Below are 71,741 nucleotides of genomic sequence, written 5' to 3' on the forward strand. Positions count from 1 at the left end.
CCCAGCTCACCCCCAGAGCCACTAGCGGTTCCACTCTATCAGAACGATGAACCCCGTCTCTAATACAGCTGCTCTATCAGCTGAACCCAGATGTCTCTGGGTGTTTTACTCCCTTGCTCTCCTTTCCCCCCACCCTGGGGGCCCCTCAGTACATACCATATCTTCCTCCGCAGGCCAGCAGGTCCTTGTCTGTCCCAGCAGGAGGCAAGTCGAGACGAGTGGAGCCTCTTCCAGGAAAATCCTTGGGTGCGCCTAGGAGTACGTTGGTTCCCCCCCTGCCCCTGTGGGGACAGAGAGGGAGACGGAAGGTATCTCTCTCTCCTGGCTGGCTCACCAAGAATGTTTTGCGGAGAAAAGAAGAAACCTCACAACTTTATAAAAGTTGTAAAGCCCGGTATGCTTTTATTACGACGCGTGCCGGACGCAAGCCTTCCCAAAAGGCATGCATACCCCTGAAGACCTCAGGTCTCCTTTTATCCCCCTTTCAAATGCATATGCATACAGTTTCACAATAAGTTCATACGGATTCATTCCGCGTGACATTTATCGCCAGTTCTTCTTTATCAAAGGAATTCTTAGGTCGGGGGCAAATTGGCCTTGTGGTCATTTCTGTTTTCTTTCTCTGTCTCCTTGTTGTCTCTGGAATGCGGCTTTTCCTTCAGCTTTGGCTTCACAGACTTTTCACCTCTCCTAGACACTTCACCTAATTCAGAATGGATCTCTACTCTGTCTCATTCAGTTGCCCTGAACATTCTCGTAGTCATTGCCAGGCACTCCCAGTTACCTCAGTGGGGTTCAGCTGCCCCCAGTTTTATGCCAGTCACTGCCAGGACATCCCAGTTTTCACTAGCATGCGTTCTGTCATTCCTAATTGCTCCCAGTATGTGCGCAGTTGTCTCCCAGCACAGGCCTGGTAGCTCCCAGTAACACCCAGTCAGGGTCTACTGACACTCACTATAATCCCAGTATGATCCCAGTCACTCCCAGTATGATCCCAGTGACCCCCAGTGTGATCCCAGTTGCTCCCTGTCAATGCCAGCAGGACTCCAGTAGCCTCCAGTATGATCCCTGTGACTCCCAGCCTTTTCCTGTTACCTCCAGCATGTTCCCAGTCACTCCCACTTCCTCCCAGTTGCTTTCAGCATGATTCCAGTTGCTCACAGCCACTCCCAGTGAATCCCAGTATGATTCCAGTCACCCTCAGTGTGATCCCAGTCAATGCCAGCATGGACTCAGCTGCTCCCACTGTGATCCCAGTATGATCCCAGTTGCTGCCAGAATTGTTCCAGTTGTTCCCAGTTCCTGCCAATATGATCCCAGTTGTCCCTAGAATAGCCCCAGTCCCTCTCAGCATGGTCCCACTCACTCCCAGTTGCTGCCTGTGTGGTCTCAGTCCCCCCAGTATGGTCACGGACACTCCCAGTATCTCCCAGTGTGCCCAGAAAGGTTCTGGTTCCCTCAGAATGGTCCTAGTCTTTCCTGGTGATTTCCAGTTGCCTCCAGCATGATTCCAGTAATCCCTCTTCCACCCAGTGTGATTCCAGTTGCCTCCAGTATCATCCCAGTCACTCCTGCTCACTCCCATTAGCCTCCAGCATGCTCCCAGTTGTTTCCAGTCACCCCAGTAACGTCAAAGGCATTCCCAGTATATCCCACTTGCCCTCAGCATGTCCCAATCCTCAGCCCTTCCCAATCACTCCCAGTGGTCCCAGTAAGGTTCCAGTTACCCCAGTACAGCCCAGTCCCTCCCAGCGACGTCACTCCTGGGATCCCCCAGCCCTCTCTGCATTTCCCCCTCCCGGATCTCCTAAGAGGAGCCCCAAGGGCTGGCAGCGGCCAGGGAGGGTCCCCAGCAAGGCCCAGTTGGGATGTGCAGCCCCCAGTTTGGCCAGTTTGCCTCCCCTTTGGCCTGGGAAAGGTTCTCCCCACCTGCAGCGGCTGGGAGAAGCCAAGAGCCCCGTGCTGCCCATCCCGACCTGTCCTGGCTCCATCCCGCTCCTGCCGTGGGCTGCGAGGGCTGCGGGAATGGGGCACCGAGGGTGTGGCTGCTGCTGGGGGAGAAGGAGGCGGGAGGGAAGGGCAGGGATGAAGGAGGAGGAGGAGGTGGGGTTAGGAGGGAGGAGGAGGAGGAGGATGGAAGGGGAGGGATGGAAGAGGAGAAGGAGGTGGAGAAAACACAGAGGAGCGGGAGGGGGGATGGAAGAGGAGGAGCGGGAGGAAGAGGAGGAGCGGGAGGAAGAGGAGGGACAAAGGCGGATGAAGGCTGAGCTTAGGGAACCACGCGGTCGCTCCGAACCCGGCCTGAATTCGCAGCCCCCACCTGTGGGATCATTGCCCCCCCATCGCGCAGGAGAGGGGGGATGGGGAGCTCGGCCCAGATATCCCAGGGGGTCCCTGGGTTGGGTTTTTGGGGGGATGTTTGGAGAATGAAGCAGTCCAAGGCTGAGCGGAAAAGGCCCCTTGGGGGGACATTGGGGTGTGCCGGTGGCGACTGCTGGCAGAGGCAGCCTGGAGGAGCAGAGCCCTGTGTGCTCCAGGAGCCCAAAGTGGGGAGCCCAGAGAGGGGGGAGGGCCGCCATGGGTGGGAGCCTCAAGAGCCTGGAGAGGGGCAGGGGGGACTTCTTGGAGCCGCTGCAGCCCAGAGCAGAGAATGATGGGAGAAGGGAGCCCTGGAGCCCAAACAGCCCCAGCATCCCGAAATGGGGAGAGCCAAGAAGGGGGAGCTTTTGGGATTGCTGGGACTGCCAGCAGCCTGGGCTGGGTGGGCACCGAGGAGAAGGGGGACCCCCAATCCCAGCGTGACCCCAGCAGCTGGGACAGGGGGGTACCTCTGAATGCCAAAGGGTAGGGACCAGGGACGGGGAACTCCTGGGAGGCTTTTTCAGGGCTGAATCCTGGTGTTTGGGAGGTTTTATGCAGCCCACCTCTCCGGTGACTTGTAGAGATGGACTCGGGCAGAGGGACCTTTAAACTCATTGTGTCTTGGGGAAGAAGAAACAGGAAAGCCTTATAAATATGATTGTCTGGCAAAAGATTTTGAGAATATAGAAACTATAAGCAAGATTGAGATGAAAGCTTTTAGATACCTTAGTTACTGAACAACTGGAAAACAATGGTGTGGCCTAACTGAAGGTAATCCCCTTTTGATGATACAATTCCCTCTGCTTGCAGACAGGTCCAGGGGTCAGAGCAGACCCTACTAGCTCAGCAGAAGGTGTCCAAAGAGTAGTTTTTAGGGTTTAAATTGTAACACAGTATGGTGATGTCATGATTTTTATAGGCTGTATGTAAATGCTCTAGGATTTGTATCTTGTACTAGATTGGTTAGTGAGAAATAGAATATTCAACTCAGAAGAAGATTTATTGTATTGCAACAGGAACCTCACTCTCTTACACTCTTCCCCTCTTACTCTCTTACCCTCTCGTCCTCTCTACCCCTCTCTTCTCTTGGTCCTGCTCTGAGCTGTGGCTGGCAGCTCCAAGCAGAGCCCTGAACCCAGGCCCTTTGCAATAAACCTCAAGTTCTAGTTCCATGACCTGGCTTCAGAGATCTCTCATCTCCGTCCGTCCTGACTGTCCTACCCCCCGACGCTCCTACAAACGTGCTCATCCCTTGTTTTCCCCAATCCACAATTTCCCATTGCGAGGAAGGCTGTGAGGAAGAAGAAGATTCCCGAGGACACTGAGGCATGTGAGGAGGAAGTCAGTGTCCCTTTCCCCTCTCCCAGCCCAGCAAGGCCCCAGCTGCAGCACAGCCCTGGGGGATCTCCTTGCCCTTGCCTATGGCACGGAGGCAAATCCCATCCTGTCCTTGTCCTTCCTCCCCCAGAGCAGGAGCTGAGCATGTAGAGCAGGGAGGACAAATGCCCGCAGCAGAACCTGGTGGAAGAGGCCGTTTTGAGCGGCTCCACAGCGCAGAAAGCAAACAGGGAGGAAAAGCCTCGGAGATGCTCCACAAGGAGGGGCTGCAAACGCAGCTGGCAGGGATCTGAGGGGGAAAGAGCCAGCCTGGGCCGGGAAGGCAGCCAGAGATGGAGCCAGAGTTTGGAGCTGGTGCTCCATGAGCAGCTCCATGATGGGGAGAAGCCCCACACGTGTGTGGAGTGTGGGAAGAGCTTCAGGTAGAGCTCTGGTCTGATCAAGCACCAAAGGACCCCCACTGGGGAACAGCCCTACGAGTGTGATCAATGCAGGAAGAGGTTTCAGACCAGCTCTGAACTCCTTCACCAGCGCACGCACACAGATGAGAGGCCCTTCCGCCGCCTTGACTGCGGGCAGGGCTTCAGGCAGAACTCCCATCTTGTCAGGCACCAACACATCCACACTGGGGAGAGGCCCCACGAGTTTGAGGAATGTGGGAAGAGCTTCAGCCAGAGCTCCCACCTGATCCGCCACCAGAGGACCCACACTGGGGAACAGCCCTACAAGTGTGGCGAATGTGGGGAGAGCTTCAGCCACCGTTGCAGTCTGATCTGCCACCAAAAGATCCACACATGGGAGAGGCCCTACAAGTGTGATAAATGCAGGAAGACGTTTCTGACCAGCTCCCATCTCCTCCAGCACTATCGGATTCACACAGAGGAGAGGCCCTTCCACTGCCCCGGCTGTGGGAAGGGATTTAGGCACAAATCCCACCTCATCACCCACCGGTGCATTCACACCGAGGAGAGGCCCTACGAGTGTCCCCAGTGTGGGAAGAGCTTCTCCAGCAGCTTTCACTTGACCCATCACCACCAGGGGCACCACTAAGGGAAGCCCTGCAAGTGCCCCGAGTGCGGGAAGAGCTTCATGCGCTGCTCCAGCTCCATCCTTCACTGGAGGAGGCACTTTGGGCAAAGCCCTGGTAACTCACATTTCCTGTGATCCATGTTGGGAACACACCTGGCTGCTTCTCCTTTTGGTTTGGCTTTAATTTTTCTTCTCTTCTCCATGTTTTTCCAATCTAGAAGATAAGAGTGTCAATCTGTCGCTTCCAAAATACTCAAATCCCACTGAAAATAACTGAATTTTAACCCAAAAAGGCTCAATCCCCTCTCAGATTACTTGTTTTCTCCTCAAAAAAACTCAATCCCAGGCCAAACTCACTCGACTCCACAGAAACCGGGGTGAGATGAGGTTTGAAGGAGTTTGGTAGAAGTGGGATCCCAATATGGAGCAATGGGATGGGGATTGTGTTGGGTGGCTGGGTGTGTGGGATGTATTTGATAACAAATAAAACTTTCAGAGTTACTGATTTCTATCCCATTCATTTTCAGTCAGTTCTGTTTGCTGAGTGCTCCCTTCTCAGTTGATTAAATTCCTATAAAAGTCCCATTTTTAAAATCATCTAGCCACTAACAATTCAAAAACCAATATCCAAATAAAACCACGCATGCCCAATAAATCTTTTAAAACTAATTTTAATTGTTTTAGAGTACTTAAGGATGTTAATAAAGTTTAATTGTTTGGTTAAAATGTCTGAGAAATTATAGTGGTGTTTTGTGTTTAGTACCTTTGTAATATGAATTGTTTTACTAAGGTGTGTTAGATTGCATGCTAGTTTTTTAGTTATTTTTTATCTCAAGTATATTAGTCATTGAGTTAAAACTTTCAAAAGTTATTTCTTGGTTTATAATTTATTTATATTTATTGGTAATGTTATAGTAATAGTTTTTTTTTTTGGCTTGAGTCATTATGGGAGTATTGTAGGTAAGAGCTGAAATTCTTATATTTCATTCTCAGTATAAGTATTTATTTTAATTTCTATTTATTTATTTATAGTTTCATTCTAATTTTTTAACATGAGAGGAAGGAAGTTCGAGGGTAGGAACATTTTTTCCTGGCTGGGGACTGGAATTCCAGACCCTGGGATTGTGTGCAGGACCACACAGACAGGGATCAAATATGGGCTGGGATCAAATATGGACTGGGATCAAATATGGACTGGGATCTTATGGACTGGGACTGCACAGAGTGGGACCATATGGATCAGGACCACACAGACTGGGATCAACTGGACTGGGATCAAATATGGACTGGGATCACCTGGACTCGGATCACGCGGACTGGGATCTTCTGGATCAGAACCTGTTGAGGGTTGACAGCCTTTATCCCAATATCGTGTGTTGTGTCTGGCAGCTGTGCCTTTTCTCTCTTCCCCCCGTCCCCCCGGCTGTCTTGTTGCGGCGGGGCGGGGAAGTGTAGTAGAATAGGGTCAGGCGTTCGGAAAGTCTCGCGATGTTACGGAAAGCAGTAGAGCTCCTCTCCCCCTAACTCCTAGTGATAAAGGATCACCCAAGAATGTTGTCCCCCCTAACATTAGTAACTTTCTACTCCTTACTAACCAATTACAGTAAAGTAAGACCCCCTGACGTAGGGAAAAAACTTTCCCGGTATAAAACCCGACGAAACGGGACAATAAAGGTCTTGAACCGTCCACCATACTGGTGTCTGTGTGTGTTCTTGGCCCGAGTGACCCTGGGCAGTGGGTCGCCGTGCCGTTTCCTCGGAACCAGGTCACCTCGCCTCGCACCGGAAGGCAACAACTGGTGCCGAAAACCCGGGATCGAACCAGCGCCCGGGGAACGGGAATCCACCTGGAAAGAGGACGGCGGCTGCACAGCTGGCCTTGTGCAGCGGAGGGGACGCCCTCGAATCATGGAAGCGATCGCAAAGGTAGTCAGTGAAGTGCATGCGCAGTGGGGTATCGAATGTAAGCTTAAAGATATGACTCTTGCATTGCCGAGATTGATTAAGCTGGGGGCTATAGAGAGCCCCGTGGATGTTTTACACCCGGAGGTGTGGGATAATTGTACGAAAACCCTGGCCGAAGATACTATGTGTTCAGGCTCGGGGAAAGACTTAAAATCGTGGGGCAGAGTCATCTGGGCTCTGCAAAAAGCTCGAGAAGAGCAAGAAACCTGGAAAGCTGCCAGAAGCTGCTTAATAGCCATTCCGCAGCTAGGGGTGGGAGCTACGACCCAGACCACCCGGGAAAGTGATCAGATTACAGACGGGGATGCACGGGAGCTAGGCGCATCCAACCTCCCCCCGAGTCCGAGCCCAAAACCCCCGTGAGACCCCCCAACCCCCCCGCGGAGCCCGCCAGATCCCAGTCCCCCCTCGGAGCCTCTCGACAAAACCGCGGCCTCTCTACCCATCCCTCCCCCGTCGATTGCCGACCCGACACAGGAGGCAGAGCAACGGGTGCAGTGTTTTTGGGGGGGGTTGGCGGAGGAGGCGCGGGAGGCAGCGGGATGGTCAGAAACCGCCCGGATCGAGAAAATCTCTCCGCCGCCGTATGGGCTCGAAGATGGCGGCCGACCGCATGGTCAGGGCGGAAGAGAAGAGGGGACAAAGGGCGGAAATGGAGTCAGCGCACCTAACATCGCATGCGCGGGAGAGCGGGGAGAGGGGGCGGTCCCCGCGGTGAAGGGTGAGACCAATCAGAGCGCTCTATTCAAATTAAGCCCGTATAAGGCAAGGACCTCCCCCAGCAGGAGGCGGGGAAACTCCAGGGGGAGGGAACAGTCCGCCCACCGCAGGAAGGGGCGGGGTCGGAGCCCGAGAAAAAGGCAGAGCAGCCCGGAAGTGCTCGGCCATTCCACATCTGACTCCGACTCAGACTCGAGCCGGGACGAGTCTGAGAGCGAGTCGTGGAGCTCCGATTCGGATTCTAGCCTTAACAGAGGGAGAACAGCAGCATATAAGGTCTCCACTTACAGCGCTCCCGCACGGGTGAAGGGATCATCAGAGAAAGACCAGATCCCGCTTACAGATTGGCGAAAAATAAAGATAGCCTGCGCCGAGTACAACCCTTCAGCTAAGCTAGTGTTCCCAGTCCGTGTTGGGGGGGCAGGCAGAAACCAAAGGACCTATTCACCGGTCAATCCGAAAGATGTGCAGGCAATTGTTAAAGCGATTGCGGATAAGGGAATTAACTCTGCCATGGTTTGCACACTCATTGACGGCCTTTTTGGTGGGGACGATATGCTTCCCTTTCACATTAAGCAGACGTGTAGAATGATGCTTAATGGTGCAGGGATGATCATTTTTAGACAAGAATGGGAGGATAATTGCCTCAAACAGCTAGCCTTGGTAACAGGGGCAGACCACCCACTGCACGGCTCCAGCATACAGAGGCTAATGGGCACAGACCCTACTATGGTCACCCCCCAGCAACAGGCTGAGGGCTTGCGGGCCCATGAGGTCATGACAACCACCCGTGCTGCCCGAGAAGCCATCCGTGACGCTTCCAAAGTGATAGCTAAACCATCTCCGTGGTCTCTCATAAAACAGGGTGAGAGTGAAAGCTTCACTCAGTTCGTGGACAAACTTCAGGCCGCATTAGATTCCTCTGCGTTACCCCCAGAGGCGAAGGGTCCTGTGCTGGCAGACTGCCTACGCCAGCAATGCAACTCAGCCACCAAGGACATCTTAAGATCATTGCCACCTGGGGCTAACATAGCCGACATGATCAGACACGTGGCAAAGGAGGAACACCTTGTTCCCATTCAAGCAGCAGTTCACACCGCAATAACCAATGTGATGGTATGCCTTAAGTGTGGCCAGACAGGCCACGTGGCAGTAAACTGCCCACAACCAAGGCGCCTATCAGCAGCTGCTCCACCACGCCAAGGGGGAGGTAGGGGGCCGTGCTGGGCATGTGGGAAGAAGGGACATTTACCTAAGGAATGCAGATCCAAGCTTCAGGGAAACGGCAGAGGGGGGGGGTGGCCGGGCCACGCTCAGCCCCCTCCCACCTGGAATGTGCAGCGGCCCAGCTACAGCAACCCCCAGTGGGGCAGGGGACCCTCATACCCCATGCCCCCACAGGGAGCAGTCAATTTTACATCCCCACCTACAACGCAGTGCCAGAACAGCACAACACCACCAGTAATGCTTTCGTACCCCCCACCGCCACAAGCCGCGTCGGCGCCACAGGACCAGCAGGGGGCGCCCCAGTGCGGGATCCCTGGGTGGCCCTGGCCATGAGAATAGGGAAGGAACCCCTGATGGTGTGGGGGACATGCCGCCTTTATGGTAGTCAAGATCCACACGTCATAGGGTTTCAGTTCTGGGCGGACACGGGATCAGACTGCACGATCATTCCCCAAGCACATTGGCCCGGACATTGGCAATTCAAAGAAGTCCCTCCAGTGAACGGAGTGGGAGGGCAGTCCCGGGCATGGAAAAGCACCCAGCTGATAGCTATAACACTTCACATGAAAGAGGGACCAGAACAGACAGTAGCAATCTACCCCTACATTCTGCAAAATTCTCCGCCGCTGTTGGGAAGGGATGTTCTTTCCCTGCTAGGATTCCGGATTACAAATTTATCATGAGGGCCACTGCCGTGCACCCCCCGCTGCCAATCAAATTAACTTGGAAATCACCAGACCCCGTATGGGTTGAGCAGTGGCCCCTGACAGAGCCTCGAATGGCAGCATTGCTGAAACTGGTCGACCGCGAACTGCAAAAAGGTCACATAGAACCCTCCGTCAGCCAATGGAACACCCCCGTATTTGTGATCCCCAAAAGGTCTGGAGAAGGCTATCGCCTCATCCACGACCTGAGAGAAGTGAACAAGACGGTCCAACCCATGGGTCCAGTCCAGACACTGCTTCCCGCGAACTCAGCCATCCCCGAAGGGCAGCCGTGCGCAGTGCTGGACATCAAGGACTGTTTCTTTTCAATACCCCTGCACCCTGAGGACAGAGAACGGTTCACCTTTTCTGTGGCGTTTCGAAACGGCGAACGGCCCAACCTCCGCTTCCAATGGAGAGTGCTTCCACAAGGTCTTGTTGACAGCCCTGTCATATGCCAAATCACCGTAGACAAAGCACTGATGCCGGTCCGACACTCCTATCCAGATGCAACCATCATCCAGTACATGGACGACATCTTAGTCGCCGCACCATCAGCAAGCCAAGTGGATCACCTGGTGTCCACAATCACAGAGACCCTTCAGGCCAACGGCTTCGAAATCGCGAGCGCAAAGATCAAGAAAGGACCCTGTGTGACCTTCCTGGGAGTGGGGATCACGAGCTCTTACGTGACACCCCCCAAGGCGAAGGTCTGTCGAGACATCGAAACACTCCACGACGTGCAACGTCTGGTGGGATCGCTGCAGTGGCTTCGCAACATCATCCTAGTTCCCCCCGAAGTCATGGACCCTCTGTATGACCTCTTGAAAGGAAAGAACCCCTGGGATCCCAAGAAGCTGACACCGCAGGCAGCGAGCTCCCTCGACTTCATCGAAAGCCAGATGGCCACCGGCACGCTTGCCAGGTGGAACCCAGCCATGCCACTGGACCTGTACGTCCACTTTACACTGAAGGGGGGAGTGGGAGCACTGGCCCAAGGACCTTCTGAAAAGGCACGACCCATTCAATGGGTGGTGCTTGGAAGACCCGCTCGTGCGTTTTCACCGGGAATCGAATGCATTGCTAACCTCATCATGAAGGGCAGGAAACTCGCCTTGAGACACCTGGGAACAGAGCCAACAAGTATCCACCTTCCTTTCCGCAAGCAACCGACCACAGAATTAGCCACAATATCAGAGTACCTGGCCCTTGCTCTCTCCGGCTTCGGAGGAGAAATCACCTACTCCTCCAAGCCACCCTGGACAAAGCTGCTGACCATAGTTGACATGGACACGCCACCAAAGGTCAAGGACAGACCGCAGCCAGGACCAACGGTCTTCACAGACGCTTCCTCCACGACTTCAACCGCAGCAGCAGTGTGGCAGGCAGGAGAGCAGTGGCACTGCGTCAAAGCGTGTGACCCCACACTGTCGGTGCAACAGCTGGAGGCAGCAGCAGTTGTCTTGGCGTGCGGACTCTTCCAAGACGAACACCTCAACATCGTAACGGACTCTATATTCGTTGCAAGGCTCTGCCTGTCCATGGCAGGACCAGGAGTGTCGACATCAGCAGCAGCCCTAATGCTAGAAGAAGCACTTTCCTCGCGACAGGGCACCGTGTCAGTCATTCACATCAACAGCCACGACCCAATCAAAGGTTACTTCCAGACCGGCAACGATAAAGCGGACGCCGCAGCGAAAGGCTCTCTTGCAAAGAGCTCGCCAGCTGCATGAGTCGCTCCACATCGGAGTTAAAGCACTGGCGAAGAGATGCGGAATCCCGACGGCGGACGCGAAACATGTAGCCACCTGCCCTTACTGCCAGAAGTCACCCCTTTGGACCTACGGGGTCAACCCGAGAGGTCTCAAGCCCGCAGAAATCTGGCAGTCGGACTTCACTTGGTGCGAACTGCTGAAGCCTCGACCATGGCTTGCAGTAACAGTAGACACTCACAGTGGAATGATCGTAGCCACACAGCACCCCAAAACAAACTCCAAGACCACAATTCAGCACTGGCTGACAGCCATGGCCTGGCTTGGTATCCCCAAACAGATCAAAACTGACAATGGTTCCAGTTTCATTTCTAAACAAGTACAGGAATTCGCCTTGAAATGGGGCATCACGTTAGTGCAAGGCATCCCACACAACAGTACCGGGCAGGCCATAGTCGAGAGAGCAAATCAGACCCTGAAAACCAAGATAGAAGTGTTGGCAAAAGCAGAGGGTTTTGCCAATGCCATTCCCCCAGGAGATCAGGCACATATGCTGGCAACCGCCCTGCTGGCATTGAACCAATTCCCTAGGGGAGATGAAACAAACAGTCCCGTCCAAAAACACTGGGCCACTCGAATGCTAGAAGAGGGCCCGCAGGTTGTGATTAGAAACGAGCTAGGAGAGTGGGAACAGGGTTGGAGGCTGATGCTCACGGGGCGAGGGTACGCAGCTGTCAAAAAGGACGGCAAAATCAGGTGGTGTCCACTTAAGTCAATTAAGCCGGACCTCCATAGCGAGCAGAATGAGACTGATGAGAGTTGTGAGTTTCTGTTTACAGGACATGCTCATGGGGCGTCCTCGTGATGCGTACATCCCCCTTCCAGAGATAGACGACAGACCACCAAGCCGTCAGGCAGCGCCCGAGAGACCCGCACGGGTGGAACCCAAGCGTCAACGGTGTTTCTGTGTGATTTTGCTGTTGGGGCTTGTTGCCAGAGGGCAAGCTAGCCCAGATCACTACCCCCATCAGCCATTCAGGTGGGTCATGCAACACCTTAGTAGTGACAAGGTGCTCAAAGAAATCACCACACCGAACGCTCCATCCTTTGTGCTCCGCATCACCGACCTGTTTCCAGGACAGCCAAGAGTAAACCCCTATTCCCCACACTCCACACACATGTACCTATCCTACTGGTGCCCAGCCTCAAACCCTGGGAAAAGCTACTGCAATCACCCAGGGTGGGGACATTGTGGACACTGGGGCTGCGAAACCATTGTCACAGATGCCAGACCGTCGGGGCCTGGGTGGGATCCACAAGAGCCCGACAAATTCTTGGAGTTCACCTGGGCACCCACCGGTTGCAAAACACCCCTCTTCCTCCCCGAAAAATTTTATCGAAACCGCCATAAAATCCCCGAATTTCAGAAATGCACAGACTACAACATGACAGTTTTGCAGCCACATCACCCCAGCTGGACAACAGGCAGAACATGGACAGTAGTCCTTCAAGGGTCAAAAGAAAAGGTGAACGTGCGAATTATTAGGCTCCAACCGTCGGCATCCCGAGCGGTCGGACCCAACAAAGTGATTAAAAGCGTGCCGAAAGGGAGAAACGCGACCCGCCCCAAAGCCTTGCCCACAAGGGTCGCTGATGTCCCAACCGGCCATGTAGTAGCCTTTCAGATAGATCGTTTAGCCGGGTCGGATTTAGATCCAATCCTTCGTATGTTAGAAGCTACCTTTCTATCCTTGAACGAAACTAACCCTAACCTGACCGAATCCTGCTGGCTTTGTTACGATGTCGAACCCCCCTTTTACGAAGGAGTGGCTCTAAACACTCCCTTCAGTTACTCCACAGCCGATGCACCCAGCCAATGTAGATGGGACACCCCCCGCAAAGGGATCACCTTGAGTCAAGTCACAGGCCAGGGCAGATGCTTTGGCAATGCAACCCTAGCTAGGCGGAAGGGCAATGTCTGCACCGATGTTGTCAAACCTGACGGGAAAAACAATAAGTGGGCAGTCCCATCCACGTCCGGGATGTGGGTTTGCCAGCGATCGGGAGTGAGTCCCTGTGTGTTCCTTGCCAAATTCGATGACTCTAATGACTTTTGTGTCCAAGTTCTGATTGTTCCTAGGGTCCTTTACCACGCAGATGAAGAAGTGTATCACCTTTTTGAAGAACCCAACCAGCTCCACAAAAGAGAAATAGTAACAGGTATAACTATCGCAATGCTGCTGGGCCTAGGAGCAGCAGGAACGGCCACAGGAGTCTCAGCCTTGGTAACCCAGCAACAGGGACTGTCACAGCTGCAGGCAACAATTGACGAAGATCTGCAGAGGATCGAGAAATCCATCTCCTATCTGGAGAAGTCAGTCTCCTTGCTCTCAGAAGTGGTCTTGCAGAACAGGCGAGGTCTAGACCTCCTGTTCATGCAGCAAGGAGGCCTGTGTGCCGCCTTGAAAGAGGAGTGTTGTTTCTATGCAGACCACATGGGAGTCGTGAGAGACTCCATGGCAGAACTCCGAAGCAGACTGGCTCAGAGACAGAGAGACAGGGAAGCCCAACAGGGTTGGTTCGAGTCCTGGTTCAATCGATCACCATGGCTGACCATCCTAATTTCTACCCTAATTGGTCCATTGGCGATGCTACTTTTAGCTGTCACCTTCGGACCATGCCTGCTCAACAAGCTGGTCTCATTCGTTCAGACCCGCCTAGAACGGGCCAACATCCTGTTCATAGGCCGGCAGCAAATGTTGTGAATTTGACCGGAGACAACCTCATACCTCATCTCAGCTCCTATGTGTATGACTACTTCGTTCATTTGTGAAAAAGGGGGGGGAGATGTAGTAGAATAGGGTCAGGCGTTCGGAAAGTCTCGCGATGTTACGGAAAGCAGTAGAGCTCCTCTCCCCCTAACTCCTAGTGATAAAGGATCACCCAAGAATGTTGTCCCCCCTAACATTAGTAACTTTCTACTCCTTACTAACCAATTACAGTAAAGTAAGACCCCCTGACGTAGGGAAAAAACTTTCCCGGTATAAAACCCGACGAAACGGGACAATAAAGGTCTTGAACTGTCCACCATACTGGTGTCTGTGTGTGTTCTTGGCCCGAGTGACCCTGGGCAGTGGGTCGCCGTGCCGTTTCCTCGGAACCAGGTCACCTCGCCTCGCATCGGAAGGCAACAGGGAAGAGAGGGGGAGAGTGTTTGACCAGGCTTTTTCGGCTTTTGGCTTTTTGCTGCTTGGCTTGGCTAGCTGCTTTGCTTGCTTGCTTTCTGCTTTTTGCGCTGTTTTTTTCCTTTTTTTTGTTCCCTCTTTCTTACCCTCCCCTGAAGATACTGGACCGGCTCTGGACCTAACCTGAGACGTCTAGGACACCTGGAGCTTGCAAGAGAAGCCTGGCGCCCTCACCACTGTGAAGGTCCGCCCGAAATAAACGGGTGACGAATGATTTTTGGGTGCAAAAATAACCAACAAGAGGCACAGGGGTTTTGCAGTAACAAATCAGCAAGGTGCAATTTATTGATTATAACCACAGTTAAATATGCGTTTGGTTAAGGGATCCGGGGAAGAGAAGGGTAAGACAAGGAAAAAAAAAGGGAGGAAAGAAGGTCAGGGAATGGGGTATAGCTACCAAGACGTGATGTCTTCGGGGTCCCGCCGCCGAAACTCGCTGGTACACGTCTTGGGGAGATCTCAAAGGACAGTCGGGCCGAACCCCAATATATATACTGTTCTTGGTTGGGGGAAGGTAACTGAAATTAGGTTTCCATGGAGGGGAGAAGTCCATTGTTTTCATGGCCGAATGCTTCCCAGTCTCTGGAAGGAGGTTGCCAGGGGGGTGCCATGGGGGTGTCAATAGGGTGCCAGAGGGGTTCTTGGTTCCTTGATGAGGGGATTCGCATCTCTGTTGGTCTGTCACGGTGGTTGAAGACAGGCAAGAGGGGTCTTCTCATGGAGCGGGGGGGAGCCACCCCAGAGCTCAGTCCAGCCAGCTCAGGAGTTTGGAAGAAAGTCCAGTTCAATTGTCCAGAAAAGGGCAGCATGCCCCCTTCGAGTACAGCATGGCGTGTTCTGCAAACATCACTTGTGAACACAGTAGATAAGCAGGAGACTTTCTTTCCCAACCGGCTCAGCACTTTTAACTCTTCGGTAGTCTTTTCTCATGACAATTGTGAGGCAAAAAATGAAGGATTTTCGGATGGACTTCTACACGACCCCGTGACTCACGATTGTCTTGAGGAATCTTCATCAGCAGAGCTCTAGAGTGTCTTCGAAACTTGTTGCACGTTGGTAGCATAACCCCGGAAAAGTAGGGATGACAGGAGAGAGGGGATAAAAGGGGAAGAGAAGGAAATGAAAAGGGAAAAGGGGAACCAACAAACATATAATTATTATTGATCATCATAACAACGTCACACGTGTTTATTTTTTATAACGATTTCAAAAAATTATGATTAATTTTAACAATTTCAAAAAATATTCATCAGTTAAAGCAATATCATTTGTTTAACAATTTCAAAATGATTAAAACAAATCACAAATAATCAAAACAACAAACAAATCATAATATTATCATCGTCTTTTAAAATTATTTTCTAAGAATTAAAGTAACTTTCTCTAAGTCATACTTGATATTTAAGAAGTTGTTCTAAAGCACATATGCTTGATTCATAACTGTCTCATATCATGTGTTTTGGGGACATCTATTGTATCGAGTACATCAGCTAAGTGGTGTGCATTGACTACAGCTGACAGTCTCTTAAGCTTTTTCATCATTCTCCAATTCAAAATGAATAGGGCTGCTGACAAGATAAAACCAAGCGTAACTAGGATCAAAAGAACAACAATTGGATGGCACACACTGTTCAGAACACCTGTGGCAGTAGGTGACTACCCAAAGAGAGTATCCCACCACCTATGCTCAGCATCTTGCTTTACCCTCTCCATAACCCGGTGTATTTGTCTCATGTTGTGATGAACAGTCACCAGGGTCTTCTGTCCGCTCTCCTTGATTTTCTCGAGGATGTCAATCAGGTCTTGATGGAGCAATAGTTGTCTCACGAGGGTGAGGTTCATTCTAATAGGAGTGGGCATCAGCTTCTGGATCAGCGTGTAGTTGGATTGCAGTAGGTGGTGAGAAGTAACTGGAGCTTCATAAGAGAAATCGCATCCTACTATCTTAGTAAAGTTACAAGCACAAAAATTTGAATGATTCTTTGCATCTACTACAACATCTTCTACAAAGACAGAATCACATGTTGTTCTAAAGCATGCACAGCCATTGCCTATGTATATAAGAGCTGTCTGGGTATCCTCATGTGGACGAATCTTGAAATGACAGATATTTTGCTCTACGTCTAAACAAATATTTGATCTGTGATTGCATTGCTTTCACAGATGAACTCTTGTTGTTCTCGGACAACACAAGTTTCCAGGTTAACAGTTTGCCATTTGTCATCAACCTGACGGGCCCATCCCCTATGTTCAGTAGGATAGAGAACAGCTCTGTCATGGTTTAATCCTAATGCAATAACAGGGAAGACCAAATGTACAGAGGCATTGCGTATGGTTAGGACAAAAGCAGTGGCTGTGTTTGAAATGGGATCATAGGTAAAGTTCACCAGGTTCCACCAGGATTGGAATTCTCTTTCAAATTCAGTGGCACTGTCCCAGATTATTTTCCGAATTTCTGTGGGGAAGGTGCCTTGCTCGCCCTCTCTTATAATTGCAGCAGAGACAGATTGCATCTACAATTGTGCCTGGATACAGCTGAGGGCTAAGGAAACATTGTTCTGTGTAGCACTAAGTGCATCAATTACCAATTTGTGATCATCCACATTCACTCTTTCCCAATTTGGTAATATGCTTGATAGCAGTCTCTGGTGTGTTCGCAAAAGCCAATAAGAATGACTGCAGTAGTTGCTGTAATTTGGTCAAATCTCTAATTGTGACAGCCAATTTATTCAAGTTCAATTAATTTACATGTTATGGGTAATATCATCACCTGGTGTTACCATAAGGGAGGGGAAAACATTATTTCTGTTGTCCATCACTAGTGTTATCATGGTTTGTCAGGTCTTCATGTCCCTCGGAGTTCTTCTGAAAAAGTAAACACAACAGACTCTGCCACGAAGAGGCAGAAAAGGTTAGAACAATGGAATTGCCAGAGAGGTTTTGAACAGCAGTGGTACTTCCCCTACAGCAGCAGGGGGTCCACCAAAAACAGGTTGTCCAGGGAAATGCCCTGGGTTCTTGAAATCATCTGCTCCCTGTAGTGAAGGAATTGTGCTTGGAGCTGTCTGGCAAAAAGCAGTGATTTTGGAACACTCATTTACCCCCCATCTATAGTAAGAGGTGTGAGAAGTCCATTTAATCTTTTCACCTTCTGCCCTATCCTGCACACTTTTGACAGTAAAGTGAGAAACATTACCAGATTGAATTTCCTGTGGGTTTAGGAAAATCCCAAACCATCCCTGCATTGCTTTTACAGTATTATCTCCTGTAGCTCTTTTAAAAGCATCAGCCTGGAGCAACCCAAATATAAACATAGCATAGGACTTGGTGTTAATACAGACAAGAAAGTAATTCTGTCCCTCACTTTGGAAAATACTCCAAACAGTTAACAGTTCCCCAACCTGGGCATTGTCCTGTTCCTCTCTGTTAGCAGAAGTGGGGGAGAGAGGAGGGGTTGCTTTAGTCACAGAGGCAGGTTTATTTTGGCTGCTACCCAAGCTCCCAGTTTCTTGGATTGCCCAGTTCTCCTTCACCTCCCTGGGAGCCAAGCCAACCACAAACACCCCTTCCCAGGTAGTGTACCTATTCTCAGCATCTTTGAAACCATAGGAATAAAACCCAACAGGCTTTGTCAGACCCTCGGGACCCTGCTGCCAAATGTTTACTGAAAGTTGTGAGGAGGCAAATCCCCACTCCACCTGAAAGGGGTCTGTAGGATAGATAGGGTCCAGTGCTTGGTGAGCTGTCACTTCAAGAATCAGCAATTGCAATGTTTCCTTCTGAGAAGAAGTCCAATCCCATTTTATTCTTTTTCTCAGCAAGTCATAAAGGGGAACTAAAGGGTCATTCTGGTTACTAAGAAGTTTATCTGGTCTTTCTATAGGAGACAGAGCTACTATGGTTTTCTGAAGGAGAATTGCTGTAGGTTTAAGTGTTCCCGGAAGCCTTTGAGTTAAAGAGGTCATAATTTCATGCTTTACAGGTGATTGGATTGGAGATTCAAAACAAGAAATTAATTTCTTTTCATGAATCAATTGCTGGCAGCCGGATTTGTGAATGTTTTCCAGGAGTTGGTCAAGGGTACCAACCAAAGGGTCTCTCCTTTCCAAGGGGTTAAGCCCCTCAGCCCAATGAGCTGTGTGCTGATTTGGGGACCATGGGATGCGTCTGTCTGCTGTTGTTAGGAACACCCCATGTCTCCAGCACCCGCCGGCTTCTTGTTCTGACAAAAGAATCTGATCTCTCCCAGTGAGAGACACTTGACAAATGTGTTCTGTTTCAGATTTTTGGGGGAGAAGCCCGTACTGCTTTGCAAGTTTTGTTAATTCAGTAGCAGTGTACGGGATTTCTTTAGTGGTTTTGTGCGGGCTAAAATCTTCATTATTGATATAGTTGTATTCTGTTTTAATTAGAGGTTTTATGTTGTTACAGCAGTGTTTCCCGCAATTTTTCATCAGGGTTAATTCTGTTTGAGAACAATTTTGACTAGTGTGAGGAGTTTCTTTCTCCTCTGTTTCTTTTGAGGAATCAGAGTTCTGTGAATTTTTAACATGTTCCTCTCTCAGGGCAGTCCATAACAAGTTATTTACATTTCTTTCTTCATCCAATTGTTTTTGCAAAACTTAACTAGGTTTTGGAGGGAGTCTATGATAGCATTTTCCTCACTTTTTTGCTTAAAGCGAGTTTCTATGGCTGCTGTGAGACAGGCACCCAAGACTGAGCAGAGGATGGTTTTATTTTTGCCCAGTTTAAATTTTGTTTCATGTTGCAAAGAAGATATTCTATCAATAACATTTTCTAAGTTAAACCAATTGCAGTTTGCCCATTCTTCTCCCCTCGGAGAAGGTGTGGCATTGTATTTAGCAAGCAGAGCATAAAATTCAGCTTTACCTTTTGCACTGAAGTTTTTAGTCATTTTGTGAGGGGACCAAAGCTACACCAGGGAGTTAACTTAAGTTACACAAATCACACAGCCTTTCCACTGTCCCCTTGCTTCCCTGGGTAGTTGAAGAGACAGAATCAGTCTGGGAGGCCCTGTGAGGTTGCTTCAAATTTGTCTCTTCCTTCCCAGACAGTACAGATACGCACTCACATGAACACACACACACAGAAATGTTTTCTTTGTGAGGGGACCAGAACCTAGAACAGGGAAAAAGCCACTCAGCCTTCGCTGGGCCGCCCCTCGCTCCATGTGTAGGTGAAGGGACAATATCTGTCTAAAAGGCACTGCTTAATTACTTCAAGTCTGCCCCTTCCCTTTTAGACAGTCCAGGTACACAAAATACAGCAGTAAAAAACAGTAACAGGTTCAAATTCAGCTCAAAAACAACAGTAACAGGTTCAGATTCAATTCAAAAACAACAGTAACAGGTTCAGATTCAATTCAAATACAACAACAACAGCAACAGTATCAATATCAGTATCGATATCAGTAACAGCATCAATATCAGGATCAGGAGAAGTATCAGTGTCAGTGTTCGTGCCGGTAAAATCAGTATCAGTAATGACAGTAACAATTTCCCCTGCTGTTGCACCGAAAAAAATCTTTTGTGTCAATTCCGGAGCCTGTGTGCTCAATCGAGCATGAGATTTGGCTTTGGCGTGTGTAGTCTGTAAGAGGTTACAAACTACACAAAACCTGCAAAATCTCACTGGCTGCGGGAATCCTTGTCCGTGACCCCAATTATGTGAAGGTCCGCCCGAAATAAACGGGTGACGAATGATTTTTGGGTGCAAAAATAACCAACAAGAGGCACAGGGGTTTTGCAGTAACAAATCAGCAAGGTGCAATTTATTGATTATAACCACAGTTAAATATGCGTTTGGTTAAGGGATCCGGGGAAGAGAAGGGTAAGACAAGGAAAAAAAAAGGGAGGAAAGAAGGTCAGGGAATGGGGTATAGCTACCAAGACGTGATGTCTTCGGGGTCCCGCCGCCGAAACTCGCTGGTACACGTCTTGGGGAGATCTCAAAGGACAGTCGGGCCGAACCCCAATATATATACTGTTCTTGGTTGGGGGAAGGTAACTGAAATTAGGTTTCCATGGAGGGGAGAAGTCCATTGTTTTCATGGCCGAATGCTTCCCAGTCTCTGGAAGGAGGTTGCCAGGGGGGTGCCATGGGGGTGTCAATAGGGTGCCAGAGGGGTTCTTGGTTCCTTGATGAGGGGATTCGCATCTCTGTTGGTCTGTCACGGTGGTTGAAGACAGGCAAGAGGGGTCTTCTCATGGAGCGGGGGGGAGCCACCCCAGAGCTCAGTCCAGCCAGCTCAGGAGTTTGGAAGAAAGTCCAGTTCAATTGTCCAGAAAAGGGCAGCATGCCCCCTTCGAGTACAGCATGGCATGTTCTGCAAGCATCACTTGTGAACACACTAGATAAGCAGGAGACTTTCTTTCCCAACCGGTTCAGCACTTTTAACTCTTCGGTAGTCTTTTCTCATGACAATTGTGAGGCAAAAAATGAAGGATTTTTGGATGGACTTCTACAACCACACACAGTCTGTTTCTTTCCTTTTCTTGTGTTGGGGAGTGTTCTTTTGTTACTTGTAAATAAATAGGTTTTGTTTTCCACTTTGCTCCTCCAAGAAATTCCTTCCCAAACCCGGTGTTGGGGGAGGGGTGGTTGGAGGTTTGTTTTGTTTGGGGGGCTCCCTTTTGGAGATTTCCCCTAATTTATCCTAAACCAGGACAGAATCCTCCAGAACAGGATAGCCTGGAGTAGAATCAAATATGGACTGGGACTGAATGGACTGGGACCACACAGACTGAGATCACCTGGACTGAGATTATATGGACTGGGATCCTCTGGAATAGGATCCTAGGGAGTGGGACCATATGGATCAGGACCACACATACTTGGATCGACTGGACTGGGATCAAATATGGGCTGAGACCATTTTTAAAAGTAACTTTGTTCTGAAGTTTTTATTTCTGTTGTTAATTAAGCTCAGTGAAATACCTGCTTGTGTTAAACTGCCTGCTTGGATGGGATAACATCCAATGCACACAGGATGAGGACACCTGTACAGATCTGCCAACTATCAGCATTCCCCGTCTGCAGGCAGAGTGGACCAAGACCCAAAAACTGGAGGTGATTACGAGAAGCAGCCAAAACCACAGCCAAGAAACACACATGCTCTGATGCTCTGAAAAGTCAGACCCAAGGAGGGGCCATGTAAAATCGTTTCTGGAATATGTAAAGTAGTTTATGGATATGCATGAGGGTCTATGAATATGCAACAGGCTGATGTAAGTGGAAAGGTATTTCAGGGGGTCCCTGGAGATAACAGGGTGCTCCTGGCTGAGTGCCAAGATGCACCCGGCCATAACAGCCTTTGCTCCATGGTCCTGGTCTCCCATTGTCCTTTATTAAACTTTATACATTTTCACAGGAGAGTGAACGTATTTTTCACATTTAGGAATGGTTAAAGTTTTTTCACTTTTCATGGGAGGGAGTTTTGAAGAGCTACAAGTGGCTAATCTGCTGGCAACAAGGACCATTTTATGGGCTCTTGTCAACTTTCCTGACACATGTTCTGCAGCTCATGGAGGGTAAAGCCCTGGAGGCTCCTTATGGGCGGTTATGGATGATTGCAGGCAGCGCCTCGATGCCCTGGATCAGCAATGCCCCCTCCGGGGAACCCCCACGTTTTCCAGTTTCTGTGAAGCTGCCTGTGAAAAACACGTTCAGTCTCCTGTGAAAATGTACAAAGTTTAATAAAGGACAATGGGAGACCAGGACCATGGAGCAAAGATTATTATGGCCAGGTGCATCTTGGCACTCAGCCAGGAGCACCCTGTTACCTTCAGGGATCCCCTGAAATACCTTTCCCCTTACATCTGCCTATTGCATATTCATAGACCCTCATGCACAGCAAACTTTACCCCCAAACTACTTTACATCTTCCAAGAACTGTTTAGCATGGCTCTTCCTTGGATCTGCCTTTTCAGAGCATGTGTGTTTCTTGGTTGTGGTTTTAGTCCATTCTTATCACCTCAGTGTTTGGGCCTTGGTCCACTCTGCCTTCAGACGGTGAGTGCTGATAGTTGGCAGATCTATACAGATGTCCTCATCCTGTGTGCATTGGATGTTATCCCATCCAAGCAGGCAGTTTAACACAAGCAGCTATTTCATTGAGCTTAATTAACAAAAGAAATAAAAACTATATCTTTAAAACAAAGTTACGTTGACATCTACCATTACTCAGTGAGAGGTTTATTGTTATGGACACATAATATTGGCTCTTCGCAGATATGAAAATGGATTTTATACCTGTGGTGTTAAAGTAACTTCATTATTGACTCACTGTCCCACATCATGAAAAGAGAGAGCTGTGTCAGAAGAGCAAGGATGGAATTTTCTTGGCCTTTCTAACAGACATAAGAAGCATGAGTCCAAATAACTTTGTTGTTTGTTCTGCCCTCCTTTTCTATAACTCTTTTCTGCTTTAATGTAAAAGCCTCTTTTCCTGCATGGATGGAATGATCTGGAATTGGCAGTTGCCTCAGGCTGTCAGGCACCATGGGAGTTTTCTCTTGTCTCTGATGAGGATTTGGTGAATTTTCCATTGGTCCCTTGGTGGTGTCACCATGGGCTGAGCTCAGCGGCCGACTCTGCTGTCCCCAGGGGATGCATTGGAATGCCAAGCCCCTCAGGGCTGGGATTCGGGGTTGGGTGTGTTATGTTTTGCCCAATTACCCCATCATAAAAAAACCAAACAATATTTAAGGTAGCAGCAATTTTAATTGAATAGTTTAGAAAATATATAAATAAGGGATAATTTGGTTCCAATAATAGCGCATAAGCAAAAGATATTGCGTGGTACGGAGGGCAGAGTTCAATGACCCTTGCCACTTCACGTACAAGCTTGCCAAGTGAAAATCACCCCTTATATGCCATATGTCAATACCATCTCCTCCTATTTTAGGTTCGTCACTTTTCTGTCTCTGCCCTCCTCACCACCTTTACCACGCATGCGCCACCACTCGGTTTGGTGGTTGCACAAGTCTTTGGTGGTCGTCACTGATGAAGGCCCTGTAGTCTTCTTCGTTGTCCTTCAATTCACCTTTGGGTTACACATGTGCACCAAGCCAGTATAATGTAAGCCAAAACTAACGACTAACGTATCACTGCATCTACATATCAAGGCAATAAATCCCTTATAATTAGCATTTTCTGGGACCGAACCAGGTTCTTGGTCATTTTTAGCAACTATATATTCAGCTTCTTTCCTGTGGTGCTTGATGAACATCTGCTGGGAAGGGGGGGGGGGGGGGGGTGCGGGGGTGGAGCCCCTCCTCTCCCTCTCCTCTTTGGCATTACTATTTTTAACTTATTTTATTATTTCCAGATATTAATTACTGTACCAATATTGATTACTGTTTCAATTTTTATCAGCATGAATCATACCTATTGACCACAGGTGGGCTCGGAGCGCCTGGAGCCTGGGCCCGTGAGGAGCTGCTGCTGGTGCTGGCTGTGTTCAGCCCGCTGTGCCGAGCAGCCGCGGCCGTGGAGACACAGGTGGGAGCTGTGGCCGAGGCCGGCAGGCGGCCCGGGCCAGCTCGCAGCTGCAAGGACGCCGGCAGCCTGTGCCCTGAGGCCGAGGCGGGCGGTTTGCGGGCAGGGCTTTTCCGAGCCGGCCACAATGTGCTGCCTCCCGTGTGGGCCCGGCTGCGGCAGAGGCAGGCGGGAGTGCGGCGGGGCCGGCAGCGGCGGGCAGAGGCCGCAGAGAGCAGCAGCCCGGCCTGGCCCACTGCGGAGCGGCATGGAGCTGCCGGGCAGCCCTCGGCCGTGTCTGTGCGCACAGGGCAGGAGCAGAGCCCCCAGCAGAGGCAGGAGCTGCAGCAGGAGCCGGCCATAGCGGCAGCTCGCCGTGCCCGGGGCCGCAGCTGCAGCTCTCCCCTGCCGGCCACAGCAGCAGCCGCTCGCCTCCGAGGCTCTGGCGCTACCCGAAGACGAGGGGCCCGGCCCCAGCACTCTCTGGAGCCCCGCAGCGAGAGGAGCCGCCGGAGCCGCAAAGGGCAGCGCAGAGGGCGCAGGGTGAGGAGGAGGAGATGAGGCTCGCTCTGGGCCGCGCTGGGGCAGTTCTGCCCTGTCAGCCTTTGTCTTGAGCCCTTTGCTTCTTTGTCATGAGCCCTGATCCCCGTCCTTGGCCAAGGGCCCCCACAGCCCTTTCCAGGGCTGCAGGAAAAGCTGCCTCAGTCACAGAATCACAGAATCACTGGCTTGGAAGACAGACACTTTCAAGATCATCGAGTCCAACCCATGCCCTAACACCTCAACTAAAGCACGGGACCGAGTGCCACATCCAGTTGTGTTTTAAAGGCTTGCAGGGATGGTGAGTCCACCAGCGCCCTGGAGGGGTCTGTCCCAGGAAGAACCAGGATAACACTGGGGCCTTCTACCCCCTGGCACTTGGAGCTCTGGAAGTTTGTCTTTCTGCTTAGGCAAAGGCCATGCAAAAGGACTGGGAAAAGTAGTCACAAATCGAGTAGCCTAGAGAGCTCTAAATTGATGTGCAAGGAATACAGAAAAGATAGAAAAGAAAAAAAGGCCAAACCCAAATGGCATCAGCAAAGTCTTGGGCATGAACACATAGCTGCAGAGGGTCTTCTCAGCCCTATTTCTTTGTATTTCTGGGAACCAGAGAAATCCTGCTTGAGCCTCTGGGGAGATGGGTTTGGGAGGTAAAAGCTCATTTCTTTTTTCTCCTTGGGGCAACTCCTATTGCTAGCATCAGCTGAGCCTCTCTCCAGCCTGATGCCTGTTCTGATTGTTGCAGCAAAACAACTGATGGCAGACAGAAGACACTGACGCTTGCAGAGATGTGACTTTTTCCAGTGCCAGCTGTGAGTGGCAGACAGAAGAAAAACTCCTGAAAGCACAACTCCATTGGAAGATTGCCTTCCTTTTCATTCCGATGCTCTAGATCCACTTCTGAATTGTCAGTTGTTCGTTAAGGATTGGAAGTTCTCTTTCATTATTTTTTTCATGTGGTTTGGAAGTGGAGGAAGCTCTCGTTCATTCACAAACTCCAGACCAAAGTGCCTTTGGAAGATGCTCCTCGTGGCAGTTTTTGCCCAGCCATGGTACTTGTGGATATAAGAAAGCAAGGGCAATGGTATTTGCAGCCAAAACCCAGCAAAGCTTGGCTCAGCCAAAACATCCTGGGGAGATAGAGGCCTCCAGCTGTTCCTAGAAATCAGCAGAGTTCCAGCAAATGGTTGTGTAGCACTAAGTGCAATCTCTTTGCCTGGATCAGAGCCTTGCTCAGCTGAAGAAGCAGAAAGATCAGCAAGGAGCTCCCAAAGGCCCCTCACATCATTTTGATTTTGCTCATCTTGTGTAAGTTCGCAACTAAACGTGCATTTGCATTTGAGCTAATGAGAGAAAAAAAAAAAGTGAAAAGAGGCTTTATGGCAGGGCCATGACATTGCACAAGAGGAATCACTGGTGTGCATTTCATTGGACCTCTCTCAATCCTATAAAAGTATCGTAGCCCTGATTTGAAATAGGCTGGTATGAACCAACTTGGAGAGACAGAGATTAAAATGGCTTATGGTTTTTTTTTTTAAAGTGAGAAAAACTACCCAAAGGGTGTTGTTTTGTGACATTTTAAAATATACTACCTCAAAATTACCAACTGCAATAAATTAAGAATTTAAAAAGGTGTGTTTTGGTATATGAATAATACAAACTACAAAAATGTGCAGATATGAATGCATGTTTTCATAAAAATAATGAAATTCTAGACAAAAAAATACATGCCCTGAAATACAATACAAAGGCAGATAGAACTGTACTTGAATGATCTCTTTTTAGATTGCTGGAGTTTTTTCCTTGTGAAGAGGAGCTAGGGTATTGCTGAAGAAAAGTGGCACCAGCAGGACAGGGCAGCGTGCCGTGCTCCGTGCAGAGGCTGCCAGAGGCTGCCCAAAGAGCGCCCTGCTGCAGCCAGAGCCCTCCTGGCCTGGGGCCCGGGAGCAAAGGGCCAGGGCAGCCACCTCCTCCTCGTCCTGACCCTGCCACTGCTCCCTGCTGCTGCTGCTGAGGGAAAGAGAAGACTCTCCTAAGGCCCCATGAACGAATGCACTTACACAGCACTGGGGATGCCAGTGAAGGAAACCATGTGTCATGTAATGCATGTGTGACCAGAGTCACCAAACACCACCTAAACATGGAATTGTTGCACCTCTCGAGGACAGGCAGAAATTTAAAGAATTAACTGGAGACTTCAGGGCAGAAGAGGCCAGAGGAGGGAAACAACTCTGAAAGGAAAAACCATCATATCTGGAGGGGAAAACATCTCTGCCTGCTCAGAATCAGTTGAGGGAACATGTCTCTAAGCCTCTCCAGAAAGGGATGCTTTAGGTGAGCTCTGCACCTCCAACTGCCTTGGACCAGAGCCAGGAAGATTCAATTATGTAAATGTTAGATAGATAGATAGATAGATAGATAGATAGATAGATAGATAGATAGATAGATAGATAGATAGATAGATAGATAGATTTCGTTACTGAAATCTCTCTTTACTGTCCTCTCTGTTGCTACAGATATCAGAACTTGGTAGCCAGTGCCACACTCAACTACAATCCTGAGATTGCTCTCCTGTTGCTTCAAAAAATCACACTCTTGGGGAATGTGGAGCATGTAGGTGCTTACAGAAAGGGATCAGACCCAGAGCATTGCACTGGGAACTGCACTCTTTGTGCATCTGTGCTCGGGCAAGTTCTTCTCTTGGACTCGACCACACTGGTGGAGCTAAACTGGCTGGAATCAGAAATGCAGCCCAGCCCCTTCCAGCTCCTGTGACCTCTGAGGAGCAGCTGGAATGCAAGGGCATTGACCTCCTGCTGAATTCCCAAACACAACACACACTGATTCCCTGGGCTGCAAAAAGGCATGAGCACTACTAAGCTCAAAGTGATCTGTAAGGCCATACTGGCTGGCCTGGAACCACAACAGTTCCTTCTGCACCAAGGTCCCTGCACAGAATGATGTGTTCTCATGCAAAACTACTGCATTCTCCAGAAGTGATACCTTGGAAATTAAAATTCTAGCAGACCCAGTCCCAGTGTTATAAAAGGGCAGAAAATAATGATGAAAAGAACTTTAGCTGGGAGAAGAAGAAAATGAACAGCCTCTTCCTCCAAGCAAACAAAAACAAAAACAAAAAAAAAACAAAACAAAAAAAAAAAAAAAAAAACAAGAAAAAAAAAAAGGGGAAAAGTAATTTCCAAAAGTGGCTCGAATATTTGGATGCACTGAGGAGATGCTGAAGGCCCCTCACGAGGCTCCTGCTCCTGTTGTCCAAGCTAAAGATTTCTCATCCTGACCAAACAAGCCCCCTTCTAAAACTTCTCAACATCCCTAGGATACTTTAACCCCCTATCCCACCGCCTAAGTATAACCAACTTCCTCAAAGGAGGACAGAACATCGCATCCCACCTAATTGACCTCTCCTGATACAAAATAGTTGGTCCAGAGGGGCTAGCCAGCCTACAACTTACAGCAACCAAAACTGCCACCACCCTCCACTCAGGCCTAATCAAAGCTTACTTAGGATCATTCACCTTATCCATTCTCATCATCCTCGTAGCCAAAAAAAGAAATAACCAATGGCCCTCAACCTTTGTAAAAACCACCAAATTCTCAAAATCATCAACAATGCCCTAATCGACCTCCCAGTGCCATCAAACATCTCAACATGATGAAACTTTGGGTCTCTAGTAGGCGTTTGCTTAATTACTCAAATCGTCACATGTGTTCTGCTAGCTATGCACTACACAGCAGATACCCATCTAGCCTTCTCCTCTGTCACTCACATATGCCGAGACGTACAATTTGGCTGACTCATCCGCAACCTCCACGCAAACGGAGCCTCCTTCTTCTTCATCTGCATCTACCCACACATCGGCTGAGGACTCTACTACGGCTCATACCTAAACAAAGAAACTTGAAACATTGGAGTCATCCTCCTCCTAACCCTCACAGCAACCACCTTCGTAGGATACATCCTACCATGAGGCCAAATATCATTCTGAGGAGCTACTGTAATCACAAACCTATTCTCTGCCATCCCTTACATCGGGCAAACACTAGTCAAATGAGCCTGAGGAGGGTTCTCTGTCGACAACCCCACACTGACCCGATTCTTTGCTCTCCACTTCCTCCTTCCCTTCGTCATCGTAGGCCTTACTCTCGTCCATCTCACCTTTCTCCATGAAACAGCCTCAAACAACCTGCTAGGCATTCCCACAGACTGTGACAAGATCCCCTTCCACTCATACTACACCATCAAAGACATCCTAGGATTCGTACTAATGCTCTCCCTACTCGTCTCACTAGCCCTATTCCCCCTCAACCTGCTAGGTGACCCAGAAAACTTCACCCCAGCCAACCCACTAGTCATCCCTCCTCAGATCAAACCCGAGTGATCTTTCCTATTTGCTTACACCATCCTCCGATCCATCCCAAACAAACTAGGAGGCGTACTAGCTCTAGCCGCCTCAATCCTCGTCATATTCCTCACCCCACTACTACATACATCAAAACTACAATCAATACCCTTCCGCCCCCTATCACAAATCCTGTTCTGAACCCTAGTCGCCAACGTCCTCATCCTAACCTGAGTAGGCAGCCAGCCAGTAGGACACCCCTTCATCATCATTGGCCAACTAGCCTCATTCACATACTTCACAATCATTCTAATTCTATTCCCTCTGATTGAGGCAATTGTCAGTGGGCTGTTGCACACTCACAGGAGCCTTGCTTTTTCCACTGTGTGAGCACAGCCTGCAAACTTGCAGGGAAGTGTTAAAATGATTGAGTGAATTGCTCCTTTGCTTTTCGCTGCCTATGGCATTACTTATGGTGCCTATTTTATGACACATTTCACAAGTAAGTAGATGTTTCCTCTCTACTTAGGTCAGGGTGTATCCTTACCTGGCTTTTGTATGTCTTCCTGCTCTTTCTTAGTGACTGAGTTTCTGATTTTGAAACAGAAAGAGCATTAGGATGCCACTGGTTTGGTAAAGCTCCTTTCAAGGCGTTCAGCTAAAAAGGGGGTGTCTGTAGCCACAGGGGCAGCTAGGTATATACATGCAAGTATCCGCGCTCCAGTGTAGGTGCCCTGGACACCCCAGTCAGGCAGATAGGAGTGGGCTCTGACACTCAGGGCTTATGTGCACCAAAGCAACCTTCTGATGTCACTACGAGAAGGTGGCAACCTTTAAGTTTTTAAAGGTTTATTAAACCTTAAGAAAAGACTGTATAAGGAAAATGCAGCACTGGGAAGTCTCCATGATTAGCAGCCACATGCTCATCTACAAAAGGGATACTCTGCTTTTTTTACCTTTAGCCCCTCCCAATGTTTTGTCAGTCAATTCTTTCTCTGCCGTCCAGTGGTGGAGATTACTTTCTTGCATCTTGATTGGAGGTCAATTGTTGTTACACCCTGCCTGCTGGTCACAAGCCAGCCCTCCCCAAATGCCCTGACTACCAAGACTATTACAAGGGGGATAAGAAAGAGGACTATGGGAGGACATATTGCAATAACAGCACTTTACGTTTGAACATAATATCTATCCACATAATATCTATCTCTTAATTGTGAGAGCCAACTATTACATTACTCACCTATAATGCACAGAAGCAGGAGAGAAGGCACTGGCTTGGCATAACAGCTGAAATAATTGCTAACAAATCTCCCCACATATTTGCACCTTTATTGGACATGGCCAGGACTCCTGTGGATGTACATCTCTGCCTTTCTTCCCGTTTGGAAGCAGTCAAACTGGCAACTCGTGGGGAAACCAAGGGCTTTGTGGGGGCTGCATTGCTCTGCACACACCCAGGCCACCCGTGGAACAGAGCTTTGGTGCCTAAAAAGATCAACCAGAGGAAAACAGCTGGAGGAGGTTTCATTTTGACCTTTCTTAGCCACTAACAGAAGTTGTCAAAATGAAAATGACCAAGCAAGGCCTGATCCCTGCTGCCAGCTCAGGGTTAGAAAGGAGGCATTACTTGATTTCAGTGCTGGGTGCACAGGGAATCACTTCCCTAAGCCCTGCACACCCAGCAATCTCACCTAGTAGTTTGTATCCATGGAACTAAGACATATTCAATACTTTGCTGAAACTTACTGTGTGGAGAGCATTATTAATAATTGGTTAGCTGAGAAAGGCCACACTGATATAATGCCACTGGTTAAGCTGAAGGAGAAAAGTCAGCAGTCAGCAAGCTGAAAGGGAGAGTCAGCAGTGACCTTGCTTCAACATGAGGATAGGGAGTTGAGATTAGTCCTGAATATATCCTAAGAATATGTAGAAAGTATCAAAAGTAGAACCATAGGAATGTAGAAGTAGGCGTAGGTGCTGATATGCAAGCTGACCAATCCTGAGCTCAACTTTTGCAATATGTATGAAGCTCATTATTAATTGTATTTAACCCGCCGTACTGATCAATAAAATTGAGCCTGTGATGATCAAACTGATGTCCTGGTTCCCTTCCGTCGACAAATGGTGGAGAATGTGGGCATAACCAAATCTCTGCCCTTTTTCTCGGATTAAAAGAAAAAGGGATTACGCCACGGTCCGGAAGTTGGGTTTGGGTCCCAGCAGCCGGGACGGTGCCGGAATTTGAAGCACCCTTAAGGTTCACAACTGTGACTTAAGCCAATACGTGTCCGCCGGAGCCTGGAGAGCTGCAACAGCGCGCGCTGATTAATAGGTATGGATAGGCAAGCGGCATATGATTTATTTACCGCCTATTTAGAGCGGCGTGGGATAAAAGGGATAGATTTAAAAAAGGAGTTACCAGGGTTATTAGCTTATGGCCATGCTAAGGGTATCTTTTCTAATCCTCATACAGTTCATGAGTTATCAGAGTGGAGAAAGTTTGGGGAAATATTGTGGGATACAGTACTAGATGATGATAAGTCAGCAAAGAAACTCGGGAAGTTATGGCGGGTGGTGTATAACACGTTACTTCAGCAGGTCTCTGAGAGAAAGGCAGCAGAAAGGGCGACAGAAGCTCATAAGAGGAATATAGGGTATGGTCGTGAAGATGATCCCCTGGCACCTTCTGTAACTAAGGTACTTATGCCTAAGAGTCCCCAGCAAAGTGGTGTGGAGGATTTCTCTATAGGCGCAGTGGAACCGTCTGCACCTTTCCTGTCAGAGGGGGAGGGCGAGTCGGATGGTGGGGGTTGGAGCAAGCCAGCTTTGCCTCCGCCACCAGCTTCAGGCGGGTTGGATGGTGGGAGTAGGGGCAAGCCAGCTTCACCTCCGCCGCCAGCCTTGCCTCTGCCGCTATCCCTCAGTGAGCCGGCTCAGGTTACAGCTGCGGTGGGGGGGTCACCTCCCCCGCCCGAGCCGGCTCCAGCGGGGGGCTGGTTCCCCCTCGCAGGCTGGCTCCGTGTGAGTCGGCTCCGGTTTCACTGTCAGCTCCAGCGGGGGAGGGGGGGCTCCCGCTTCCCCCGCACGAGCCAGCCTCTGCTTCACTGCCCCCCCCGTGCGAAAACTCGGTGTCTGCACCGAAGCGCCAGCAGCATAGCACCCTTAAAGAGTCAGATCCCATCCCAGGGGCACACCGTGATCCATGGGGGGAGATGGCTAAACAGAGGAGGGAAGCTTGGGCTGCTTTGGCGAAAGAAGTAATGCAAATGGGGGATGGTGAGGCGGTGGAAATAGCCTCTAGTCTTGCATGTCCAGTTACATACACACCACAGTATGATGCACAGGGGAACCTTACGCATAATATAGCAGAATATACTCCCTTAGATTGGAAGCTGTTAACTCAGCTACGTTCTACGGTTAGTCAGTTTGGAGTAAAAAGTGAACCTGTTAAGCAAATGTTAGATTATCTTTTTAATACTCAGGTTTTATGTCCTAATGATTTAAGAGGAATAGTTCGGTTGATATTCACTCAGCATCAGCAGTTATTGGTTAATGCACATGACCCATTACATGGAGTAACAGTAAAGGAGCTGATGGGCTTAGAGGCATATTTGCGTACAGAGGCACAGATGATATCGGGAGAAGATAAACTTACAGAGTCTAAGTGGTTAGTGCGTACTGCAATAGACATGGTTAAAGAGCCAGGAGGGTTACCGGCTTATGTGGGTATTAAGCAAGGAAGGGAAGAATCATTTGGAAATTTTATCGATAGAACAGCTACTGCTATAGATCGGGCTGGTGTTGCAGGGCGCTATTGAAGCAGGTGTGCCTTGCAAAATAGCAATCCAGCAACCCAAAGAGTGTTAGCTACTTTAGGGGCAAATTGGACTATTGAGGAAGCATTAGAGCGAATGGCATTAATGCCAACAGCTTCACAGGCATTTATAGCAGAAGCCTTAAAGGAATTAGAATTAGGGTTGCAAAAGCGTAGTCTACTCAAAATCAGGTGTTAGCTGCTCTTGCTCCTCTCCAAAGTGGCTCACTGGCAGTCACGTAAAGAGGCTCGAGACCATTCATCAAGTGTTACCGATGCGGCAATGAGGGACAGACACAAGTTACTGCCGTGACATCGGAGACACCAGCAGCTGCCGTGACATCGCTGCTACCTCCTGTCTGCAACCCGCAACAACCGGGAGCCTCGGCTTGGACTTAGCAGCAGCAGTAGACGTCACACTAATGACGAACCGGCCTGAGAGGATACCCACTGGAATAAAGGGTCCTCTTATATTAAATGGACAAACATGTGGAGCATTATTGCTGGGACGTTCCTCTATAACTATGTTGGGATTATTTGTTTTGCCTGGTGTTATCGATGCGGACTTTACAGGGGAAATACAAATTATGGCTTACACCCTTTATCCTCCGATTAAAATTACAAAAGGACAATGCATTGCACAATTGGTACCACTGTCACAAATGACATCAGCAATACAATCATTTACTGGGCAAGCACGGGATGAAAAAGGTTTTGGCTCTACTGGTGTTACACTTTTAACTGTGGATTTACAAAATAGACCAAAACAAAAGGTTGAAATTACCTATGGGCATCAAAGCATAACCCTTTATGGATTATTGGATACAGGAGCAGATACTAGCATCATTTCTCCAGAAGCATGGCCACAACATTGGCCTCTATTTCCCTCATCAAACATGCTCACAGGAGTGGGAGGATTTACATTGGCAAGCAGGTCGCCGTCTTTGTCTGTGCATTGAGAATCAACAAATATCTGCTGTGTTTTCAATTGTTCAACTGCCTCCTACAGTTTCCTGTTTAATTGGAAGGGACATTTTAACACAATTGGGAGTGGTGTTAACTAATCAGCAGCCTTTGGGGTAATTGCCATTGCTTGGACTTTCCCCATTCCACTCACCTGGAAAACGGATACACCGGTGATGGTTAAGCAATGGCCATTAAAAGGGGAGAGTCTTATGCATGCCCATGAATTGGTACAGGAACAATATGCAAAAGGGCACCTACGACTGTCCACAAGCCCTTGGAATACACCTATTTTTGTAATCAAAAAGAAATCAGGGAAATATCGTTTGATACATGATTTGAGGGCTGTAAATGACCAAATGGAACCAATGGGGGCCTTACAGCCTGGTCTTCCAAATCCAGCTATGATTCCAGAACACTGGCCACTTTTAATTATTGACCTAAAGGATTGTTTTTTCACTATTGGCCTGCATCCTGATGACATGAAGAGATTTGCTTTTACTTTACCAGCAATAAATCGTGGGGAACCAGATAAAAGATTTGAATGGACATCTCTTCCGCAGGGCATGCGCAACTCTCCCACTTTATGTCAGCTTTATGTTGATGCAGCATTACAGCCACTACGTCGTAAATGGCCAGCAACTATAATATATCATTACATGGACGATATTTTGTTTGCACAGCAACAGCCATTCTCCTCTTTACAGATTAACACCATTAAAAATACTCTTGCTGCATATTCACTTGTTATTGCTGCAGAGAAAATTCAGACTACAAAGCCCTGGAAATATTTGGGATGGACTTTGACGGATCAAATAGTGATACCACAAAAATTGGAATTACAATTGGACATTAAAACTCTACATGATGCACAGAAGTTGCTGGGAGACTTACAGTGGCTGAAGCCTATTGTGGGAATACCAAATCACTTATTAGAAGCCCTACGACCTTTGTTAAAAGGTGTGGACCCTACTACTCCTGTACACCTGACAAAGGAGCATCATCTTGCCTTGCAGCAAATTAGTAACTGTGTACAGCAGGGGTATGTGTCTCGTCGACAACTCGACCACCCCATTGACCTTACTATTTGGAATAGCCCTTGCCACTTGCTTGGTGCTCTCTCTCAGTTGCAAAAGAAAACGGGGGAGATACGGGTGTTGGAATGGTTATCACCACCACTACAGCATAAGAAAACAATATCTTCAAAAATTGAACAATTGGCTGCATTAATCAAAAAGGGGCGTCTCAGAATTCTTGAAGTGGATGGTAGAGAACCTGCTACTATTAGATTGCCTATGGAAAAAGAAACCTTGGACTGGTACTTGATAAATTCAAAGAATTTACAAGAAGCATTATTGATGTCACCTGCTAAAGTAGAGACTAGTAAATTAGTGCCTAGAGTTTTGCAATGGATGACAGAATGGAACTGGATTACTCGACCTTTAAGAGAAGAAAACCCCATAGAAGGAGCTATTGCAGTTTTTACAGATGCAGGAAAGAAATCAAGGCGTGCTGCTGTTACCTGGCAAGAAAAAGGACAATGGAAGCATCAACTCCTCACAGCAGATAGCTTACAAACTTTGGAATTGTTAGCAGTAGTATGGGCGGTGTCCAACTTACAGGAGCCTTTAAATGTGGTCACAGACTCTATGTATGTTGCAGGAGTAGTCAAACGAATAGAGGAAGCAGCAATTAAAGAAGTGAATAATAAACGATTGTATGAGTTACTGATACAGTTAAGGAAAGCTTTACGGGAAAGAGCAAACGGTACCCTTAAGCAGTATATTGAAAAACATCAAGATTTGACAGATCCACAAGCATGTTTGGCTAAGGTTTTGTATGTGATTAATCATTTATGCATTTTTGGGGAAGATGATACCCCCCCTGCAATGAAACATCATCCAAGGTCAGGTCAGGAAAATACTAAGGAAACAGAGGTCTGGGTTAAGTATAAGAACCCAAGTACAGGATTATGGGAAAAACCTGCAAAGGTATTATATTGGGGTCGGGGGTATCTTTGTGTTTCCTCACCTACAGGGCCTTTGTGGGTGCCTGCTAAGTGGACTAAACCTGTTTTTGATGCAGCCTCTGGTGGATCGCCTTACGGAGGAGGACAAGGAGCGACTGGGGAAGAAACTGCTTCTAGTCCTACAACCACTACTGTTTCAATTGAAGGGGTACTCGGAAGCGGTGGACAGAGCACTGACACGTCACTACCGGACGGCCCAGGAGTTGATTGGTTTCATTGACTCATTATCAATTTTTCATTTAACAGATCCAGCGAAACTACATTGCCTTGACTGTCACAATCCACATTGTGCTGCCTGGATAGCTCTACGTTGTGGGGGTTGTAAAAGAACTTTTTGGATAGAACAATCATTATTGCGGGATTTGTGGTGTCATACTTGTGAACACGAGCATACGTGGGGAAAAAGCTGGCAAGATGAATTAAGGAGACAAACGGGGCAAAACGCATATATAGCTTTAAATCTTTATGAGTCTCCTGAACAGAAGGTTCTTGCTTATTATCGATGGGAAATACAATGTATTGTAAATAGAATTAAGGTTCAAAGTAAATCACGTATAGTTTCTATAAGGTGTAGGAAATTAGTGCCTTTAACACAGCATTCAGTTGTAGGACCCTTCCAAGGGGATCCTGATAGAGCATTAGATTGCTGCATTGATAAGTTGAAAAAATTAAGTTTGAAAGTGGCAGGACCAGTGAAATTAGGAGCAGCAAGATTGAAGACAGATAAGAAAAAGAAGGCAAAAAAGGGAACGGTCTCATTTGAATAGGGGTATCAGTGATTGCTAATTAATTTTCTATGATTAGAACAATTTTACTGTTGTGGGACCCTCGGGAGGATATAGTTGTTGAGGAGGATAACGAACAAGGACTACGATTACAAAATAAGATACACCTTGTGTTAAAGAAAGACCTTGAGCTGTTAGCCACATATAGTACAAAAGCTGAAGAGGCTTTGCGATCACCACCATTGAATTGGTTGCATTGGGTTGAAGAAACACAATTTTATACTGGTCCTTACTTACACTCACTTCCTTGTTATGTTTGCAAAAAGGATAAAGATAAATGCTATGCATGGGTAGCTTTGCATTGTGCAGATTGTAATCAGGTTTATTGGTATTCACAGAAGTCATTGGGATATTTATGGTGTACATCTTGTTTTGGAAAGTGGATTCAAAATCATATCTGGGTTAGAGCTCTTGAACAAAGTACTGGCCTGCCAGGACGGACAGGATTACAGCTCTTTGAGAGTGCAGAACAAGTGGTTATAGCATATCTTAGGTGGAAGTTACAGGAAAACCTTAGAATATTTGAAATTACTAAAGCCTCACGCATCATAGCAGCTCGCTGCAAAGCTGATTTGCCTTCAAACTTACCTCGTGCTATACTTGTGAGCAAGGATGCTGATTTAGAATTAGATCAGTATATTCAAGAATTGACTCAGCCTTACAATAGACAATCTAGCAAACCAGGGAAAAGACAGCGAAGAAAGGAAAAACAACGTAAGCAGAAGGAAGAAAAGGAGAAGCAAAGCAAGCAGAAAGAAAAATGAGGTTTGTTTTTGTAATACTGCTCAATGCTGTAGCAAGTGAAGCAGTAGGAGTAACACACTTTAGTCAACCAAGGAAAAATTTATGGGTAACACTTGCTAATCAAACTAACCAATCATCACTTTGTCTTAGTCTTGGAGGAGTCACTAACCCATTTCGAACATGCCTGGTGGGACTTCCGGTGTGGTCTCCTGGAGAATTTTGCAGTTTGATAAACAATCAAACCTTATGTATGTCTAACATGTCAAACATCACATTGCCGGTGCAACAAGGGTATACTGCAGGTCAGAGTGATGGCTATCGTCAATGCTTACTAATCCAATCACTTAACACCTCTTTGCACTCTCCTCCTGAGGAATTGGATCTTTTTGGAAGTACAAATGCCAGCATATCTAACACTACAGCTGGTGGATGGTTTAGCTTCAAACTTTCGGGTGCTCAGAATTTAAACCAACCTAAAGAAACATGGGCCACCCTAGATTCATACCTGAATGTGAGTGAATTCTCTCCACAGCATTACAGTCAATGTAACGGCACAAATATCACAGCACCAATGAAATTACCCACAGGAATATTTCTGATTTGTGGAGACAGGGCATGGAATGGTATACCAGCTAAACCACAGGGTGGACCCTGTTTTTTGGGAAAATTGTCACTGTTTCATCCTAATGTGTCCTTGCTAATGCAGCTGAGTCAAAATTCAAACAGGAGAAAACGTAGCATACATGACTTAGACTGCAGCAAGATAGGAGATCCACGGTTTTGGGGCACATTCAAACAGGTGCTGGTTTCAACTATCTTACCAGGAGGATCTGCCAATAAAGCCATGAATTTGGCAAAACAATTAGGATGCTGGGCAAGGGATGAGCTGAACAAGACATCACAAATTCTAGACATGTTAACTGCAGATGTGCAAAGTGTTAACCATGCTGTTTTGCAAAATAGAGCTGCTGTAGATTTTTTGCTCTTAGCACAAGGGCATGGATGTGAAGAGTTTGAGGGAATGTGTTGCATGAATCTGTCTGATCATTCAGTGTCCATTCACACTAAGATAAAAGAATTACAACAGGGACTTCGCAAACTTAAGGAAGAAGACGGTTTAGGAATTGACGAATGGCTTAAAGGCCTGGGACTCGGACCGTGGCTGAGGAACCTTGTGATCTATGCTATAGGACTGCTGGGTGTAATTTTACTGTTTTTGCTTATTTTGCCTTGTATCTTTAACTGTATCCAAAACATGGTCAGCCGTACAATAGCAAAAACATGGCAAACTAATCTCCTTGCACAAGAAGAAAACGGGGGAAATGTGGAGAGCATTATTAATAATTGGTTAGCTGAGAAAGGCCACACTGATATAATGCCACTGGTTAAGCTGAAGGAGAAAAGTCAGCAGTCAGCAAGCTGAAAGGGAGAGTCAGCAGTGACCTTGCTTCAACATGAGGATAGGGAGTTGAGATTAGTCCTGAATATATCCTAAGAATATGTAGAAAGTATCAAAAGTAGAACCATAGGAATGTAGAAGTAGGCGTAGGTGCTGATATGCAAGCTGACCAATCCTGAGCTCAACTTTTGCAATATGTATGAAGCTCATTATTAATTGTATTTAACCCGCCGTACTGATCAATAAAATTGAGCCTGTGATGATCAAACTGATGTCCTGGTTCCCTTCCGTCGACATTACTGGCTAAACATTACCTCCAATTTTTTGACATATTTCAATCACTTCTCAGAATTTATTGACATCAGAGTAGGAGTGTCCTGTAGCTCCCTGCTGGTCATTGTCACAGGTTCAGGTGACCCATGCACAAAATAACCCAGGACAAAACTGGGCTTGCAAAGCAAATTCATTCTATTAGTTGCAGTAGCATATAATACATACTGACCTCTGGATTCCCAAAAATCCACTGAACAGGAGAAGGAGTTGTAGCGTGGTGCTCGGCAGCAGGGGCAGGTAAGCAGTGCAATTCCAGGACATCCCCTGGATCAAAATGCTGTGCATCTCGTCCTTCTCAACCCTTCAGCCCAGAATTAGGCCTTGTATCTCCTGCTTAGGAGTGGAATTTTACAGCAGGAGTTAGAGCAGCAGCTCACACATGCCTGGCGTGTGAGATGAGGCCATGATGGCTCAGGATGACTCCATGACTCCCTGCCACCAAGGGCTGCATTGTGCATTGTTCTCCTTTCAAAGCTTGACTGCTCACCCATTGACCAATCCATTGTTTCTCTTTCATGGGTCATGGTCCCACCTGCTAAACAAGACACTTTTCTTCATTGTCTTGTCAACCTGCTCAAACATGGATCAAATATGGCAGGGCCTGGGACACGACTCCAGTTCCTGACACAGTCATTTGGAAAATATTCCCATTCCTCAAACTCTCCTTTGGTGGTCAAGAGCCTCCTAAAACACTTTCTTCCTTTTGAATGCATTCCAGCTACCTTCTTAGCAGGACCACTCTCCTTATTCTCAAGGCCAAGATAGCCACTTGCACACAGTAAGCACTGCAGTGGGGGAATACATGGTTCAGCACTCCTGTTAAAGCTAAAGGAATTCAAAAGACTATGCCCTGTTTGTTAGACTAAATGCCTCTCCTTCCTATTCTGAGAATCAAACACCAGTGTTTCATCAATACACCCTGCAGGTGCTCTTGCTGAGTGAAGCCACATTGCTGTGTCAATAAAGCAGCCGGGACTCAGTTTCTTCATGCAGGAAAAGCCAATTCTTTATTCACATAACTCATTTTTATACTGTTTTCACAGACTTGTGTTCAACTTCAACTGGCTGGTAGTTTCCTTGCCACACAATTTATTGCTTAGAAGGTGTATTAGTGTGTACATGTTAAGACTCTCTCTTTTTAAGACTCACTGTTACTCAGGTGATTACATTTTTCTTTCGTGGATGCTCATGGGACAAGTTTCTTGTTTATTACAGATGCAAACAGTTTTCTTAGCACAATAGCTTGTGCTAACTGCACTCATGACTATTCCCATGGGAAGTTAGCTGGCTGCACGTAGAAGATGGAACAGGCCAGCTGGGAATTTACCACAGTGTGGTAAATAGGTATGATTCGTGCTGATAACAATTGAAACAAGAATCAATATTGATACAGTAATTAATATATGTAAATATTAAAACAGGTAAAATTAGTAATGCCGAAGAAGAAGGGAGAGGAGGGGCACCATGCCCCCCCCCCCCCCCCCCCCCCGCAGATATTCAGGAACAGGGGAGGAAAGCAAGAGATAATGTTTGCTAAAAATTAACAAAGAAGGAACTCTCTGGTTGTGTCCCAGGAAAATGCTAATTATAAGGGATTTATTGCCTTGATACACTGTCGAAGGAAGGAGACCAGGACACCAGATGGATCATCACAGGTGCAGTTTATTGAAGAAAGCATCAAACACTTATACAGCAAATAATAAGCTTATGAATATTCTGTAAGCCAAGCAATCTATTGGTTAAACTATACCATCAGCTCTTCCTCATTCCTTTGGGCCTACGTTCTCTACTTCTCACGTCTCACTGTCCATTTCTTTATCATACTCAGCTAGGCCCAAGGACACGTTATCTTGCAGGTGCAAGATTTGGAATTAGCCACGGTCTTGTACTTTTCCATTCTCTAGTCAGCTAAATTCCCAACAGACACCTGCCTGCAAAAAGGCCTCTGCCCTAGTTAGGACATCTTTACCAAAATGATTCGGCTGTGTCCTCCCTCCTCAAGCCACTCTTTGACAAAACTCTCCACAATACTCAGATGTAGTAATTATGTTAGTTTTGGCTTACATTGTATTGGCTTGGTGTAACCCAAAGGTTAATTAAAGGACACAGAGGAGGACTACAAAATCTTCATCAGATGACCCCCAAAGACTTGTGCGACCACCAACCAAGTGGTGGCATATGGATGGTAAAGGTGATGATGAGGGCAGAGGTAGAAGTGTGAAGTATAGAAAATGGGAGGAGACGGCATTGACACATGGTATATAAGGACGAATATTCACTTGGCAAGCTTGTATGTGATGTGGCAAGGGTCCCAGAGGCCTGCACTCCATACCCCGCAGTTATCTGTTGCTTATGCTCTATTATTAGAAACAAATTATCCCTTATTTTAATCAAATTCTATTCTATCCAATTTTATATTTTTATATTTTAAATATTCAATTAAAATTGCTACTACTTTTAATATTGTTTGGGGGTTTTTTTATGACGGGATAATTGGGCAAACATAACCATAGGTAGGCCTGATTTTATAAGGCCTTTCTTTTCTAATAACCCTACCTGTGTGCAATACATTATGACTTTCTTTCAGAAATTAATGAAGAAAACGCAAATTGCCTGCTGAAACCCTTCTGCCCCCTTCCAAATCAGTTTACTCCTCAAGCACATGCCTCAGGCACATCCCTGATGTGCCTCTCTCCCAGCAGCTCAGAGCTGCATTGCACAGCGCTTGCTGTGTGCCAGAGAGCACAAAGCAGGCTGGCCTGGTGGGCCTGAATATTTCTGCCAAACACTCTGCATCTCACACCTTTGCTCTGGCTCAGTGCAGAACTGCAGGATTGCAGGCGCTTCCTCCCAGAGCTGCGTGAGGCGCTGGCTCCTGCAGATGGGCCCTGCCAAGCTGTCCCTGCCTCACACTGGCCTCGCTTCCCCTGGCACAAGTGCCGGGCCTGAAGGAGCTGCCCTGTGCTCCAGCCTGCTGAGCAGCCCGGCTCCCTGCCCCGGTGCCCAGAGTGCTGCACACGCTGCAGGCCTTTGCCAGGAGCTGCAGGGCAGCCGGCAGAAGAGGAGGAATCCTCAGCCAGCCCAGCGGCCCACGGCTGCCCTTGGCCTTTCTCTGCTCCTGGGCACACTCCAGACGGCCAATGCCTCCAGGCTGGGCTGTGCCCAGCATGGCTGCGCTTCCCCTCGGCAGCAGCCAGCTGCCACCTGGGCTCTGAGGGCGGAGGATTCGCCCGCTCCCAGGAAGAGGCACCCAGGTCTCGGCTGCTGCCTCTTGAAGCTCCAAGGGCCTCCTTCCAGCCTGCCTCTGCCGGGGCTCAGGCTGCTCCGGCCTCTGCCAGGGCTCTGCTGGGGCTCCAGCCTGGGCAAGGCCGGGCCCGCTCTCATCTCACAGGTGCTGAAAGCTCTGCACCACAGGAGACCTTCCCGAGCACCCTCTCTGATCTTTCTGCTTTCTCACTTGAGCAAGGCTCTCCTCCAGCCAAAGAGATTATTGCATTTAGGGAGCCCCAATGCTCTCCAGTCACAGCTGAAGGTCTGCATCTGTGTAAGATGTTTGGGCTGCCCCATTCTTCCTGTGCTTTTGTTTTTAAATGCCATTGCCCTTTCTGCCTAAAATAGAAGTACCAAAGATGGCCAAAAACAGACCAGTGGGCCATATTCCAAAGGCAGTGTGGTCTGGAGAGGATGAATGAAGAACATCCTTCCCCACTTTCACACCATGCCAAAGACACTGTTTCACTTTCCACCTTTAAGAAACAACAGACAATTCAGAAGGAATTCTCGAGCTTATTCGCAGAGTGAGAAGGAAGGGAATCTTTAAGGTGAGTTGTGGTTTCAGAAACTTTATTGATTTTCAATCCTACTCTGCAGTCCTATTAGACAATCCTACTCTAACACTAACCCTTACCTTAACCCTAATCCTTATCCTTATCCTTATCCTTATCCTTATCCTTATCCTTATCCTTATCCTTATCCTTATCCTTATCCTTATCCTTATCCTTATCCTTATCCTTATCCTTATCCTTATCCTTATCTTTTTCCTTATCCTTAATCTAATCCTAATCCTAATCCTTATCCTAACCTGCAATCCTACTCTAAACTGATTGAGGAATAAATGGTCCTGATGATTGTCACATTCTTGTCTCCTTCCTCTTCTTCACTGAAACAATCAGTGGCACCAGGCTGGACGCAGGCTCAGCAAATCTTACAAATGGATGCTGCCCAAAGGGAAAAAAACCAGATCAACAAAAAACAATGAACCATGACTTTCCAAGCTCAGTGCTTCACAGGATTCCTCCTGCTCCTAGAAGGATGCAGGAAGAGGAACAATGGGACTGTCTACACCTCCATCTTTATGTGCAGACTTTGCCATCACGGCAAACCTGGCCCAGAGTCCCACTCATCCATTTATACAGGTGTCTTCATCTTGCTGAGATTTTAGCCCTGCCAGTGCTCTAGAAATGGTGCTTTCTGTCCTTGGAGTTTCTTCTTTTCAGGAAACTCCAAAGCCTCTCATTGGTCCCTCTCTTTGAAAGACAGGCACTGTGTTGATTGCCACAGGGACAGAAAGCAGTGTCTACCTTTCCATGCCCTGCCCCTCGTGTGCTGGATGGCACCTTCCTTCCCAGCAGGGCCAGCCCAGTGGCACTGGGCCCTGCAGTTCCCTCTCTGCCACACAGCCTGGCAGTAACCCTGGCACAGTTCCCGTCTGCTTGAGTGTGCCAGGCAGCAGATGGGGCTGGGACAAGTCCCTCCCAGCTGTCCCTGTTTGCATGGCAGAAACCTCTAAGGGTGGGCTGGGGGGCACAAACCAGGGCCCCTCAGAGGCTCACAGTGAGCCCCCCACAGCCCCTCCTGCCCACAGCCAAATCTCTGACTGCTCAGCTGTGACTGGCTTCCTTGGGTTCCTCCTCCACCATTTCATGTCTCTGTACCCTGCATTGCTCTACTTCAATTCTGTTGCCATTACATAAAACTGAACACCCCACCAAATTACAAAAGAAGGTGACAGAAACAGCCAGAGGACCTCTCTGACTCAGGAAATGCAGAGAGAGGTGGGGTTGCTCAGTTTTGTCAAGAACAGGCCCCAGGGAGACTTTATTGCCACTTTCTAAAACTTCAGAGTGGCTTTGAGGAAAGTGGAGGACATCTTTTTTAACAGGGCCAGTTACAATAGGATGTGGGTGAATATTTTTTAACACAAATAGGATCTAATCAGAACTTGTTTACTCGGAGCATGGTGTGACCCTGGCACAGCTTGCCCCAAGAGCTTGTAGGTGCCCCATCCCTGCAACCATTCCGGCTCCAGTGGGAAAGGGCTCTGAGAAACTTGATGTCTTTAAAGAAGTCCCTGCTCATTGCAGGACACTTGCACCAGAGGGCATTTGCAGGTCCCTGCCAGCCCAGCCCAGTCCAGGATTCCTCACTGTTTTCATTTGAAGAGCACCAAGAATGGAGGTGAGGAGGAAGGGGGCTCATCTGCTGCCTTGGGCTTGAGTGGAGGGAGAGCCCATCCTTCAGAGCCTGTTTCACCTGCAGCCCCTTCACATTCTACCTGCAGCAGCTCCTTGGCAGACCAGCGCCGCGCCTCGTCTCTCTGCAGGCAGCAGCTCAGGAAGTCACACAGGCAAGATGAAAATAGGTTGGGCTGCTGCAGCTTTTATCTTCCTCCTGTGGCTATCAGGAGTTGGGGCTGGGGAAAAAGGAGACACCAGGCTCCACCTGCTTCTTTCCCATCTGTCACTGCTCTCCCAGATCCCACTGATTAAGCTCCACTCTGCAGTGGCAGTTTCTGCCCTGGCAGAGACCCAGAGATGACTTTCCTTTACCAACCAAAAACCCCAAACCCTGATGCAGCCACAGCCTCTCCAACATCTCACAGATCTTGCCTTGGCAGCTGATTACATTGACTGACCTAATTAGTGGGAACTACATCAGCACAAGCACATTTCCTTCCCTGACAATTCATACCAGCTTGAGAGGCTTTTTTGGAAGAAGGACTTTCCTATACTAACTCTACTGTATCCAAGGGTTAGTACATGGAAAGTATTTCTGCAGAGCTTCTTGGTCCCTTAAGCACCGCTGCCACAAAACAAAACTAATCAAGCTTTTTGCTTTGTTCTTGAAAAGAATGGGAATTTGAGGGAAAGAAAGGAAATCCACCAGGTATTCCTCAGGTAAGGAAACAAATCTTTGGAATCTCATCTTCAACACAGACACATTATGATCCATGCACAAATGTACTGGGATGAAAACGCCTGCTTGGACACACAGGAGCCACCTGCAGCTCTGTTTCTCAGCAGTCTGAAAATTTCTGCTTTCCTTACATGGAAAAGAAAAACCTTTCATGGTCAAATCAGAAGGAGAGGTTCCATCCCCACGGTCACCCTTTACTCATTTGGCTACTCAAGTCAATGCATGAATGGTAAGCCCATCCCAGAAAGCGCCAGGAAACAAATGGGAGGTTTTGGCAGGCTCTCCACATCACCAGGCTCTGGCTTGGTGACGTGCAGAATGTGGCTTGGGCTGGGAGAGAAACACGGTCACTGAGTGTTTCAGCAGCACTGCACAAGAAGCAGAAGAGACTCTGTGGCCTTTACACCCTCATGCCCGGGTTTCAGGCACGTTTCCCAGTGAGAAGAAACTGCACAGGGGGTTAAGTTCCTCTCTAAAAACCAGTGCCTTAGCAACTTTCATGTGCTTGGCCTTCTTTTCTTCATTTCGGGAAATGTAACACCAGTTCTGAGAGGCTTGCCTTGTGGTTTTAGGGGCATCTTCACAGACAGACAAGTCAAGGGAACAACTTGAAACCCAAAGCAAATGTTGCCTGAGAAGAGCTGGGGAGTGTTTGCCTGTGGTGAGGCTTGAGCTGTCTGGCAATCCCCTTCCATGATGTGCAGAAACATCCAGCTGCTCCCCAGAACTCAGTCCCTCTGGGCATGCAGGCTTCTGGAAACCCCTGAGGATTCCAGCCTTTCTCCTGCCCAAGAGCATCTAACCTAAGCTGAGCTCCAGTTTCTTCAGCAAGGCCAAGGATGCTCACTTCCATACAGCTGACAGTGTCCATGGAGCTCAGCAGGTTTTTCTGATACTCCTCAGGCCAAGGAATTACAGTGTAGATTGGCAAGACATCAGCTGATCATTATCCAGTGTGGTTCATGTGGAACCAAGCTCTAACACGCTGACAAGTCAGGGGGAGAGAGCTCATTCTGCTTTTGCAAGATGGTATTTAGAAACATAAGACACCAACTTGGAACTATTCAAGCCTCAACTTGCAGAATCCATCTCAAATAGAGAAAAAGAACAATGGCAAGAGGCCTTGGAGTCTCCATAAAAATGCCCACCACTGTCATGATAACTCTGTGCTCATGGCACTGAAATAGATGGTGACCAAAGAGACTTTGCTATTACTCTCTTTAAGCCAAAGGAGAATTTCAAAGCCAGAAATGGCAATGCACTCCCCTTGTGTACAAATAATTTATGCGGCTTTCTGTCCTTTTCCCACATCACCAGAGGTGACAAAGAGGGTTTTATCCTGACTCTCAGCTGAGCTCAGCCACTGGCCATGGTGGGGAGCTGGAGCCCTCCCTGTCATTATAACAGTGCAGGCCAGGGATGGCCCTGCTCCTGTGGTAAAGAAACACAGCACCGGTGTCAACTGCCCATGTTGGATCCCAGCCCAGGCACCTGCCTGCAAGTTCATCAACTTGTTAAAGTACCAAGAAACAGCCAAGGGTTTGGCAAACAATTCTAACTGCAGTCGGAGAAAAACACATCCTAAACTTATCCAGGCCACCCACACATGTGACTGAACAATGTACAGATGACTTGAAAGCCTGAAAGTTTCAACAACCACAGGATTTGGAAAAGATGCTACAGAATGGAAGAGAAGAGCTGCATTTAAAAAATGAAAAAGCAAGCAGAACTGCTTGGGCATTGCTTTGGTAGTAGGTTTTATTCTCTTTTCCTTTTTTGTTTACTTTTCTTTTTCCTTTTTTCCTATGTTTTCTATAAAATTGAAACTGGGAAGGTCTAACCTCTATTTCTTGGGATATTTATCACATGTCTACCCTGTCCACTGAAAAATTCTTGTCCTTCAGAAACAGAGTTCCAACATTGCTCAAAAAACAAGTGGGAAATGTCAGGCACGGCTGGAGGCCAAAATGGCAGGTTTCTGAACTGGTTAGGTTTCTGAACTGCCACTTCCCTTTCTGATACAACCAAAGCTACAGCAGATACTGATGTGTTGCAGGGGCATTTTTAGAAGGGGACCTTGGTGGAAGTGGTGCCAGCAGATGGCAATGGGATTTTGTCCAATGGCACACAGAACATGGGACAGCTGAGAAAGACAGTGGGATCAGTGAGTATTTGCACCTTACCAAGACAGGAGTTGCATTCCAGGAAGGAACTTCTCGTTCCACCATTTCGATGCCCACAATTCCCAAAGACCATATGTCCACTTTGGGGCCACATGGTTGACCTGTCACCACTTCAGGCGCCAGCCACCCAGCAGCACCGGCCACGGAGCTCCGTCTGCCCTGCTCAGGGCTGAGCTGAGCAAAGAGGCCAAAGTCAGCTGTGGAGAAAAAAACAAACCGTGAAAGCCAGCTCCAATTAGGAAACCAAGCAAAAGAATTCCCCACTCTCAGGCTAAGAATGTGCTGTTGCATCTCCTGGAGAACTGTCCACACTCGATTTCCTTGGGGCTTTAGCCAAGGGAGTATGGAATTGGCCACTTCAAAAAAAACCCAGGTTTCTTAATGCTGCTCACAGCAGTGGACTTCATTCCCCTGAAGCTTTAGATTGTAGATCCCTCTGTCTAGAAGGGACACACACAGAGCAAGGCCACTCTTGACTGCTTGTGGTTCTTAATACCTCTGTGCACGTTGCAACTGTGCCCTCAGCTCGCAGCAGGGGTCCCTGCACTGCCACCAGCACCATTTTTGGGGAGCTGGCAGGGACTCCAAGCAGCCCCACACCCACATCCCTGGAACGCTGCACCTGATCAAGAATATACTGACCCAGCTTGATAGAACCGTCGGTTCTGAGGAGGATGTTGCTGCTCTTCACATCTTGGTGGATGACATGGTATGAATGAAGAAAATCCAGTCCTTGCAGGCACTGAGCGAGAAAACAGAAACAGGAGGGCAAAAATGAGTGATGTGATTTCATCACAAAAGAAAGGAAACAAAGAATCGAAAAGATTCCCTCTCCAGGGGAATGGGGAGTAAGGGCAGAACAGTAATGGCCACTGAGAGGAAGAGCTTGCTGCTCCAACACTTGCAGCGCAGGACCTTTCTGAGGAAAGGCACATCAACTTTTGAAACAGCAACAGCACCTGCTGTTGTAGGCTGTCCCCTGCAAGCCAGCCAGAACGACTCCTGCTGCAGTGGACCTGCTTTTTCCATGCAGAGGACAAAGGAGGGGTTTTGAAAGGAAAAGTCCCTCCCTTTGGTGTGAAGTGGATCACTTTTGGGTGGGAGGCTGCATGGAAAAGATTTTCTTGCTGGCCTCAGCACAGGCTTGGAAGTATCACACCAGTCACTTTGCGGAGGCAAAGAGCATTTTGGCTGCACTTCTATCCTTTTCAGCTGAGGACTCTGAGAAATGAGTATTTTTTCTTTTCTGGTCATTTCAAATCCTGCCACCAGCACCTTTCCTTTTACAGGCAAGGAATGCAGTGAAGACAGACTCCAGGCAAACATTTAGAGAGGCAAGGTGGAGAACAGCAAATACAAATACAAAAGACAGAGCGAGAATACAATAGCAGGAGATAAGAGTACTGGCACTGAGTACAGTCAGTGCAGGGGCACTGGCAGGCCTTTCCCTTGAGATGCTTTTACTTGCCCATAGCATACCAGCAACACAGAAACAAAGCTTGGCACAGGAAATCACTCCAGCTCTGAGCCCCTGTTTCCCAGACAATCCTGCCCAAGTCCTTGGAAACACAGCTGGGATTGCTGACCTCCCGACTGATGGCTGCCATCTCATCTTCAGACAGGTAGGTCTGGCTGATGACATTGCTCAGAGTGCCTCCATCCATGTACTCCATAACCAGGGACAGTTCCTCACCCACAAGGTAGCTGAAAGAAGGAAACAAGGACATGGAGATGAATGTACATGGCTAAGTTGCTGTTTGGAAAAGACAGGTTGGTTCTTCTTTTCAAGTCCCTTTGAGACAAAGACAAAATAAAGGAAGAGACATTCCCTCTTGGCTGTGCATTGTTTGCCATCTGTGCAGTCTCAAGGAGAAAGGCACAGCTGCAAAAAAGGAGATGTCTTAGATGGGCAGCAAGCAAAATGTGCAGTTTAGTAACAGCCAGGATAAAAAAAACCTGTCATGCATGGTGTTTCTGGAAAAAAAGCACCTAGTCTTCCTGGCATGCATAGCAATGGAAAACAGTGGCAACAATCCAAGGGAAATCCTTGTTAGTTTACCTGGACATAAGAAGACACTTGAAAAAAATCAAGCTCCAAAACAAAGTGGTGGCTGTGAATATAGAGATCATTGATTTAGTAAGACACAACTCATCCGGGTTTTTGAACAATTTTCAAATACCATGTACCAGCGAAGACTAATGCAGACAAAATGCAATCTCTTCCCATCCACTGGAGATGAAAAGAGCAATAATAATTAGCCAATAATTACAGCTCTATTTTCTGCCAGTGACCAAAGTGGGATTTTACCTTGCATGTTTGCAACATGCAACCAAACATTCATGGGACAAAAGCACAACTCACCTGTCTAAACAGTTGACCAGGTTGGGATTTCTATTCACCTTCATGACCATGAGTTCGTTGACTTTTAGTTCCTTCTTCCTCAGTCCTTGAAGCTGTATTTTCTTGATGGCCACCTAAAACGACATTGAAAATCAGTAACTTGAGACGTTGGTGGCACGAGACCACAAGACACGTGGAGCGAGTGATTTTGCAATGACACAGCAGAGCTGTGCCAAACTGCCTTGTGATTAGGCACTGCAGTAGTTAGGAACTGACATTCCAACAGCCCATTTCTCTGCTCCCTTGGGAGCCAGTTACAGGACACGTGGGGCCACTGACATTTTGCCTTGACCACTTGGTAACAGCAGTGTCTCAGTTATCACCCACAAACCTCTGACCACACTCTCTGCTGCTTTGTTTGGGACTCAGAAGAAGTAATCCATGCCTTAATAATCTGTGGATACATCTTGGGCTATGGGCAGGGCTTAGGGCTTTCAGGGACGCCTTGCAGATCTCTCCCTATGTGCAGTTCCCAAGTGCAGCACTGCAGGTGGCTAAGGAACTACCAGTAACTTTCAGATGGATTTGCTGGCAGCCAGAAATGAGAATTCAGGACTCTGAAGCTGTAGCCCCAAAGAGCAGTGAGGTGCTCAAAGGTAGCGCCTTTGTTTTAGCAGTGGAGAGCGAGTGAGCGTGTCCTTCTCTGAAAGGAACTGCTGCCCTCTGTGCCTTCCTTCTGGCAGCTGAGGAGGACAAAGTCCCAAATGTGTTCTGTGGGCTGGCACCAGTCTGTGCTTCTTGTGCCTTTTCAGCACAGCTCTGCCAAAAGCTCCAGCCACAGCTCACACCGGAGGGGAAAGCCCTCAAGTGCAGCAGAGCCTGCAGGGGCTGTTGACATTTACCTCTCCTCCTGTGGCAGTGTCAAGTGCTTTACAAACATCTCCAAAAGTCCTAGAAACAAAACAGAAGCAGAGAGAGGAGAAGCCATTTAGATCTTGCAGTGAAAGCCAGCCTACACAGGGGATCTGTGCTGTAAATACCCCAGACCTGCAGACACTGGAAGCATTGAGATGTGTTTGACAATGCCTTCTGAGCACACTTAGAAATTCTGATCAGCACTGACAATCTAAGCCCAGTGCCTGAACACATTTGCAGCTTGTCTGACTTCACACTTGATACCTATTCCGCCAGCAAAGCATCTGATGCATAGTTTTGTAAAATTAACATTGCTTGGACTCACCCACTGCCAATATTTTCCAGTTCAATGTATTTTAGAATAGGATTTTCCATCTTCACCATTCTCCCTGAGGGAAACAAAATGCAAGATGTTCACTTCAAAGCAGAGATCTCACCTTCTAGGAGATACAAAAGGCAGCCCCACTGTCTGGAGCTCTGAGCCCTCCCTTTGTGGACAGCTGGCTAACAACAACAGGAACGGGAACTGGAACAACAAGAAAAGAACAGCAGGCCCACAGCACAAGTGGCTGGCACATAGACTGATTTCCAGCATCCTTTTAAGTGAGAGACCTCTTGACAGCAGGCACACAGGGAAGCACAGGGAGATACATTCAGAGGAGACTGAGACCAGAAGAGAATACCTACCAAGGCAAGTAAGTTTGTCATCTAGAAACATTTAGGAGAGCTGGAACTAACAGTGCCTTTGTTTTCTTGGGAATAAACACTGTGAGATTTAGAAAAGGTTTCCTACTTGCTAAGATTAAGTGCACCAGGACATCTAGAATCAATTCCTCTGAACAGATGCCAAGTTCAGAACAGGAGGATCATTGCCAAGTGTTCCCATCTTTTCCACCTTGCAGCAGTTTGCCAGAAGAATGCCTCTGTGTTTGTAAACCAGAGCAGCTCATGCTAGAACCAATCCCCACGGGGCTTCCAGCATCAGGACCCTCACCCTTTATGAGCAGGCTGAGCTCAAAGACGCCCTTGCCTGTGCCCCGCGTGAAGAGCCACACTGCTTCTCTTCACCCTGACAGCGTGGCTTAGTCGCTCCCATTGCACTCGCCCTCTCAGCACCACACACGTCCCCATCTTCCCAACTCGGCACGGCGGGCACAGAGGACAGCAGTGCTCCTCAGGCGTCCCTGTGACACAGAGAGCTGCCCAGAGGAGATGCTGACCCTCTTGTGAGTCCAGGCCATGCGAGGCAGAAGCCGGCCCAGAGCAGGGGCTGCTGCCTCAGGCAGCTCCGCGCTGCAGCAGCCGGGGAGCAGCGGGACCCTCCCAGCTAAGGAAGGCTCCAGCCTCTGCATTCCCACCAGCCCTCAGGGACAGGGCAGCAACCACAACAAGGCTGGCAAAGCCCAAGCATGAGCACTGACAGGCACTGATGGGAAGAAGCCAGAGTGAGCCTGAGCCCCGGACAAGCTGTTGCCCCCATTCAGGACACAACAGGATGGGCTTTGAGATCAGCCACACCGAGGCGCAGATCGGTGCCCTTTTTGTCCCAACAGGTGATGGCAGACACAGAATCCACTGGGCTCTCTTCTAAACCCTACCAGATCTTATCTGAGAGCACAGCACTGGCAGCTGTTAAGGGCAAGAAGCAGATTCATTGGGTTGTGCTGCAGAATCACAAAGGGCTTGATATGTTTTCCTAGAGACTGATCTCAGCAGGGCTTCTGCCAGTGGCTAGGACTCAAGCAGTCACAGCCTTCTGCTTATCCAGGAACAATCCCTGCTTCTGCCTTCGGCAGAGAGGGAAGCTCAGGCAAACTCCAGCCAGTCTAAGCTGCCCTCAGAGGCAGCATGAACACCCAGAGCTCTCTCTTGCTGCCTCGGAGCACTGCCAGAACTTCTGTGACACTAAATTGATCAGAACCGTTGGTACAGCTATGCTGAGACGTGCACACAACACACTGTCCCTCAGATAAGAAAGATACCAGACGTACTCTGCTGCTCCAGGGAGTCACCCGCCATCTCCTGTTGCTGAGCAGCAGCTGGGTCAGCACGGGAGGTGAACCAAGGGCTCAGGCTCCATTTCTTCAGCTGGGGAGCAAAGGCTCCTTGGGATGGCGCTGCTGCTTCTGCTGCAGCTTCAGTGTCAGAGTCGGTGTAGATCTGAGACAAGAAATGAGTTGATGTCAGGAAGGTGTAGCAGAGATTGCCCTGAAATGCAAGAGAGATTGCCATTTGAAATGCAAGCCCTTAGGAAGCTGCTGTCAGCCACATGCAGAGCTCTTCAACTGGATTGCTTTGGATGTCCACTTGTGAAATCAAATGGTCAAAAGCAAAGGCTGATTTGACTCGAGTTCATAGCCAGTTTCTTGTTCTAAAGGATGACTGCAGCAACGACCGCTCCACTTCCTCCCAAAGACTCCTTTCCCCCTCATAGGTCTGCAGAAACATTTGCAGCTCCTCATTCTAATGTTCTACCTCCTGCCATGAAATTCTCTTTTTCTGCACCTTCCTCGGGACGTGCTTATCCTGCAGCATCTCTGGATGGGTCAGTTCCTGGGCCTCATGCCAGCCTCGGGGCTCTTGGTTGCCTGTCATTTGCTGGAACTCTCTGCAGGCTGCCAGGTAGGATGGTGACACTTCCACCTCAAGTCAAACAGAACAAAGCAGTCAGAGACTACAGCTTGTCCCCGTCATCCAGGAGTCATCGACTGGGAAGAAAGTAAAGGACAGGAGCAGATCTGCAAGGGATACAGACAGCTTGCAGCTCGTATTCCAAATCTATGTGAGTGACCATGTTCAACTGCAAAAACACCTCAAGAAACAAGGTCACCTGGAAGAAGCCAGCAGGAGTTCATTCGGATGACTGCTGGCTAAATGGCCAGAGGAGTAATGCCACTGTCCAGAGCATCAGCTGAGATCCAGCAGAGCAGGAAGTGTCCTTGAGAGCAGCTCTGACAGAGGCCTCATCAGGATGGCACTCAGAGGCATCACCCACCCCTGCTGCTCTGCACTGGAAAGGCAAGGAGGGCAGAAACCAACCCTTGGGTGACTGCAGTGCTGATTGCTATTTCCCTCACTTGCTTTTCTAGAGCCTTTTGCTCCTGAAGGAGGCGGTTAATTTTCTCTTGGATGATTTTAATTTTTTCGTCTAGCCTCTTCTTCCTTGCATTGGTCCTAGCCTCAGTTTCCTGCAGCTGTGCCTGCATCTGTTTGTCAATTTTCTGTAAACAACAATGGAAAGGACTCTCTCTCATGAGTGGAGTGGCTGCCATTCCTTCATTCACCTGTTTTTGTTGATTACCCCTGTGCATAGGGAGATTCTTCTCCTCTTGGATGTCTTCATTCCTCCTCTTCACTGCCATGATGGCACTCTGAGCTTCAGGCAGCTCTGCTTGTGGCTCTGCCTTGATGTTCTGTACACACAAAAGCAGAGCAAGTGGCTGAGAGCTGCCATCAGGCTCAGCTTTTCCCTCTTTTAGCCTCAAAATCACATTTATTCAGCCCCTTCTTTCTGCTTCCCTACCCAGCTCTGCTTCCACTGTAACCCTCCTGTCCTGGTGCTGATCTCTGCAGATTGCAAGGCTCTGTCCTTCCAGTGCCTTTGGGACTCCTGGCCTCCTCAGTCCCAAGAGCTCTGGTTTATGCCCCTCTTCCTGCCCTTCCCTCTGTGCCCTGGCCAGTCAGGCTCACCTGGCCATTCTCCTGTGGCTCTTCCACCTGCTGCCTGAGCTGCTCTTCCTGCTCTCGGGCTGGGAACAGCTCTCCCTGAGTCTGGCCTGGCAGCTCAGATGAGGCAGTGTGCTCCTGCTCTTTCTCTAGAAGCACCTGCACAGAAAGCAGGAGAAGATGGGTTTCAACTTCCCATACGCCCTTTGTGGGCCAAGACTCACAGGCTGCTGGGCTCACTTGTTCCCAAAGCACTGTGCTGCTGCTCTCCTGGGTCGTTCTCTGCCCGAGGGGAGGCACAGATTCCAAAGTGACCCTGGCCCTACAATCAGGGGCCACTGGGACTGAAGCTCCAGCAGCCTCTCAGGCAGCTGACAGGGAAGGGGTGGCATTTCTCAAGGATCTGGTGAGGGCTTCTCTCTGCTTCTGCCATGTTCTGTTTGTCTCTCCTGAAGGGATGCCTTTAGGTGAGCTTTGCATCTTCCACTGCTTTGGAGCAGAGTCAGGAAGATTTAAATAGATAGATAGATAGATAGATAGATAGATAGATAGATAGATAGATAGATAGATAGATAGATAGATAGATAGACAGATCTCACTTTTATAATCTCTCTTTACTGTACTGTGGTATTTACATTCTTTGAATGGAGAGAGATATAATTCTCTCTCCTAGGTTTTTTTTTAAGGGAAGGTAGTGAGAAACTTAGAGAAGAAGAGAAAACAATTCTAATCTCTACTGTCTATTCTTGTTTTTTAGTATATGAAGAATGTGTTATAGTGATTGTTTTCTGAAAGTGATTTGTTAGTTGGATTTTAGTGGTAGTTGTTTAGATTGATTAGCTAATTAGATAAAAGACTGCCTGGAGACAGTCACGAGCTTTTCTTTAGTAGCTTTTTAGTGAAGTATCTCTTTAGTATAGTTTTAATAGAGTACTAGTGTAATATAACATAGCTTAAGAAAGCATTTGTTTAACCTTCTAAATCATAGAGCCAAAGCACATTATTCCCCACGTGGGGGTCACCCGGAATCAATCCTGTCCTTTCTGTCGCTACACACATCAGCACTCGGTGGCAGTGCCCCGATCAGCAGCCATCCTGAATTTGTTCTCCTGTTGCTTCAGTAACCCACACTCTTGGGGAATCTGGAGCATGTAGGTCCTTATGGAATGCAATCAGACCCAGAGCATTGCACTGGGAACTGCACTCTTTGTGCATCTGTGCTCGGGCAAGTTCTTCTCTTGGACTGGACCACACTGATGGTGCTAAAGTGGCTGGAATCAGAAATGCAGCCCAGCCCCTCCCAGCTCCTGTGATCTCTGAGCACCAGCTGGAATGCAAGGGCATTGATTTCCTGCTCAATTCCCGAACACAACACACACTGATTGCCTGGGCTGCCAAAAGACAAGGGAGCCGTTAACTTGAAAATGATGGGCAAGCCCCACTGGCTGGTCTGGCACCAGAACAGCTCATTCTGCACCAACATCCCTTCCCCAAACTATGTGTTCTTATGCAAAAATACTGCATTATCCAGAACTGCCTCCTTGAAAACTAAAATTCTAGCAGAATTTCTGCCAGTGCTGTAAAAGGGCAGGAAAGATTGAGAAAAAAGTTCCCTTGCTCCCTGGAGAAGGAGAAATTGCACAAGGCTTCTCCTTCTAGCAAACAAACAAATAAACAAAATATGAAAGTGTTACCTACTCCAGTGTCTAAAGCACTTGGATGCAGTGAAGGGATGTTTGGCAGGGAAACAGCCCTTGTGCTGAGCATTGGCTCTACGGATCCAAGGCAGGGATCTATGGAAATCTGCCTGAAGGTCCCTCATGAGCCCCCATTGTCCAGGCTAAAGCTCCCTCAGCGCCTCCTCCCTGGCCTTGTGCTGCACCCCTTGCCCAGCTCCCCTGTCCCTCTGTGCCCACGCTGCAGCCCCTCCATTACTTTCTGCTTCCCAGGGCTCACAGCTGCACACAGCACTCCAGCTGTGGCCGCAGCGCTGCCCAGCACAGGGCCACGCTCCCTGCCCTGCTCCTGCTGCCCCACTGCTGCTGGCACAGCCACCATGCCCTTGGCCTTCTGGGCCCCCTGGCCCCACGCTGCCTCATCTTCAGCTGCTCACGGCCGCCAGCCCTGCGTCCTTTAGGCCCACACAGCTCCCCAGCCACAAAGGTGCCCATTACACTTCAGATACTGCAGGCATCATTGCAAGGTGTACATCCTGGGTTTAGCATTACAAGACAGCAGTCAAGGACTTGCAGCTTTGCTCCCACTCTAGGCTCCAATGCAGTTTTCAAATGCGGTTTTCAAAGCAGACTACACAATAGAAGGTATCGACAGACACATGCAGTGTCTGGTTTTTGCCTCAGAAGAAGGGTTCAGAACTACTCCCTTTGTTTCTTTTGCCACGCCTGACAAGAATGCCCCCCCACAGCTTCATGGACAACACAGTCATCTCCTTGCAGCTTATCAAAGACCAAGAAACAGGCAGACTCAGAGCACCTATCTGCTCTGCTACTGGCTGCTCTGCCTGAAGAGGCAAAAGAGCAACCTGGTAACAAAGGCAACAAATTCCCTGACTTCAAGCAGCAACTCTACATCCCCAGTGTGTCTCTTAAATAGTCCTAAGTAAACACACCCAAGAAGTTTGTGAAGACAAAGCACCAGAAAGAACTTGTATGGTCAGATCAACATTTTTTTTGTGCCTGCAGCTACTTGGCCAGTCTGTGCAGGGGGACAGGTCTCTCCATGCCACAGTGTCCCCTGTGTATCCAACAAGGCTGAGCACAGTGTCTTTGACATGCTCCCTCCTCTGGGAACAGGGAGCCTTCATGCTTCAGGCTGGCCTCTATCAAAATGCCAGGAAGCTGGTGCCTAAACATGACAGACCAAAGCCCATTGTCCATCTCTCACAGGCTGGGGGCAATCACTCGGTCCTGGCAGGACTCCAGCACTCAGCATCCTCAGCCAGCAACAGTAAAGTGCTGGCTGGTCAGAAACTTGCAGCTCTGCCCTGCACTAAAGACAGCAGCACACACAGCTGGCACTTACTGGCTCAGAATGTTCAGGCTGTGGTGTGAGCACTGATGGAGGCTGGCGCTCATCCACCCCATTTGCCTCCTCTTCGGCCTCCTCTCCATGAGCAGAGGGAGCCAGGGGAGAGACTGCTGTTGGTTCTGTGATCTGTGGACAGACAGCAGTGTGAGGGACACAAAGTTACCTATAATTTATAACCTTATTTCTATTCAGCACTTTATGCTATTCAGCTCTATTTCTACAACCAGCTCTGCTAAGGACAAATCAGAAACTTTGATAACAATGGGATTCTAAGTCACTGACACTAAATTTAAATGGGCTAATTCAACAGAATTGCTAATCGTTCTGAATTAGACATTTCACCCTGGCTACTATCAAGAAGCAACATTCTCTCTGCAAAATGAGCTTTTCATTCCTTGAAAGTTCTGAAATGGAAAATTGGGAAATAGCCAGCGATGCCTTTGTTATTGCTGCTGCAGACATGGAAATGGATTTTCTTTCAGCCTGCCCAGCTGGCCCTCTACACTCTACTGCCACAGGCCAAGCTCACAGCTTGCTCTACAATTCTTAAGCACCAGGAACATGAAATGTTCCTTTGTCACTCACCTCAGGATCAGCACCTCTGAACACACGCTTCAGGTGACCTGTAGTGGGCAACGGAAAATGAACAAGTGCTGTGAGAAAACTGCCTGGGCTGCTGAATCCCACAGAAGAGAAGAAGTCAACCCAAACAGAGAGCATTTTTCTTTATCAACATCCCTCCACATGACATAGTTCCTTCACACAGCCAGCAAGAGATCAGGACAATAATCTTGGTTGTGCCTACACTTTGGCCAGTTTAGCCAGTAAATGAATACAAACATGATCAAGAAAATGCAAATTGTTCTTCAACACTCAATGCTTCTGTTCTGTCCAGCAGATAAAGCAGCTATTGTTCTCTTTTCTTTCAGGTACTTTTTTCAAAAAAGAAGTTGCATGCAGTAATTCCCATTAAGTTGCTGAAAACAGTCACCCAGAAAAGCTTGCCCCAAATCCCCCTGAGCTGTGGCAGTTCTATTGTGAAACAGCACAGCAGCAGCTCCAGGCCGCAGGAGCAGACACTCACTGCTTTGGCACTTGCACTTCACTGCAAAGGGAATCACTCTTTTAGCACTCAGTCAAGGGTCAAAATAGACAGTCAAATCCTTTCATTACAAAATTTGGAACAAAAGAAGCTTTCCCTGAGTTCTGGGGAGAACTACAAAGTCCTTAGAAGGCCTTCTGAGAAGGCCTCCCAGGCTGCATTTTTGAAGTTGTCCTGCTTGTCCCAGCAAACTGAGGAAATGACAGACTCTGCTGCCACAGACTCTCCCGTGGAGGGAATGGAAGCCCAGCAGGTTCCCTTGCAAATGCTGCCCCTGTGGCTACAGACACCGCCTTTTAGCTGAACCTCTTGACAGGAGCTTTACCAAACCACTGGCATCCTAATGCTCTTTCTCTTTCAAAATCAGAAACTCAGCCCCCAAGAAAGAGCAGGAAGACATACAAAAGCCAGGTAAGGATACACCCTAACCTAAGTAGAATGGAAAACTCTACTTACGTGCAAAGTGTGTAACGTAATACGCGGAAAAAGAAATGCCATAAGCAGCAAAAGCTGCTGTGGCCAGATGGTGAAATATTGTCATTTTTGAAAGTTAGGTAAATAGAAGAAACAAGGCTCTTGTCAGTGGGCAGCTACCCACTGACAAATACACCAACCAGAAAAGTTCTCCTCAACTGAGCAAGGCCTAGGGCTGCTCTGACACTCAGGCCTTCTGTGCACCAAGGCAACCTTCTGATGTCACTACGACAAGGTGGCAACCATGCCCTGACATCACAAAGCAAACGCTCCATGTTGGTCTGTGAGTTTATGCAAAGCAATAACCAACCTTCCCTACAGCAAACACAAAAGAGCCTGGGAAGTTTTTCTGTGTCACAAAGCAGTGCAAAACCCCCTCATGGGCCAAACCCTGTTCAGGGATCTAAGAGGAACTCCAGGAGTGCCACAAGCACCTACAGCCTGTACCCCAGCTGAGCACTCAGATGGGACCCAAGCAAAGGAAACCAGAACAAGACAATGGCCCACAGCATTGCACATGTGAGAAGTGACTCTCACTTTTAACATTTTAAAGGTTTAGTAAACCTTAACAAAGGACTGAATAAGGAAAAGTTGCAGCATTGGGAGTCTCTGTGACTAGCAGCCATGTGCTCATCTACAAAAATGATGCTCTGGCTTTTATACCCTTAGCTCCTCTAAAAGTTTTGTCAGTCAACTCTTTCTCTGCTGTCCATTGGTGGAGATTACTTTCTTGCATGCTGACTGGAGGTCAGGTGTTGTTACACCCTGCCTGCTGGTCACAAGCCAGCCCTCCCCAAATGCCCTGACTACCAAGGCTATTACAAGGGGGACGGGAAAGAGGACTATGGGAGGATATATTACAATACCATCACTACACATTTGAACATCCACATAACATCTGCTTCTTAATTGTCAGAGCCAACCATTTCATTACTCGTCTAGAACACACAAAGCCAGGAGAGAAGCCACTGTTGACATCACAGCTGAAATGCTTCCTAACAAATTTCCCCACATATTTGCACCTTTATTGGACATGCCCAGGGCTCTGGTGCGTGTACATCTCTGCCTCTCTTCCCCTTTGGCAGGAGTTGAACTGGCAGCATCTGCCCGCCAGCAGCAGCTGCTCCAAGCTGGGAACGCCACTGGCGGTGCTGATTTCCAGAGGCTTCTGTGTGCCAGGGGAAGCCAAGGCAGGAGGGGGTTGAACGGTGCTGGCGCTGCTGCTGCTCTGTACCAGAGAGCCCCGGCTGGGCAGGGCACGGTGCCCACTGCGCTGCGGGCTCCTTCTCCTGCCACAGCTGGGCACACCTGGCAACAAGGCATGACAACCTGTGGGCAAGCCAAGGGGTTTCTGGGGCTGCACTGCTCTGCACACACCCAGCACACCTGCAGCACACAATTTTAACCCTCAAACAGGTAAACCAAAGGGAAACAGCTGGAAAAGATTTCATTTTGTCCATTCTTACCTGCTCAACAGAAGTCTTCAAAATGAACGCTACCAAGCAGGGCCCAATTCCTGCTGCCAGCTCAGGGTTAGAAGAGAGGCAGTCCTTGATCTCAGCACTGGGTGTGTGGGGAATCACTTCCCTAATACGTGCACACCCAGCAATCTCACTTACTAGTTTGTGTCCATCGATCTAAGACATATTCAATACTTTGCTGAAACTCACAGGCTAAATATTCCCCTATCACAGACATCTTTTCATTAAAATCCATTCATTAGGATTTTTCCTGCTGAAGCTGAGAAGTTTCAGCAACAAAGTGTAAACAATGGTTATCTACTGCTGTGGAATGTAACAGGTGGATGCATGATTGGTCTCCTGTGGATGTTTGGATTTACTGACCACTCATGGCAGAGCTGGGTCTTGCTCTCTGCCAGGAGACAGACCTTTGGTATTCATTCCTTTTATATTCTTAGCTTAGCTAGCCTTCTGACAACTTTTCCTTCTATTTCTTTTAGTATAGTTATAGTGTAATATATATCATAAAATAATAAATCAAGCCTTCTGAACATGAGGTCAACATTCTCGCCTCTCTCTTCATCCTGCAACCCTTGTGACCATCATCACATTCCCCCAAATTATTTGATTTACTGATTGATACTTATTGACACTTAAATCACTTCTCCGAATTTACTCACAAGAGAATAGGAGTGTCCTGTAGGTCCCTGCCAGTCTTTGACAGAGGATCAGGAGGAGACAGACCCATGCACAAAATAACCCAGGACAAAACTGGGCTTGCAAAGCAAATTCATTCTATTTGTTGCAGTAGCAAATAATACATACCAACCCCTGGATTCCTAAAAATTTGCTGAGCAGGAGAAGGAGGTGGAGTGTGGTGCTCAGCAGCAGGGGCAGGTAGGCAATGCACTCTGAGGACATCCCCTGGATCGAAACACTGTGCATCTCATTCTTCTCACCCTTCCAGCTCAGAACCAGGCCTGGTATCTCCTGCTCAGGAGTGGAATTTCCCAGTTACAGCATTGGCTCACACATGCCTGGCGTGTGAGATGAGGCCAATGAATCCAGGATTTAAAAGAACTGGAAGAGTTAAAATTTTAGCAAGATTTAGTTAGGGGGAAAGAGTATAGCAAGAAGAGTAGAAATAATAGGGGATAGTTAATTTTTAGCAGATAAGGTAGTTAAGGCTAGGGTAATATATCACTTGCCTGTCTTTACTATGTTTAAAGAAGCAGGATGGGATGCGGATTTCTTTGTGACAAAGAAGAGGACCGTAGCCTGCACCTGGGCCCCGAAACTTCAGCTATAGCCAAGGGGTGTGAAAGCCTGCCAACAGGTCATAAGTAAAGAGATCAAATTGAGCAAGACGTCTTGGCCTTCATCAGAAGGAGACCATTCCCCACTTTAAAACCCACCCACCCATGTGATGGGAAAGAATCCGCAAATGTGAAGGAACTTTGGACTCAGTTATAATACATTTGAATACAAAGGGGGTAGGTGGGGTTACCTAATGAATATGTATTAGTTGTTTTGGGAATTATATGAATATGTAAGATTTTTTTAGATCAGTAGAGAGACAGTGCTTCTTCACACATGTCTTTAGGAGACAACTCCTCCTGTGCCTGGCTGTAATAAACACACCACCTTCTACCTTTAACTGTGGTGAGTTGTATTCCACACCTCATTTGGTGACCACGGCAGGAACACTTCTCTGCTCCAGCGAGAACATCCGGGCTCTGGAAATCTCTGGGCGCTGCCAGGACATTCCTTTCCTGGAGGCACCTCCGCTCTTGGCTCCTCCTCGTGGGGGACAGACAAGACTGCTGGCACTGTGGAGAAAGGAATGTTTAACTCTGTATAAAGTAACCCGTAAGGCGTATGCAGGGGAAGGGCTGTTCACAAGTCACACAGAGATGTCCTGTGCACAACGTACCCCTGTGCAGTTTGGGTTTGGGTCTGGCTGCTGGCAGAAAGGATTTGCTGTGTCAATAAGGGCCTGCTAGCAATTCTGGGGGTGAATTGAGCAAATCCTGTTTTATTGCTGCTATTTTTCCTGTGTGTTGTAATTGTGGCTGTGTTTTCAGTGTGTGAATGTTTGAGGAAGATGATGTGGTGGATGGTGTGTGTTGTGTTGAGAAAAGTGAGCACTCTGTTCCCTCATAAAGAGATATTCCTTTCCCGGTGAGCTTGTGTGTGGACTTTCTAATTGCAGGGTTTGGTACTCCCTGGTGCATCTGGTGCTTGGGTATACAGGGGGGTTGAGTGGTTTTTCTCCCACATTGTAGTCATTTGGGACTGCACAGTTGTGTTTGGGGAGATTTTAGGATTTTGTTTGCAACATGAGCAGCAATTTATGCAGAAAACTACAGTGTGGTGATTTATTATGTTAAACTATGGTAGTTCCTTTCTACTGCCCCCTTCCCCCAGGGTTTAAAATCTCCTGCCACGAGGTGGACACTCTCTTTCCTCCCCTGGACATCGTTTCCTCTCCTGGACACTCCCTTTCTCTCCTGGAGCTGTTCTCCATTAAAGCTGTGGGACTTTGGTCCTGGGAAGAGAGAGCGCCTCTCATCTTTTGCTTTTGTCCTTGTCAGTGTCACTGGGCCCAGAGCTCGCCAAACTGATCCCCCACGAGGTGAAAACTGACAAATGGCCCCACATACACAGCTCAAAAATTGGTCACATTTTTGATGGACTGGGGTATTCACCACATTTTGGAATTCCCTATTCCCACACAGGTCAGGCAATTGTTGAAAGGATGCACCACACTCTAAAAGCCATTCTAGATCAACAAAAGGAGGAGTGGCCCAAGCAACACCCCAGATGAGGCTGAGCAAAGCTTTATATGTCTTTATGTTTTGAATAGCGCATTTGCAGGACCTAATCCTCCAATTTTTAGGCACTTTTCAAACAGCACACAGGAAAAACTGAAAGAAAATCCTTCCATTTTGATTAGGAATTTTGAGTTAGGACAAATTGAATGACCATTTCCACTAATCACTTGGGGCAAAGGGTATGCTTATATTTGCACAGGTGCTGGACTGAAGTGGGTCCCCGCGAAGGATGTGAAACTGTCTCATACACAAGAGCACACTGACAATTCCACCAGCAGGGAAATGAGCACGCAGACCTGAGCCACATGGAGAAGCTACGGTTCGTGCCAGACGTTCCCTGTTCAACCTGTGAAACCACAAATCTTGAGTTTGATGTTGATTTTTGGACTGTGAAAATGGTTTGTATCATAGAGCTCTTTCAGCAAAAGCGTGATGTCCATTATCAGCAGTTTCACCCTTAGGGGGAACTGGGGTAGTACAATTGCACCACAAACTTGAGTATCTGTCCTCAGGATGATGGGGAGTAACATTTAACTGTGGATCTCCCTGGTACTGAAACTCAGCACAAAATTCCATCACCAATGAACCAAGAATTCCAATTCTTGAGGATCACAAGGTTCTTTAAGAAGATCAGGGGCCCAGTGATGTCAGCTGGTTATGGAACTGGTCTCGTTGGCAGCCTCACACCAATATATGTCATGATTGGGTATTGGTTACTCCTTGGCTGGCACAGGCACACTGACCAAACGGGTGGCAAAGGATTTGTCTGGGCTCAAATTGGTCAAACATATGGTGTCTGAGACTGCTGACTTGGCTAAAGCAAGGTAAACATTCATTTTTGGTTGATCTACATGCATATATGCATGCAAAAGCAAGCAAGCAAAACCAACAAGTGCCAGTATATAATTTGATCGAGCTCCATGTTCCCGTTCAGTTTCTTTTTGGCAAAAGCTTCCCCATCTATTTCAGTTCTCAAGCAAATCTTTTAGCACTTGTTCAGAGCATTGAAACCATTATACCGATTGGGGTGTTGGCTTGAGAAAGAAGATCGTGCTACTTCCATTGCAATTAGTGACATGATGACTGATGTTAGTTCTGTCAGACATGCAACCTTACAGAACAGAGCAGCAAATGATTTTCTTTTACAGGCACATGGGCATTGTTGTGAGGAATTTGAAGGATTGTGTTGCATGAACCTGTCAGATCATGCTGAATCCATCCACAAAGGCGTATAAAATCTGAAAGATTTGACAGCTCCAATTAAAGAAGATGGTGGGTCATGGTTAGATGATTTGTTCCAAGAATGAAGCTTTGAACCTCGGCTATAGGAACTTTGTAGAATGGGTCTCTATATGTATTGGGTGTTTTGGTAATGATACTAGTAGTAATACCTTGCATACGTCGGTCTGTGTGATAAATGATGGACAAAACTATCAAAGAAGTTTTAATCACACAAGAGAGAGAGGTAGGAAATGGATTCACAGAGTGTTCTTGAAATCTCACAAGATGATGGATGAAGGTATAGACATGGAGGAATGTTTTGAATTAAGACCTTGGAACAGACAAGACTTGTTTGGAACAATGACTTGTGATTGCTGTCAGACATGACTTATGCCCTTTGCACTGACTGGACTTTCACAGCATTAAAATTGCTGTGTTGGAATATAGCAAGGCTTAATGCGAGCAAAAAGGATGCTTTAAGCAAGTAATAAGCAGGTATACTCTAGTAAAGCTATGAAATGCAAGGTAGTTAATAAACAACACGGTTATAAAGGTTTCTTTTTACTTCTACCAAGAGGGGGAATTGTGGGAATCCTTCAAATCAAAGGGGTTTGGGAAAGCTGCAAAAGGCAGGCCCCAGAGACAGCAGAACTGCAATTAGAGCTAAGCAGCAGCCATAAGACTTGTCAGCAGAAAAGTTATATAAGAAGTAGAAAAGTAAGGGCAAATAGAACAATGGTCTGTGTATTAACGCTTGGCTAGAATAACTCCCTAAGCTACCAAAAAGTATCTCTAGCAAGATGTTAGAACTTCTAAGCTTAATAATGGAGCTCTGTGCATTGCCTTTTAAGGTTTACAAGCAGATATTGTATTCAAAATAAGCAAGCATTGTTTTACCCAAAGGTACAAGTGCTTATAGTGGTTGGATAGAACTACTGTCAATATGCTTCTGCTTTGTGTGATTGGTCAAAAAACTTACTTAAAGTAAGTTATAACATTAAGTTCTTTATCTGCTGCCAGGGATGTGAGCTACTGGCATCTTCCCATTGTCATAACCATGCAATGAGACTGATGCTGGAAAACAAACAGCTCGAGGCAGTTCCTCAGCAGCCCCGTCCTGTTCGTGATTTGTACAGAGACCCCTGGCCGGCACTAGTATATAGGTGTAAATGGCGTATATGAGAAATAATTATGAATTATTTCATACGTTTTGAATTTTTTTTATTTCATATTGATTTATATCTTTTCAATTCATATAGACTTGATAAATTCCTCCAGCTTGGGAGTATGAAGATTTACAACAGTGCAAAACCTTCTGCCCACTTAGCAGTCAGACCCCGGATGTGTGCATGCACACCCACCCACTGTGCTTGCTTTTCTCAGCATCTTGGGGCTGCTGTTTGCACAGAATTAGGATGAATTTAACTCAACAGAGCCACAAGTGGGGTGTCCAGCTTGTCATGAACACTCATGTGGCAACGAACAACACAGAGATCTCAAATCACAATATCACAGGTAATTTCATTCCTGCTGGGCACTGAGGAACTCTAAAAAAGACACAGAAAAGGGGTGGAAAACATTGGCATCATGCTACTGCTGGTATCCTCCTGGAGGAAAATCTGTTGGGTTTCTTAAGGTGGTAGCTTTCCAAAACCTAGGAAAACTGCTCAGCAGTGGTAGCCCAGTTGTGAATGGTTTTCTTGACTTGGCAAATCTGGGGTGTAAACAATGGACTCTGTCCTTGATTCAAATCACCTGCCCTTACCTGCAGACAAAAAAGCACCACCACCAGCACCAGCAGCTACATCAGTCAATTTTCTCAAAAAGCTGTGTTAAATTTGGGAGAAGAAAGGAAAACACATCAGACACTGTGGAGTAATGACAAGACTCTGAGGAACAGTTCCAAAGCAAAGGGCAGCAGCTTCTCTCTGGGCCACTCCTTGTGCCCCAAGGCAGCCGGGCTGCCCTGGCTGCCCAGGACCCTGCGCCCTGCGGGCTTTGCAGAGCTGCACAGCGGGGAGGCAGCTTCGGCCACCTCAGCCCCTGGGCAGGAGGGGCTGCTGGCTCTGCAGGGCTGCCTGTGGGCAAAGCAGGGTGTTGGCCTTCTGCTCTTGGCCCCAGCCTGGCCTTGCAGGGCTAATCCTGTTCCTGTCTCAAATGTGCTAAGGACAGACTTGTTTGTTTGCAGCTCTGCACAGGTGTGATTTGCACCACAAAATACTGAAGGACTAAGGCCTGAACAACAGACCCTGACTGAAGCCTCAACAACAGGACCTGAGCCAAAGCTGCCCTCTAGATCACCTTCCCAACCCAATGTTCTATGTACCTGCTCCTTAACCAAGTGTCATTATCAAAAGGATTATTGCATCCATTCACTGGTGAAACACGTCTTCACCTTTCTGCATGAGGAAAATGGACAGGGCCACACCTGGCCTTGGCTCCTCCTTGAGCCCTGGGCAGGCTCGGGGAGAAAACCAAGAGGAGAATGACACCAGCTGTGCCCCCAGCAGAAGCTCTGGCAAATTGCTCGTCCAGCACTGTCAGAGCCGGGCTACTCTCACAGCGCACTCGGGAGCCTCGTGGCCGCCAAAGGTGGAGGCACCACAGGATTTCCCGGTTCCCGGCTGTGGCTCTGCAGGGCTTGGCTGGGACAGCTTCCCCCAGCTGATGTGCAGCTCTGCATGAAGGGGAAACCATTGGGGTACCTGGTGATGGATCTTCCTTAATCACCAGACGCACCCTTTTGCAATAAAGCTGAGGTGCATTGCTTAGCTTATCCTTTCCTGACTCTTTTTTGCACTTTTGCATTACAGTAAATTACACTGTTCCCTCAGCTGGTGTCTGTGTCTGCATCTCTGACCCTCTCCACCATCAAAACAAACACACAGCCAGTTTAGCATGAGACCTGCCTCTCTGCCAGCCCATCTCTTGGCAAATACCCCTGATGGCCATCTGCACAAATGAAATTCCCACTTTGCAACTTCCTTTTCTGCAGGCAGGTGAGAAAAAGAGCCACTCCCAGCTCTGGACACCTCCGGAAAACAGCTGCATTCGGCAGTCACAGCCCTGAAATATAAACCTCCTTCCTTAACCTGCCACAGAGAGCTCCCACCAAGAGGCCTTTTGTCCAAGGATACCCACAGAAGAGCTGGAGAAGGGAGCCGTTTGAAACACAACTGCTTCAGAGTTTAAACCTGCCTTTACCAAATGAGCACACACCAACCTGTCCCAAAGGGAAAGCAGGCAGGAAAGAGAAGCTCCTCTCCCACAACAGAAAACTCTGTGCTTCCTTCTGTTCCAACTGGAGAGTGGAGGCCATGGGCTGCACCTCACTTTGGGAAGGAGCCCTGAGAATTGGCCTGATCTGGGAGGGCAGCAAAAGGAATTCCCCAAAAAGTAGGAAAAGATTCTCTGGAAGGAGTAGATGATGAAAATATTTCTGCAGAAAAGCAAAAAAGGAATAATTGAAGCATTTCAAAAAGTGCCCAGACTGAAATTTGTTTGCCAATATGACAATCCCAAAGTCCCTGTGGTGTGTCAGGAAGTTAAGGAATGATCCTGCAAGGCTTGGATAAACACCACTGGTGTCCGTCCCCCCGAGCACAAGCAGCTCCCCAACAAGACTTCAAGACCAAGGGACCAAACTTCCCCCTTCAGCTCTCCACAGCAGCTCTAGGGAGGGTCTCTCCACTGCAAGATCTCCTTTGTCAGTTCACAGTGACAAGAGTTGGCTGCAGGAGGCATTTGCATTGGAGCTCTCCCCAGATTGGGGGGGAAGAAAAAGAAGAGGTGATTCCTGTGAAAATAAAATGGCAATACCGTTTGGGAAGACACCAGTGTGACTTTCCTACAACTCTAGGCCAGAAATCTCTTGAAGAAAGCAACATCTGTCGATGGGGCACTGATATCAATGCTGACAAAATTGCTGCCCCTTCCTGCTGCTGTAGCTGACTCCAAATCATGAGAAATGTGCCAACTCTGCCAAAGACAGGCAGACATGGTGAGATAAAAACAGCTGGTCTGCTGAAAAGGAGTCCAAATGAATGTTTTCTATCTCTCCCTTTCCACCCTTTCCTCAGCCAAGACAGAGCAATGTCCTTCCTCTCTGTCCCTGATGGCTACCCAGGCACGGGATGCAGCGTGGAGACAGAGCCTGTCACTGCTCCCAGTGCCCTGCCCTGCCCTTCCCTGCCTGCCTTGCCCTTCCCTGTCCTGCTGGATCCTGCTGTGCTGTGCCAAGCCGAGCCGAGCCCGGTCAGCGGTCACGCATTTTGGGAATGACCCTCCCCTGTGCTGCCTGCCGGCATGATGAACATACCACTTTCTAACTTTGACTAGTTAGAGAGGCTTTGTCCATGATTTTCAGTTTTAAAAATTCAGAGAGCTTTTGTTTTCCCTGATGGTACAGTTACTGCCAAGCGAAGCACACTCAAAGACCAATAGTGACCCAGCCTTCCCTTTGCTTCCCTTTTCCTTCCCTCACTGCTACACAGCGCTCTCATACCAGGACCTCAGTGCTGCCTCACCTGAGGACTTAGAGCTGCCTCCAGGCCCTTCCAGGCTAAGTGCAGGTGCTCAGGACTCAAAGTTTTCCTAGCTGCTTGGGAGAAGTTGTTTGCATCATCTGGACTTCTTGGGGTTTAATCGGAGGAGCCAGGCACAGGCAAATTTAATCTCCACTGTGAGCTCTTCATTCCGCTTGTTCCCATGAAGCTTAAATGCCAGCCTGAGCTCAATGTTCCTCTGGTTCCCGTAGACCAATAAAGCCCTTCCATGGCCTCTCCAGAGAGGAGCAGCTGCACATCTTCAGAGAAGCAGTTGCCAGCCCGCAGCCCATCAGGGAGGGAAAGAGTTTCTACCCTTGCTTTTTAGAGTGTTATTCTAGACAAGCGTTAATACACAGATCAGTGTTCTATTTGTCCTTGATTTTCTACAGTTTAAATAATTTGTCTGCTGACCTATCTCATGACTGCTGCTTAGCTCTAATCACAGTTCTACTGCCTCTGGGGTCTTCCTTTTGATGCTTTCCCCAAAACTCTCTAATTTTGTGGATTCCCACAATTCCCCCTCTCTCTTCACCTTAAAAAGAAACCTTCACAATTATGTCGTTTATTACTTGTGTTTCATAGCCTTACTATAATACTTCTGCTTATTACCTATTTAAAGCTTTTTCTCGCTTGCACTAAGCATTGCTATATTACAACATAGCAATTTTAATGCATTGGAAGTCCACTCAGTTCAAAGGGCATAAATTATGCCTGACAATAGTTACAAGTCATTGTTTGAAAAAGTCTTGTCGATTCCAAGGCCTTAATTCGAAACCTTCCTCCATGTCTATACCTTCACCCACCATCTCTGTGAGATATCGAGAACTCTCTGTGAATCCTTTTCCTACCTCTCTCTCTCTTGTGTGATAAAAACTTCTTTGATAGTTTTGTCCATCATTTGTCGCACACATTGACGTATGCAAGGTACTACTATCACTACCAAAACCCCCAATACATATAGAGACCTATTCTACAAAGTTCCCTTAGCCAAGGTGCAAAGCTCCATTCTTGGAACAGATCATCTAACCAGGACCCACCATCTTCCTTAATTGAAGCTGTCAAATCTTTCAGCTTTTGTATGCTTTTGTGGATAGATTCAGAATGATCAGACAGGTTCATACAACACAGTCCTTCAAATTCCTCACAACTATGTCCTTGGGCCAGTAAAAGAAAATCAATTGCTGCTCTACTTTGAAGGGTAGCAGGTCTAACACTATTAACATCAGTCAACATATCACTGATTGCAGTGGATGTGGCATTAGTTTGTTTTCTCAGCCAACATTCAACCCGATCTAATTGTTTCAATGCCATTGCTGAAGCCAGTTGGGGTAAAAACAAACCTGCTGAAACTCTTTTTGTAGCCTTCCAAGGCATGAAATCACTCTTACAGTTTTCATCATAATGACGAGCAGATCTTGTTCCCCTTAGTTTGTTCTTAAAGACTGCCTTGGCACTAGGTGCTATCACAGGGAGTATTCCAATGCTACATGGGCCGCCTTCAAGGTGTGATGGATTGCTTTGTCAAGCCCAATCTCCACAAATGAACAATATCCCTTGGGCGATTGTCGTGGATATTGGTCAGCCTCAGAAAGCACATCCCAACTGTTTGAATAATTACACCAAAAACTTAAGTTTCTGTGTGCAAAATAATGGGGAGTAACATTGTACTTTGGAGGATCATGTTCTTGCTAATCATTAGCTATAAATGTAAGGCTAAAATCTATTGTTAAAGAACCAAGGATTTCTAATTCTTGGGGTTCAGATACTTCTTTGGCCCAAACTTTCCAATTCAATACAGGATTGTTCCTATTGTCAGTTTCACCAGGCTCACCATTGGATTGTTTTTTGTTCAAAGGCAAATCTTTTACTGGCACACCAACCAGACAGGTTGAGAAAGGCCTTTCTGGTTCCAAATGAGACAAACATATGGTATCCGAGCCTGCTGCCTTAGCTAAGGTCAACCAAACATTTGGTTATGGTTGTTTGACAGGCAAATCTGCACGACAAGAAGTAATTAAAACCCACCAACACCAGCATATAATTTGATTTTGCTCTCTTTTTCATGAGCTAATTTTGGCAAAATCCTCACATATATATCAATTTTAAAACTTTGCTTTTAAACTTAAGATTTCACCTTTAAGATCCAATAGATGGGATCTAAACTGTAACAAAAAAAAAACCAGCCCCGCAGGGCTCCGTCCCATCCCATCCTGTCCCATCCATCCTGACAGTCTCAATGGGCTGCTGTCCCATCAACATCTGCTCTGCTCCAGGCTGAAACAGGGCCCAGCATGGTGCCAGGATCATCAGAGAGCTGAGGTGTGTGCTGGAATTAAATGCCCTCCCCATCCCACAGCAGCCCTGCATTTCCCTGCTGCAGCCTTGGTCTCCAGCACAGCCATGGAGGCTCTTTGGGCTTGGGACTGTTCCTGCAGCCCCCAAGGGCAGCTGAGCTCTGCCTTTGGCCCAGTCAGGCCTGGCCAGCACAGGCCATGCTCAGCGATTGCTTGTGTGTGCCTGGCCTTGCTGTCAGCCCTGGCAGCGGCTGCGTGGCCCCTTTGTGGCCCTGTGCTGGCCCAGCCATGGTGGCCCAGCCCCTGTGCAGGCCCAGCCCAGGCCAGGAGCATTGCGGCTGGGAACAGCCCCTGTGCCGTGGTGCCCACAGCAGCCTTGGGGCTCTGTGCCCCATGGCCTCGCTGCTGGGCAGCCTCTGCCAGCTCCTGCAGAGCCTGGGGCACCTGTGGGCCTGCACAGACAGCCCTGCCCCGGGCTCTGCCGGCCTCTGGGCCAGCAGAGAGGCAGCCAGGGCTGGCCATGGACAGGAACAGGCCCTGAATCCCGCAGGAGGATGGAGCTGGGCCACAGCCAAACTCAGCCCAGGCCAAAGCTGGGCTCAGCAGCCAGGGTTGCCAAGGGCTGGGCACAGAGGCTGGTGCTGACAAATGTCCTGGGCCCCCTCCCTGCTCTGTCTGTGCCACCAAGGGCACA

At 48.0% G+C, this 71,741-nt stretch overlaps 1 protein-coding gene and 1 pseudogene across 1 annotated transcript; one reads left to right on the plus strand and one right to left on the minus strand.

The window, feature by feature from the left end:
- Positions 1-27,920: 27,920 nt before the first annotated feature.
- LOC134413785 (cytochrome b-like) lies at positions 27,921-28,739 on the plus strand (annotated as a pseudogene).
- Positions 28,740-32,368: 3,629 nt separating this feature from the next.
- Positions 32,369-49,663, minus strand: LOC134413759 (serine/threonine-protein kinase PAK 3-like). The gene is made up of 4 exons (XM_063147793.1): positions 49,508-49,663; positions 48,732-48,849; positions 47,784-47,887; positions 32,369-32,378 (listed from the first exon to the last, which is right to left on the minus strand). The coding sequence occupies exons 1-4, from the start codon at positions 49,555-49,557 to the stop codon at positions 32,369-32,371; spliced, it is 282 nt and encodes a 93-aa protein (XP_063003863.1). The 5' UTR covers positions 49,558-49,663.
- Between the last annotated feature and the right edge of the window lie 22,078 nt (positions 49,664-71,741).

Source organism: Melospiza melodia, unplaced genomic scaffold (genome assembly GCF_035770615.1).
Source record: "Melospiza melodia melodia isolate bMelMel2 unplaced genomic scaffold, bMelMel2.pri scaffold_51, whole genome shotgun sequence".
NCBI classification, from domain to species: Eukaryota; Metazoa; Chordata; class Aves; order Passeriformes; family Passerellidae; genus Melospiza; species Melospiza melodia.

Bases quoted from the DNA above. Each gene is read 5' to 3' on its own strand.
- LOC134413759 (XM_063147793.1), bottom strand. From the start codon at position 49,557: ATGGTCATGAAGGTGAATAGAAATCCCAACCTGGTCAACTGTTTAGAC. The intron at 48,850-49,507 runs GTGAGTTGTGCT...TCCTTCTTTCAG, and splicing joins CTGGTCAACTGTTTAGACAG to CTACCTTGTGGGTGAGGAAC. The intron at 47,888-48,731 runs GTCAGCAATCCC...TTTCTCGCTCAG, and splicing joins TGGCAGCCATCAGTCGGGAG to TGCCTGCAAGGACTGGATTT.